The following is a 72,089-nucleotide window of genomic DNA, read 5'->3' as shown; positions in this document are numbered from 1 at the left end:
TTCTTCGAACAAAAATGCCCCAAATAGAGGAGCTGCAGAAAGCCCAAATGCGATTATGAAAGATACGGACGAGAGCGACTAAGAGAACTTATCTGGGGACCAGGCCCAAGTTTCTCGCTCCTTTATTCAAAGATCGCTTAAAAATGCCTTAGAACCACTTGTGAAGGATGTTCGAGACATTAAACAATAACTGGGTCAGATAGGTGCAAGAGTCGAATCTCTTGAAAATACTCAGGAATCTCTTTGTAATTTCTCATCTGCAATAATTGAGAACTTCCAAAGGTGCCAACAACACCTTAATCTAGCCTTTGATGCCTTGGAGGACCAGGAAAATAGGAGCCACCAAAAGAACCTCAGAATCAGAGGCATGCCAGAAACTGTCCCGACAGAAACCCTGCTCACCACAGTTAAAAATCTGTTCATCTCAATTTTGGGAGCCAACTATCAAGGTGAAATTACTATTGAAAGACCACACAGGGCGCTTAGAAGAAAACTGAAATCCTCAGAACCACCCAGAGACATTATCTGCCATTTACTGAACGCTACAACCAAGGAGGACATCCTCAAAAAAGCCAGAAACAATGAAAGATTATTCTTTGAAGATTCTAGAATTAATATCTTCCAGGACATTTCTCCACATACGTTACAAAAAAGGAGAATCCTGAAACCGTTTACTGAGATACTAAGGGAAAAAAAAGATCATATACTCATGGCTCTTTCCTTTTGGGATCGCCTTCACAGCTGAAGGCCAAAGACACCAAATTCATACCAAACATGATCTCCAATCTGTCTTGACCATACTTGACCTTCCAGATTTGCAAATAGAGGATTGGTCTACTGTTCAGGACCTAACTATCACATTGCCAATTACTCCACCAACACCATGGGAAATGGTCGCTTCAAACAAAACGAGAAAACAAAAGAAAAAAGTCGTCAAACTCACACCTAAACGGATAATTACGGACCAAACCTGAACTCATGAATCCTTACACTGTATGTACTTGGTCTATATTCCTGCCTTCTCATTAATAGAGACATTTGGACTCACACCATAAGATTTTGCACTTTGAATTCCAACACTGTTTACTGTTTAATACTCGTATAATAACATTAATTAGTTTCTTGCTGTAATCATACGGTGTGCAGTCTCTACACTGAAGAAGTAGTTGGGTCTGTTCTTACCTTTCTTCAATTTTTACATGCTCTTTTCTCTTTTTTTTTCTTCTTTCACAATGGTCTTGACAAAATGCAAGACCGAAAAACAGATAAGGAAGTTTTCTTAGAAAACCCCCTTCTTCCCCTGTAGTCTTTATCTTTGTATAAAGCAGAGTTATGCCAAATAATGTTACCTTTTGTTCACAAATCCTTAAATGATACTTGAATACATGATGGGACGCTTGTTGCGTCCATATATATACCTTGTTCTCGTATGCCTTGCTAATTTCTTAGCCGGTCCTTTGTCCCCCCCCCCGTTCTAAGGTTTTCTTGTCCCAATCTCCACCATTACCCCTACTGTCTACCAATATGGGTTATCAGAGTCCTCAGATTAAACTCTATCAACTCCTCAGTATCAGTGAGCGTACTAATGATTGCTGTTCTTACAACCCCCCACCCCCCTCAACATGGCTCATGTCAAACTCATATCATACAATGTTAGAGGAATAAACTCCCCCTCAAAAAGAGGACAGATTCTTAAATATTTCAAAAAGGAGAGAATTGACATTTGTCTCCTCCAGGAAACATATTTTAAGAAATTGCATATCCCTAATCTATCCAGAACTTCCTTCTCCCCCTGGTTTCATAGTCCATCTCCATCTGGGAATTCAAAGGGAGTAAGTATTGGCATAAATTCACAAATACCCTTCACATTGACAGATTGGTATGCAGATGAAGAGGGTAGGATCATTTTTGTCAAAGGACTCTTAGGGAACACACGTGTCACATTAGGTAATATACAGTACAATAATCACAGTGCATGATATCAGCGAGCAGATGATCAAGACCCCAAACCCAGAGAAAAGAAAGTGAGAAAAAGATCAAAAAGTTTTTTGTTAATAAAAAAGGTTTCATACAAAAAAATCCAAAGAAAACGTTAAAAAAAAAAATATAAATTTGAAATTGTTTTTTGATGTTTTTGCAGCCACCCGGTGAGGTCTAAAGATAAAACATAAAGCAGAGATCCCGACAAGAGATGGAAAGTTGACTTTTCCTTGCATCTGTGACTTTTACAATATTTATTTCACAGCTCTGAAATCCGGAGAAAAGATCTGCAGAATACTAACGCTGCAGCCAAAATGGATGAAGGAGAAATGGATGTGCGGGGTGATGAGTGGAGTAAAGGGGACATTCCCACAGGTAACTGTCCCGGTTAGGAATCACCATTAAAAAACGCAGAGAAGAGTGACAGTCTCCTCATTCACCAGACAATTTTGGGCTGAAGGTTTTATTTTTGTGTTTTTTCCGTCGTTTTTCAAATGTAGATTCCCCCATTTAAATGAAATACAGATGATATCTGGTGATAAAGTGACAAAGCTATTTGTGACAACGCCGCTGTGCATGTATAACATGGATGTAAGTTACAGATTTTAGAGGAAGAAAATAGTAAAAAAAAAATTCCAGCAAAAAATGTGGTAAAATATTTAAGAACATGTCTGCTGACACTGTTATGGGGGTGGTCTGCTGCTGAGGGTCACAGGTTGTGCAACACTTGTATTGGGAGCGCAGTTTTGCACAACATGTATGGCTCTGCGTCTGTTGCCAAACTACAGCTCCCATCATCCCAACCTGTCCAAGCATGATGGGAGTTGTAGTTTTGCAACAGTTGCAGGGCCTGGACTGTGGGTGGGCAAGGTCTTTGGCTCTGCCGTAGCCCCTCCGCATTTGTATGAGGCACCATTTTTAAATTCTGCGCTAGCGCCACCCTTGCTGTGGGCGGCTCTTGCGCACATTCATGACCCGGTGTTTTCCAGAAATGGAACGGGGGGCGGCAAATGCTCCAATTAAAATCCGGCGGTCTCCAGCAAAATGGCGGTGGCAGCGCATGCGCAAACTGGCATCTCAGCTAATGACAAGCTGAGATCTCGATCTGCACATGTACCACAATCGGCTCCATTTTGCTAGAGACCGCCAGAAGGGCAGCCCTGTTCCTGCCTCCTGTAACCCCACTTCACCGCTGCCTCCCCCCACAGTGATCCAGGTAAGCTACATTCGGACTATAAGACGCACCCCATTTTCCTCCCAACTGTTGGGGAAAAAAGTGTGTCTTATAGTGTCAGGGATTCACACGATCCCGATTAATCACTGAGACCACCCACTGTAATCTCTGGAGCAAACAGCTCTCTGCTGCCCCCTATCGTCCAGACAATTACACGATTGGCCTACTATCAACCGAGGGGGCCGCAGGTTGTTCTCATTTATTAGTTATAAAGCTAACAGTGAGCGTAAGGCATACACACCTCTGAATTCCAACGCATGGAATATGTGTATATACCCCCGTACGATTACTGCCAACTTCTTGATAACCCAAAAAAGATTATTAGCTGCCACCACCAATCAGTTTCTTTTTAACCTTTTAAAATACAATATAGGCCGATTGGACGCATTATAGGTAGCGTGTGGCTTCGGGGGAGGCACGATTACAGAGCAAAAGAAACAGAACTATTAAATTTTATATTTAATCCAAAGGGAGGCAGTGTTTATAAAAAAAAATATACAAAAGATTTTACAAAGGGGAAAAAACAATACAGCATATACAGTTACAGAAAATAAAAAGGATTAACAGAAGAACTTGCTATACCGATTGTAGAAACAATTAAGTTTAGCCGAGGGAGAGCACTCCGATTGACCGTTACGGAATTTGGTCCCTGCTTACACGAAAATATGTATCTCTCAGCAAGAACCCAGATCATCATCTGGCTTGATCTTTTATGCTGAATTGGGCCCCATCCACACACTCCCCCTGTGCTGACCTCACGTGGACCGAGTTGTGGGCTGGTCTCAGCCTTTCATGGTTTTATTAAATCCAGAATTTCTGCAATAACTCCTTGCTGGTTGATCACAGAAATTAGCAAGTGATGGCATGTTTTTTATTGGGATTTTATCTTTCTTTAGATATCAAACATGACATGGCTGCTGTCAGTTACCTTGTCTCTGTTGAGCTACAGCTCACCGGCAGCGCTCACAGATATGAAAAAACATGCATACTGTTCCCCAATTAGCCCTGCCGCTAAAAATATATGTTCCATCACAATCGGAATTATAGAAATTCCCATATTCTATATTTTCCTTTGGTGCCTCAGTGTCTGGCAGACGTCTAGGGATCAAAGGAATATGCAAGTGTGAATGTCCATGAGTGTGATAGATTCCTTTTGACGCTTAATGAGATGTTTCCTATCACTTTCAGGTTTTGTACTCTATATCTCTAATCAAATACACATTTTCATTCAGTCCCTGGCCCATATGCTAAACGGTGTCAATTCGTCACACATGTCTTTATTACTAAGCACAATATGCATCTTCCTCGCCTGTGTGCTACCAGGGGCTTTCTTTTGCATGGTAATTAACCTGGATAATTAACTTTTTCGCTTCTTGTGTACACTGTCATTTTACATAGAAGAATCGTTTTACATGGCTATTTCCCATCCTTACAGCAAATGGGATAGGGGAGAGGGGACGAGGGGTTTGGTGAGAGAGGTAGGGATTTCATGGATTTTTGATATTTTCTGACATATAGTTTAAAAAATACGGTATGTGAACGAGGTCGATATCTTCATCATCTGCTGTCATTATTCATGAGGGGAAAGTATTTTCCCAATTTTAAGACTGAGTGCGATTAGACTCCCATCAGGTTACTTTACACAGCACAGAATATGGAGATAGAAACCCAAATAAGGGGATGATTAAAAGGATGGATAATCAGCGCTAATAATGTCGCCAGGGACCGGGAGGAAGAGTCCAAGATGATAGATCATCACTAACACGTAACCAAGCTCACGGGGGAAGGAGGGTATTAATCTTGTTTAGTGTTTTATATGATATCCATCGCTGCTCCAGAATCTGTTATTGACACAGGTATATTTTTTCCGGATTCTATGTGTCCTTAAAGAGTTTAATTCTTTGTTCCTGGCCCTATGTAGAATTCATAATACATATCTAATACTTGCTATCCCCGCAAAGAGTCCTATGTGGGATCTTTATTACATATTTAATAGTTGGTACCGTCACAATACACTATTTTTTACTTCATCCCCTTCTAACTCCGCTTTTATTATATGGGGATCATCGCAATACATTACCTCTTTCTCCGCCCCTTCTACACTCCGCTACCGCTATATGGGGTTCCTGAAACAGAAAGTGCGCATGCGCAGGAACGGACTCGTTTGACTTCCGGTCATGCGCAATAGACGCGTCATGCGTTCCACCGTATGTGTGTCAGATGCTTGACCGCGGAAGTCACTTTCTGTAAACGGAAGGTCCAGGTACCCACGCATGCGCCAATTAACTCTGCATATCCAGGTGACCCCAAACGGCTGATTAGTCGTAGGTACATATAAAACCGGACATTATGCACTCACAATACACGCCCCCATTGAGGAAGCATCGGCGAAACGGCGTCGTCGGGGTGACTCCTATGCTGAATACCTGCTTACTTGTAAGTATTATCCCTTTAGCGGGCCCTGCACTATGCTTTGATATACTGGTTTTTGATATACTATTGTGGCTAATTATCTGACCGTATCTTACAATTTGGATATAGTCCTACCAAATGGGTCTGTATTGACACTTATATTACTTGTTATTTATGACTTTTTATAACTGTAGCTACCCTTTATAATATTTTGATAAGGATTATTCTTATACTTACCAAATTGGTCTGAAGCCCATTATCAAATATATTCATTACACGGGCCGCTTTCTTTAGGGTACTTCCTATTGTTACATATGTGGGTTATTTATACCTAAGGTCTCAGCAATTGGAATTGGAAGGTTTCTGTTTTTTAATATTGTTTTGTCTTTTTAAATTTCCTCACTAAAAAATATATTTTTTATATGTATCTTCCTTGAGCTTGAGTTTATTTAGCTCTAGTCTCTGTGTGCTTTATATTTAATTTTGGAAGTATTATTGGTGACCTTTGTGCTATATAAATTTAAAGTCTGCCAGTTGTGTGTTCAAAAGATATTGACACTTGGTCGCTGACCAATAGCATCGCTATACTGGCACTGCATAGAAAAATTGGTCATCAGATGTGATCAAATATTACTGCAGTTATAAACTGGACATTTTTTGGAAGCTGCAAAATATTATACTCCATTTAATGTCTGCCAGTTGTGCGTTGGAAACATATCCACACTTGTTCACAGACCAATAGCATCGCTATACCAACTCTGCGTTAAAAAATTGGTCATCAGACATGATCAAATATTACTGCGGTTATAAACTGGACATTTTTTGCAAGCTGCAAAATATTATACTCCATTTAAAGTCTGCAAGTTTTGTGTTCAAAACATATCCACACTTGGTCACTGACCAATAGCATCGCTATACCGCCACTGTATCTCTACGTGGTCATCATAAGTGATCAAATAATACTGCGGTAATAATCCTGACAATTTTTGCAGGCTGCAAACTAATAAACTCCATTTTAAATGGGCAAGGCGCGTGATAAGAGGCGGGGAAGTGGACGTGATACTGATGGTGCATGCAGTGGTCGAAGCCGTTGGCAAGATGAAACTGTGCTATCTGAGGGAGCACAACAAGCGCCCATATCATGTCGACCTAGCTTCCTGTCCCACTTTCTAGGGGACTGCGGAACACCACTCTTGAAGCCAGACCAGTGTAAAATGGTTGTTGGTTGGATAGCAGATAAAGCTTCCAGTCAGTTTGCCACCACCACACTGTCTTCCACACAGTCCAGTCTCAGTAGCCGTGAGTCTGGACCACATGTTCCTCACCCTGATCCTCCTTCTTCCCACCATGCCGAGTGCCCGGAAACAAGTGATCCCACATTTGGACACTCCGAAGAGCTGTTCACATTTCCATTTATAAATTCTGGCCTCTCACTCTGTCCGCTTCTAGCAGGTCATGAGGAGATCGCATGTAGCAATGCCGAAATATTTGAGCAGCCACAGTCACACGAAGGCAACGGTGGGAAATTGCAATTACAGTCGAAAGATGGGGATGATGGTGAGACACAATTGCCAGTAAGTCAGGAGGAGGCCTAGGGTGAGTACGTGGAAGAAGAGGTTTTGGATGATGAAGTCACTGACCCAACTTCGGAAGGTGACATCCATAGCAAGGACAGCAGCACAAAGGGGAAGGGAGGCATAGCATCACAATAGGCAAGAAGAAGCAGTGGGGTGGCCACAGACACAAGGCGGGCAACTGTTCCTCAAAACACAAATTCCAGGGAAGTTGCCAGTCCAACTGTTAGATCTTCCTGAGTCAAGCTGTTTTTTAAAGACTGTCTAGTTAACCCAAAAAAGGCCATTTGCAACATCTGCCATGCCAGCATCAACAGGGGCACCAAAACTACCAGCCTAACCACCACCAGCCTGATTGTAAAGCACCCCACTAGTTGGACCGAACACCAGGGTCCAGAGAAGGTGTTTGCGGGTGACATCACTGCCTGTCCCGCTGTTGTGCGTGCATGCCAATCCCCGGGCCATGACGCTGGCGAAGATTCCTCCCACCCTGCACCTGTCGTTGCACACTAACAACCACCACCGTCAGGAACCACGTCCTTTTCCCAGCGCAGGATTCAGTTGTCCCTACCCCAGTCCTTGGAACACAAGCGCAAATACGCAGCGACCCGCCCACAGGCCACAATACTAACCTGCCACATTTCTAGACTGCTTGCACTGGAAATGTTGCCTTTTAGGCTCGTGAAGATGGAAGCTTTCTGCAACCTCATGGCAGTTTTCCTTCGGTACTTATAGTGTGCCGACAGCTATGTCCTCTACACTGCCATAAAGTGCTCACTATATGTACATACCTGGTCTGAAAAGGAATAATGTTCTTTTAAAGATTGTTGAAGAATAAAAAGATTTTAAGAAAAATGCCGAAATGCTGGACTTTATTTGTTTTGGTTCCAAGCGATTGCAGGAGGGTGTGCATCCCTCATCTCCGTGCGGATCCCTGGCAGATGATAGGACCAAGGAGAAACTACGATCTGAGTAAGCTGGCTACTATTGACTTTTTGCATATATAAAGTTGTATACTAGCACATTTTTACACAACTATAGCTAAAAAATTACTTAGATTTTTTTTTAATCAGATAGTTTTTATTAAAAGACTTTTTAAACATTACACATAAACAACATTGAGGCATCACCCAACTGGTAATGCCCTTCAAAACCCACCCGTTCCCTCCCCCCTGCCCATTACACCCCCAAAAACCATATGGCAAAGACAAATTTAATTACAGACCGCATATTATCATATAGCTTATCTAACTGTTAAAGCATTGATAATTTGATCCGTGGATACAGAGCATAATATCTAATAGTCATTGATTAGTTAAGTAGAACCTGAGAGACCACAACATTTCAGACTCAATTGATATTTAAAATGGACATAATATAACCATGAAACGTGCTCCATCTACCCCAGATTTTATCAAATTTACGTATAGCCTTCCGCTTTTTGTACACTCCCTCTTCTAATCTTAATAAAAGACGCATTCTATCCAAGAATTCCTGGAACCTGAGAGGGGAGGGATCCAACCAATGTGTAGCTATAAGCTTTCTGATCTGATATAGAGTCCTCTTAACGGCTGTTATTTCATCCTCTTCACATCCTATTATTTCTACATGGCCCAGCACACACACTTTAGGATATAAGGGTAGATTACACTCAAACACATTATTAATGTACTGCGCACACTCATTCCAGAATACCGCGACCCTCCTACACGGCCACATCATATGCATAAGATCTGCTCCTTCCTCTCCACATTTTGGACACACACTGTCATTCCTTGCTCCAATGCACTGTAGAAATTTGGGAGTTCTATATAGCCTATACAATAAGTACAACTGTGAGAGTCTATGTGCCTCACATGTAGATAGTATCGGAACGCTCCCCACCACATCTTCCCATTCTTCCGAGGTTATAGTACCAATGTCACGCTCCCACCTCTCCTTAACATTTAAGGGTCTGTCCCACTGAAATTGCTGCATAAGTATCCCGTAGATTCTGGAAATCAATCCCTTCCCATCTCTATGGCATAATAATGTGTTAAACAGTAGATGATGTTGGATTTTACTCTGCATATATCATGGCTGTACAAACCATGCATGCCTTATTTGGAGATAAAAGTAAAAACTAGTTTGTGGAATACAGTATTCTTCTTTCAGCTGATGGAACGATTTAAATATCTCCCCCTCTAATATTTGCGCCACATTAGTTATTCCCATTTTTACCATATTCCGAATCCTTTCAATTTATGGATCTCTGGAAGGCCTGCATTATGCCACAACGGGGTAAACGGGGAAAAACCCTCTATTCCCAACAACAGTTTGATTTTCTGCCGCATTTTCCCCGGAAAATTACTTATATTTAGTTGTAATTCAAAAATAAAATGATTAAAATTCCAATGAAGTGATTAAAAAATTGTAAATACAATCCCAGTATTGACGGGAAGAAGAAAATGGAGAGTACCAAAGACTGGCTTGCTACATGTGCGGCTAGATCCCAAACTGATTCATGGATAATACTGAGGAAATCATCCATGTCCATATATATCTACCAAGGACCTTGTCACCATAATGAGAATAGAATAGCAAATGTGCTCTGAATATTTGTTTCAGCCATACCTAAAGAACAAGTCTATGATATCTTTTTTTTGGTTTCTATTATTATATATTACTAAACTGTAGGTAAACTAGCACACTCTATTTTTTTATTATTCATTAAAATTAAATAAAATCAGTAAAAAATATGTGTGGTCTTCTGCACTATGTCTTTCTGATGGTATTACTGCCTGAGAAGCGGGCTACGCATAGGGGCAGGTCACACTGACACATCAGCTGTATCCGAGATAAGAGAAAACCCAGCGCTTGAATACAGAGAACGAGGTGAACTAACAGCACGGGGATCATTCAGCCAACCTGCAGTCCAGTGGAGAGAGGAGGGAGAACGCACTGTGTCTGGACCGTGGGGAGAACAAGGGTTCAAGATCGCTTCAGGAGCTGGAATACATTTCAATTGTCATGTCACAGAGGAGTTTTGACCCAACAGGGGGCGAGACAGGAATCAGATAAGTGATGACACAGTGATTGTTCTTGAAATGAAAAAAAGGTACCCGGCCACGCGTTTTTGTGGCTCAGTCTGGTTAAATGGAAAAGAAAGAAAAGAGAAAGTGCACGTTTCTAAAATATTTAATTTCACAATGCTTGTGGGTATACAATATTTTTTGTTGTTCCATTGTCTGTGTAGATATAGAGATTGTCGGGTTTGTCGACTCTAGAACACACAACATATAATTATCCATGTGAGAAGCAATCCATGTCTAGATTTAAACAGCACAATTCTAAAGATTGGCCCTGAGATTTGTTGATGGTGATTGCAAACGCCAATCGAATTAAGAATTGCAATCTCTTAAATTGAAATGGCATATCCGTTGGAATATATAAACAGCCACGAGGTATCTCTTAAAATATAACCTTTAATAAATCTCTAAAAGGAGAGTATATAATAAATACCTCCAAAATCTGATACCAGTCCTTAATTATATCTTATTTATATCCAAATTGACAAATATTACCTCTAAAAATATACCAGACAAGAGGCAGAAGATGCCAATAAATAGCCAAAATTAATCTAAAACATATAATAACTGAACAGCCATATTAGAATGCAAACATATGACCTACAAAAGGCCAATAATTTCCAACCAATCTTGGTCAGTTAATGAAAAAAACATACAGTGTTATCAAATATTAGTGACATGTGTGGATCTCACCCATTTTTTTGCATGTGGGCATCGTTCGGGTTTCTTCATCCCCTTCAGTCCATTGGTTCCTCAGAAGAAAATCTACCCTGTCGTGCCCCTGGTGTTAGCTCCCGCCCTAACAAGGGCAGTACCCAAATATGTCCTAACACTGTCACCCGCAAAAAAGATCCCTCCCGACGCGTTTCTTCCTCCTTATCGGGGATTCATCAGGTGAGTGTATTTGGTATTCTTTGGGGAGCACCGGCCATACAAAAGAGCAAAAAAGTGACTCTGTGCCATAAAGTGCAAAGTGGCTTAAAATTACATTTTAGAAGGTGTGCAACTTGATAAAGATGTGTGGATAGCAAGTATTGACGTGGAGGCCTTATACTCATCGATACCACACGATAAAGGTATTGAGGCTGTAAAATTCTTCCTATGGTCCCGAGGGAATCAATTTCAAGCACATCAATTTACTCCCCCATTTTTCTGACATTACCTTGTCTGAAAAATAAAATAAAAAGTACAAAACATAACCAAAAATTCATATACTTGTATACCTATCAATATATTTATATCTATATACCTTTCAACACAGAGAGGAAAAAACTTTCTTGCACTTGCACTTTATGTTTCTGAATTTTTGAGTAAGGGGTCTAATTTCTTTAAAAATCTCTTTTTCAGCACTTTATTATTAGGGAATGAGTGCAATAAAAATGGAGTACAGTATCTTGACACGATTTATTAAAGGAGACAGTCTACTATAATAATACAAGCTTGTAATTGAGATTTGACTTTATGATTTTTGAAAGTACCTGTTTTTAATATATATATATATATATATATATATATATAAAAATCTTTTTAACAAATTACTGAAATAAAAATGATTTAATTTTAATAATAATTGTATTCATATCTTCCTTGAAACTGGGCTCATTCAGCTTGAGTTTGTTTGTTGATGTGTGGCGCCCCTGAGGGTTCAGTCGCCACAGAGGTACTACATCTGGTGGTGCCTCACTCTCTGGTAAGGAAAGGGTACAGCCCGGGACCCCTACACCTGCATCCAACACTACACTGCTCCAGGCTGGCTGGAAGGGCAAGATGCACTGTGTTCTGCTGAGCCCTGTCCCTGGCTGGAGTGGGGGGAACCAGAGTGAGGGGGAACCAAGTAGTGGGTGTGGGTGGAGGAAGGAGTTTAGGGGAGCATTTGTTAGGAGTATAAAAAGGGAAGCCATTCTTGGGAAAGAGGGGAGTTCTGTGTTCGGAGTCTAGCGAGAGGAGCAGGGGCTCTGCAGGAGCTCGGCTCCAGAGTGGGCCTAGTGAATGAGGCCCAGCAGAGGAGAGAAGAAGAGGGGAGCAGAGGAGGAAGGCTCTGGTAACTGAAGGGTTCCCAGGGGTACGGAAGGAGCAGGAAGCCACCCGTACACCCTAATCAGCCAAGTGTCGGAGGGATCAGGCCGCAAGAAGGGAACCGGTCCCCGGGATTGTCGTGCTACTTCAAGTCTCGGCTAGGAAACCGGAGGCTTCTGACCTTTATGGTGCAGTTGCCATACTTGCATTCGAGTAGCCAAGAAAGGTAGAAGTGTAGGATCAAGTAATTCCAGGTTACCCTGAAGGATCCAAGGACGCCATCTTGGGACTCAGTTTGTGAGGCGCAGGGCAGGAGGGAGAGACCCAGCGTGAGAAGTCGGCTGAGGAAAGGGACATATAGAAGGGGGCTACCGATCAGTACTTTCGAATTGCCAGTGGGACTTCTGAACCCCTGCTTGGTGAACGCAGCGCGACGTGGGAAGCGGTAACCTGTGCAGTGTAACCTGAGGAACTTGTCAACTGTGAGTAAAATCAGAGGACTGACTATCTGAATATGGATCATACCATCCGACATCCCTCGACTCTACATATAGAACAATTTTTAAAACCTATTGACTTACCGAAAATCTCACAATCCCAACTTGAATCTTTGAACTCTCCTATACAGGTTGGTGAAATAAAAAGTGCAATTAAAGCCTCTAAATTACACTCCACACCAGGGCCAGATGGCTTTGCCAATGAATTTTATAAACTGCTTTCGGAGCAGTTATCCCCGTACTTGCAGCGACTATTTTTGGACTGTAGAATCAAGGGTAAAATCAATCCATTATTCTTGGAAGCGACTATAGTTACCCTCCCAAAACCAGGCAAACCCCCAAATAAACCTGAAAATTTTCGACCTATTTCACTATTGAATTGTGACCTTAAATTTTACTCTAAAATTCTAGCCCAAAGAATTAATACGGTCCTTCCTCAGCTGGTAGCTCCAGATCAAATGGGTTTTGTGCCGGGGAGACAAAGCAGAGACGCCACTCGACATGTTCTAAACTTAATCCACTGAGCAGAAAAATCTGGGGTCCCCAGTGTGCTCGTTTCGTTGGATGCAGAAAAAGCGTTTGATCGAGTACACTGGGGATACCTTCAAGCAGTCTTGACTAAATTAGGATTCATGGGACACATACAGAAGGATATAATGGCGTTATATTCCTCCCCAAGTGAGAAGGTATTAGCAGCAGGCTTTAGCTCAGAACGGTTTCATATCTCGAATGGAACTCGCCAGGGGTGTCGGTTGTCGCCTGCAATTTTTGCTTTGGTAATGGAACCTTTGGCGCAGGAGATTCGCACTTGTAAAGATATCTTTGGAATAAAAATGGGATCCGTGGCCCACCCAGTTGGTCTGTATGCGGATGACGTAATTATCTCTGTAACACACCCCGAAACTTCTCTCCGAGCACTGTTGTCTATTCTCTCTCAGTTCTCAGAAGTATCTCTCTACAAATTGAACTCCGTGAAATCAGTGGTCCTTCCGATTGGCTGCCCCCCTGGATTAATTTCTAATTTAAAAAAGTCTCTGCCATTTACATGGGCTAAGAACTCCATTCTCTATTTGGGAATTCACCTAGTCTCCCCCTCTAAAAACTTAGTCTCTAAAAATATTTCAGAATTACTAAATTCTTCAAAGCCAGAGCTCAAAAGAATGAGCACCTTAGAACTCTCTTGGATGGCCCGTATACAAACGTGTAAAATGACATTTTTACCTAAAATTCTATATCTTTTAAGATGCATACCACTTCCCATACAAAAAAAACTACTATACGAAATCCAAGCTCTACTACTTCGCTTTATTTGGGGTGGCAAAAAATCCAGATTCCAGAGCTCTCTGCTGTTTTATAGAATGGGAGAGGGAGGTTTGGGACTACCGAATATCCACCTCTACTATAAGGCATGCACGATTGATGCTCTTAGAGAAGGGTGGGACCCTACGTCCAATCTCTCGTGGGTTCAAATGGAAAAATTAGATACCAAACTTCATTCTACTAGACTCATGTTGGAGGCGGAATTTCAGCTCCCGAGGTCTCAATCTTGCTCACTCCCTACAATGACACATGCTCTTAAAATGTGGAGAGAGCTGATTTTTAAAAAAATTATACACATTCCGTTGAAATATATCTCGCTTAGGAGCGTTGATCTGGTGGTCCCGTTCTCCCAATTCCACTGTTGGGAAGATTACGGAATTTCTAATTTGCAGTCTATGTTTTCAGCTAGTTCTATCAAAACGTTTGATGAACTATCCTCCATATATCACCTCCCCGGTAACCTTCACTTTTCCTATGTTCAACTAAAGAGTTTCCTATCCTCTTCTCCAGCAATTGTGTCACGGCTGGCTCCATCCACAATACAACACTTTTTTCTGGGCAAGAAGGGATTCTCCAGGAGTGTCTCGGAAGCATATAATTTTCTCAATTCTCCCCCTGATAACACTAAGCTCCCGTACATGACTAAATGGGAATCAGATTTGGGCACTTCGTTTACTCATGACCAATGGCAATGGGCCTTATCTTGGCCCCTTAAAAGTTCGTCATGCATAAACCACCTAGAAATTGCAAAAAAAATTCAACTCCGTTGGTATCTACCCCCAAACCGTATAGCTCATCTATCCCAGGGAACATCTCCTCTATGTTGGAAAAAATGTGCAGAAATAGGTACACTCTTGCATTCTTGGTGGTCATGTTCTAAATGAAATAGCTTTTGGAGGGAAATATGTGGGATGTTGTCTGCCTGTGCTGGAAGTGACATCCCAATAAATCCTGCATTAGCTTTACTGAACATAGGCATTACTGACCTCCCGTACAAGAACAGATGGCTCTGTTCTTTTGTATTAACTGCAGCCAGACAAGCTCTTGCCTCCAAGTGGAAATCCCACTCTGCTCCATCAATGGATGACATCTGGTGGAGAGTCGACTCATATAATTCTTATGAAAAGATTCTGTCATGGGACGCTTCAAAAAAAGATAGGACCCAACAACGGTGGTGCGCATGGCCAGAAGTTAAAGCACTTTTTCGTGGCCAAAAATCTTAGGTATAATATGCTCATTGTTACCGTTATACCATACGTTGTTTTTCTGTGGAAACAAGATTTAGTTCCCTTTCTGTGTACGATCCTTGACGGTATCTACTTTGGAGAATATACCCCTCCCTGTTTGTCCCCCCATCCCACCCCCCTACTGAGAGGTTGGCTTATATCCTGCCGCTCTTCCTCTTCTATTCCCCAGGTTCATGACACTAGAAGTTCCTTGCTATTTGCTCTCAAATGCTGTATTGTACACTAAATATCGTATGTGCTGTACCTGATGTCCTTTTTCCTTGTTATGTTGAAAAACTTTAATAAAAATTTATTGTTAAAAAAATAAAATCAGAGAACTGCACTTCACTGTCTCTGTTGGTTATTGCCGCTGCGCCATCATCCCTCCTACATTACAACGCCCTGCATCCCTTCCATCAACCCTGCCCCGGGGGCCCGCTCCGCCTGTGGGGAGCAGAAACATCCCAGCTGCCATCCCATCACCCCCGGAGGTCTGTAGCAGCGCTGGTACCCATTACCAGAAGCCACAGGTGGCGTCACGAGACAAACTGTTAACAAAAACACCCTTTTAAAGAGTGACCCCAGAGTATGGGCCCGGGAGCCGACTGCTGTGACATCCTACAAAGAAGGTAAAGGCATGGGTACCGAGTTCCCCCCCATATCAACCCTGGGCGAGTCAGCTCTTCCTGGCGTCACGAACAGGATTTCGTGTCCATTGCCACCGGGTACTGTGTGCCGTAATTGAACTGTGTTTAATACTGAATGCGGCGCCCGCCCCAGAAGAACGGGCGCCATTATGGGCGTGATCAAGGACAACAATACAGAGCCTCCCATCGTGGGCCGGGTCCCAGAGTGGCGCCAAAAGCACAACTCGCCCCTTGCAACTGTGGCCATACACCTTGATGTGTCCATCAAGGTGGGGAAGACGCCCCCAGGTGTGACCGACAGCAAGCAGACATGGGACCACCCCAGAAGGGGGAGAGGAGAGAAGCAAACTGGAAGACAGGGTGTGGTCTCCACCAGTCTAGACCAGAGGTCCCCAACCGCCGGTCCGCGGACCAGGACCGGGCCGTTGGGGTTTTTCAGTCGGTCCGCGGCGCCGTTGACAGTTGTAGAGGATCAGCAGGGAGAAAGCCAGCATGTGATCAGTAGCCTATAAGAAAAGAGGAGGAGGGACTGGCAGTGAATAGATAATTAGCCATGCGCCCCTACTCGCAGAATGTGCTCAGGCAGGAGCAGGGACAAGCAGGTCATGTGTGTCCAGCGCTCCTTCCCCTCCTGCTAGCTGCGAGTTGGAGGGGGAGGGGCTCTGGATGCTAATGGGCAGCTAGATATGACGTCAGGTGTCCCACCCTTATGACTCCTGTAGCTGTGTTCTGGTGTCATGCGGCCCAGCAGCAGATTTTCTGGTTAAAGTGAAAAAAGCAAATAACAGTGAAAATTCATAGCAGCAGTGGCTGTGTCCAGTAGCAGCAGTAGTGGTCATCATCATCAGATGGGACCTAGATGGGACCGTCTTGATGCAGGAAAACAAGCCCAGTGCTCCCACTGATCCAGGGAAACAAGCCTGGTGCTCCCACTCATTCTGAACCTATGGTAAGTTGAATCACATTCTCATTATAAATGTCATAATTATATAAGTATGCACTAAGCTCCACCCCTCCATAACCCCACCCACATATGACCAAAGCCCCGCCCCCACCGGGCCATTGAAAACTGGTCTTGCTTAAAGCCGGTCCCTGGTGCAAAAAAGTTTGCCGACCACTGGTCTACACAGACCATACCCGGCAGGCAACATGGAGGGAAGTGCACCAGGAGTCCCTGCCAGCGGCCTGCTGCGACATGAGGCATCCCTCACCCTGGAGGAGATGGTCTCCCAGTTGTCCCAGGAGTTCAGGATGGAGGACCTGAGCCGGAGGATGGAGAGGGCCCAACAAGACGCCTTCCCTGGCTGGAAGAAGAAGATGATGGAGAGGCTGGCGGTCAGGTGGCAGCCCGCGCTGCAAGGTTCAGGCAGCGCCCCAGCCTTGGCGGAGCCGTACCAATGCCAGGAGGCAGGAAGCAGCACAGGAGCGGCCGTGGGAGCAGGTAGGAGCAGTCTCCCTGTCCTGGGCGCTGAAGGTGCAAACCTACTCCTGGGCCCCCTGGTAGAACCATCAACCCCGGGTGCTACTGACGCAGGCCCGCTCCTGGCATCCCTGCAAGGCCCTCTGCCCCCGGGCGTGGAAGACCTGGACTCGTTCCGGGCCCTCCTTCCCAGTTACCCATCCCCGGGCGCGCACGCTCTAGATGCACTCCAGAGTCCCGAACCGTCAGCTCCGGGTGCCAGTAGCACTGGCCCGCTCCTGGGCCCCTTAAAGGAGCCGCCTCCCCCGACACCCGAGTGGGTGTACGGTCGCCGACCATGGGATTGGTCCGCAGAGGTAGAGGACCAAAGGCCCCCACTAATACCAGCTCCCGAACTCTCCGCCGTCTCACGAAGCGACGAAGACCAGATTGTGTAGGAAAACCCTGGGGGAGACCTCATGGGGTTCTCCCAGGAGACGAGAGCAGAAGTTGCACGCAGAGTGGAACACTGCAGTAGAGAGCTGGCGCAGCCAGAGAAGGAGCGACACATCCGGCGGGTGCGCTGGGAGCGGCTAGAGGCTCGGAACATGGAGGAGAAAGCCACAGGACAGGTGTGAGAGCTGATTGTAAGGATATTGAGAGGAAGAAGGCTGAGGCCAATGAGAATATAAAATGTGAATAAAAAGCAAAAATGTGAAGAAAATCAATTATCTCATGGCACACATTATATATCCTATATAGCTTGTGGAACATTTCATTGAATCATTTATTTGAGACTTCTTTCTGAGTCCATTAGAGGCATACATTACAAATATTTCTCGATATACCCTATCTCTGAAGAATGCCACGGGGTAGAGAGCTTTCCCAACTTATACTTCAAGCAGCCTCTGCAAAACAGAACACGTTAAAAGATGGCTGCCAAAATATGAGCTGTTCTTTTGGTGTATTCAGAAACTGGAGCAAATTGACTAGTTTGCTGTAAAATTTTAAAGTTTTGCAAATATTGGTGTTTTTATGATACCTCTGCCCACTTTTCAAAAGGTTTAGCAGGAGGGAGCATTGTTGAGCCCTGCCCCACAAATTCAGCATAATTTACTCCACAAAACTGGTGAATGCTACAAAAAAAATGACAGAATTGACATTTTTACCTTTTATAAAATAATATAAAAATTATCAAAAATGTATATACCGGTGTGTGTGTGTGTATATACATATATATATGTAGGAAAAAAAGCAGCACAAGCAAACAAAACGTGAATGACTGGGTGCACGTCCTCCAGGTAGATACCAAACCTTCTTACATATGGAAAAAATAGTAGAGACAGCACTCCAAAAATAGATGATTTATTAGCTCAACAAGAGCTGTGGCAACGTTTCGGCTAGATATAGCCTTTTTCAAGCAAAGTACAGAGTATACAGGTGAGGTATATATCAGATCATCCATTTGTAGGACAATTATATTATAAAGTGTAAAAAGTGCAACGTGCAAATGTGGCACCCTGCTACAACCGGTACCACAGGACCCAAAAGGGTGCATGGATGGACTTCTCCACAAGAGGCCCTCATTACAAACAAACACCTCCACCCTTCCACCTCATACCACCAGAGGAAGCCCTGTTAGGGATATATATATGGAGGGTGGAGCCAGGCAGTACAGTTTAGTCTGAGGAGAGCGTGCTGACGCTGAGAGCAGCGAAGACGCAGCACGTCTGCTTCTGAATTGAGGGCCCCGAGTGTGGCCGGAGGCAAAGAGGAGAGGAGAGAGGAGTTGAGGGAGCAGAGGAGCATCATAGGCTCACCCCAAGACACAAACCGGACACCGGGTCCGCTCTTACAGGGTCCTTTATACCCAACCGGTACCACAGGACCCAAAAGGGTGCATGGATGGACTTCTCCACAAGAGGCCCTCATTACAAACAAACACCTCCACCCTTCCACCTCATACCACCAGAGGAAGCCCTGTTAGGGATATATATATATGGAGGGTGGAGCCAGGCAGTACAGTTTAGTCTGAGGAGAGCGTGCTGACGCTGAGAGCAGCGAAGACCCAGCACGTCTGCTACTGAATTGAGGGCCCCGAGTGTGGCCGGAGGCAAAGAGGAGAGGAGAGAGGAGTTGAGGGGGCAGAGGAGCATCATAGGCTCACCCCAAGACACAAATATTATACTCCATTTAAAGTCTGCAAGTTGGGATTTCAAAACATATCTACACTTGGTCACTGACCAATAGTGTCGCTATACCGCCACTGTATCTCTACGTGGTCATCATAAGTGATCAAATAATACTGCGGTAATAATCCTGGCAATTTTTGCAGGCTGCAAACTAATAAACTCCATTTTAAATGGGCAAGGCACGTGATAAGAGGCGGGGAAGTGGACGTGATACTGATGGTGCATGCAGTGGTTGAAGCCGTTGGCAAGATGAAACTGTGCTTTCTGAGGGAGCACAACAAGCACCCATATCATGTCGACCTAGCTTCCTGTCCCACTTTCTAGGGGGCTGTGGAACACCACTCTTGACGCCAGACCAGTGTGAAAAGGTTGTTGGTTGGATAGCAGATAAAGCTTCCAGTCAGTTTGCCACCACCACACTGTTTTCCACACAGTCCAGTCTCAGTAGCCGTGAGTCTGGACCACATGTTCCTCACCCTGATCCTCCTTCCTCCCACCATGCCGAGTGCCCGGAAACAAGTGATCCCACATTTGGACACTCCGAAGAGCTGTTCACATTTCCATTTATAAATTCTGGCCTCTCACTCTGTCCGCTTCTAGCAGGTAATGAGGAGACCGCATGAAGCAATACCGAAATATTTGAGAAGCCACAGTCACATGAAGGCAAAGGTGGGAAATTGCAATTACAGTCGCAAGATGGGGATGATGGTGAGACACAATTGCCAGTAAGTCAGGAGGAGGCCCAGGGTGAGTACGTGGAAGAAGAGGTGGTGGATGATGAAGTCACTGACCCAATCTGGGAAGGTGACATCCATAGCAAGGACAGCAGCGCAGAGGGAAGGGAGGCATAGCATCACAATAGGCAAGAAGAAGCAGTGGGGTGGCCACAGACACAAGGCGGGCAACTGTTCCTCAAAACAGCAATTCGAGGGAAGTTGCCAGTCCAAGTGTTAGATCTTCCTGAGTCAAGCTGTTTTTTAAAGACTGTCTAGTTAACCCAAAAAGGCCATTTGCAACATCTGCCATGCCAGCATCAACAGGGGCACACCCTATCACTCCAGTTTTCTACGTACTCCCAAAAATACATAAAAGTTTCATTGAACCACCTGGACGACCAATTGTGGCCTCCACTGAATTGGTCTTGTCCCCTCTGTCTATTTTTTTTGAGAAAATCCTGACACCCTTGACACAGAAAAGACCCTCGTTCCTCCTGGATACTGGTTCTTTTCTTAGGACATTGTCTGATCTGGATCATGTTCCACCAACGGCCATACTGGTGTCGCTAGATGTCAAAAATCTTTATACATCTATACCACATGACCATGGCATTCAGACTGTCCGGTCCTTACTTACAGAATCACAGACTGACCCATGCTTTGTAGAACTTTCCATCGAACTGCTGACCCTGGTACTCACCAAAAACGACTTTCTGTTCCAGGACAAGTACTATCTGCAGGTCAAGGGTACCGCGATGGGCTCGAATGTAGCCCCGCCTTACGCTAATTGTTATATGGCAGCATTCGAGAACTCAATCGTCTATATCAATCCCCTTTTCCAGTCACATTCCCTACTATGGAAAAGATTCATAGACGACATTTTCTGTATCTGGAATGGCCCCTTTGAAACCTTGTCGACTTTAACTCTGCCTGGCCCGACCTAGGTTTCACCCTAACCCATGACAACCACAGAGTAAGCTTTCTCGACACGATGGTGATCAAGGGCACTGATGGCTCCCTTACAACCAACCTCTATTACAAACCCACCGACCGAAACGGGCTCCTACATTTCTCCAGTAACCATCCCGCACACATGAAAAAATCCATACCCAAATCACAATTTAGAAGGGTTGAACGCATTGTTTCCGACTCTGCCATGCGGGAACAGAGACTACAACATATGCGATCCAAATTCATCGAACGCGGGTACCCCTCCTCAGTTTTACAATCCCATGAGGAGGGCCGCAACAGGGCACATTCCAACAACGCGGACCGCATCCCTTTCGTACACACTTTTCACCCATATGCTTATATCCTTCATAGAACCATAAGAAAAAATTGGAACATCTTGCAAACAGGGTATCCCACCATCAACAGTTTTCAGAAGCCATTCATGCCGTGTTTCAAGAGGGCCCCAAATCTCAGAGACACACTCGTTCGCGCCGACTTCGGCAGTAACAAACAGGGACCACAACAACGTTTCCTCCACAACCCCAAAACAGGAACATTCCCGTGTCTCCAATGCAGACAGTGCAATAACGTTCTCAAGGGGAATGTCGTTCATCATCCACACACTGGCAAGAAATAAAACGTCAGGGGCTACTACACGTGTGACAGATTATTTGTTGTATATCTCATTAAATGCCCCTGCGGATTGGTATACATAGGCGAAACTACCCAAGCAATCAAAGAAAGGATCTCAAAACATAAATCCACGATACGGTGTAAGAACCTATTATTACCCATTCCTCACCACTTCATCACAAACGGTCATAATATTTCACAACTGAAGTTTCAGATCTTGGAACAAGTCTCACCACCACACCGAGGGGGGATCGTGTTCGCCTCCTTAAACAAAGGGAGGCCTACTGGATTCAAGAGTTGGAGTCCCTGGCACCCAAAGGGTTAAACAGGGAATACGACTTGTTATCCTTCATATAAGTCTAACGAAATTGGCATTTTATTTATTGTTCCCATTCTGCCCAATTTCCAATACATCCAATAGTAAGACCTCATATATCCGATCAACATCTATTTTTGACACACTAGCGGTACCAAAATTCATATACCAGGACATAACCATTTACCCAGATCAACAGGTAGTCTGTTCAGCAAATGTCTATTATGGTATATAATGTCTGTTATTTGAACTGTCATTCATGCAGATAATGTTGTCTCCATAATCTCTTTATATGCCTTTGTTCCAGATCTCCCTTCCTCTGCCCCCCTCTCCAGTCGAATCCATTTACCACGGACCCACTCCAGCTGTTAAACCACAGTGAATATACCTCTGCAGCGCATCCCATACAGCTCCTCTATCTGGCACTCCCACTTCCTGCATCGTGGAACGCAAGCCCTCTGCCGTTGGAAAGCACGCACCAGCAGACCGCGTCACTTCCTGTGACGTCACCCGGGCACTTCCGCTCAGCGCCATCACTCATTGAGCAGCTCGTCCACGATTGGCCACTTCACCAATCACTCCCCCTCTTATAGAGACCCTCCCACACACAATGGCAGCTACCACAAGCGGTGGATACCGCGTGCAAGCGCCGCACACACTCATTCTACGGATCAGGTAATGCACTTCCTTGCTACATTATCATGGCAATGTGTTCACTTGCCACTTCTCCTCTATGACTGGTACTTTTCTTCATATAGCTCTGCTATTCTATACCCACAGGGGACCTTATACCAGGCTCTCACACAGCCCATTGCTGCCCCATTATAAGTAGCATAGATAGTCTGGTAGGTACCCTATTTGTTCTAGATGTCGCTCTTTTCCAGTTGTCGCTTTGTTCTAGATGTCGCTTTACCCACAGCCCTTAGAGGGAATGCGCCCTCCTTGAACCCTTTCCTCTCCCTACCGTACTTTCCCTCCCCCACTAGTGATCATTTTATTGTAATGTCTGGAATGTTCGTGATATTCTGATTTGTTATTTTTTCATTTAATTTATTTTGTGACTCACGTTACACTTTATTTATGTTCTGCAGTTTACTGACGAAGGTCTTTGAGACCGAAACGTTTATTTTGTAAATGAATGGACTATTAAATTTTCACTTCTCTGACCAGAATTTGAGTGCCAAGGTTATTTAGATATGTTAAACGGGTTCGGACCCTACTCGAGCACCTTTCTTTTCCAGCAGTGCAGCGATTATATTTTGTGATTCAGTACCGTTCCGCTTGCACGCTGCAGGGAATGTCTTCCACTACTTTTTCGTACAATTCGGATGAAGCCTCATCTATATTAGCACAGACCAACATACCTAGCGACTTCCTACGGGTCCCACCCAGAGAAACTAGGGGACGTGACCTTGAGAAGGAGCAACGACGTTTGATTAGCTTCGAGCTGTATTGCGCAACATTAACAGAATACTTAAGGTTACAGAGAATCCCGAGAGGCCTCAGGGTTCCACTAAGACCAACCCTTTTCTCCGACTTACCCGAATATTGTAATAAATTTGAGGAAATTCTGAACAAGTGCTCCTTCGATCTGATGACACTGACAGTCGACTCTCTCTACAAGGCGATTTTATCCACGAAGGAACTAATCAAGAGTATTGAAACCCAGCTGATTTCAACATTCAGCACTGAGGAGTGGACCACACTGCAGGCCAAAATCAAATCCAACACCGACCAACATCGAAGAGACACAGAATATAGGAAAAGGATTAAATTTCAAAGAGACGCCGACGATTACGAACAACACAGGGTGTACAGATGGCAGGAAAAATATCCCACTGGTGGAAGTTCCCACCGATACACTGATCTTCCACAGAAGCCTCTTCTTCCGGCTCGGAGACAGACAGGCGGGATCGATTCAACCCCCCTTCTTCTCATTTTTTGGGACAGGAACGGAGAAGCCTCTCAAGAAAAGGACGACGAGAGGTGGGCAACATCAGAGGCAACGCGGACTTCATAAGGGTTACCTGCTCCCAGGCACGGCCCCTCTGGTGGTAAATATCTCTTCTAAGTCTCTGAGTATTGTCCAATTGTCAGTACTGCAGAAGGGTCTCTCGTTTTGCCTTACAGGACGGTATAATACCTTCAAACTGGACATGGAGCTACAGCGATTTTATCGCTCACTTAGGCTTAAAACACATTTTGCCGGAACTCATCAAATGGGAGTTGGTAACTCCCATCTGCGTAATATAGACCAGGCCGCAGCAATCACAGCCAGTAGCCTGGGTCTTTACAACAAAAGTAACTATAGACCACCGCAGGGCTCACATGCCCTGGAAACAATCATTAGTTTTGTCAACACGGCCTTCAGGGACCTGTGGTCCAAAATCGACAGGGGCAAACTTCATTACGAACCCAACCTCTCGGCATTGGACCAACAGGCCTTGAACAGTCTCAGAGACGACAAAGATATAATTATCAAACAGGCCGACAAAGGGGGTGCCATAGTCGTCCTGGACAGGAGCCAATATGTTAGGGAAGTCGATCGTCAACTCGGTGACACCACCACATACCGCCAACTACCGCAGGATCCCACATCACAATTCAAAGACCTTATACTGGCCACCAGCCATCGTTTCCTAGCGGAGGGTACCATTGATGCCAAAACAAGTCACTTCCTTCTCAAAACACATCCTATCACACCAGTTTTCTACGTACTCCCAAAAATACATAAAAGTCTCATTGAACCACCTGGACGACCAATTGTGGCCTCCACTGAATCGGTCTTGTCCCCTCTGTCTATTTTTTTGAGAAAATCCTGACACCCTTGACACAGAAAAGTCCCTCATTCCTCATGGATACTGGTTCTTTTCTTAGGACATTGTCTGATCTGGATCATGTTCCACCAATGGCCATACTGGTGTCGTTAGATGTCAAAAATCTTTATACATCTATACCACATGACCATGGCATTCAGACTGTCCGGTCCTTACTTACAGAATCACAGACTGACCCACGTATTGTAGAACTTTCCATCGAACTGCTGACCCTGGTACTCACCAAAAATGACTTTCTGTTCCAGGACAAGTACTACCTGCAGGTCAAGGGTACCGCGATGGGCTCGAATGTAGCCCCGCCTTACGCTAATTGTTATATGGCAGCATTCAAGAACTCAATCGTCTATACCAATCCCCTTTTCCAGTCACATTCCCTACTATGGAAAAGATTCATAGACGACATTTTCTGTATCTGGAATGGCCCCTTGGAAACCTTTTTTGTCGACTTGAACTCTGCCTGGCCCGACCTAGGTTTCACCCTAACCCATGACAACCACAGAGTAAGCTTTCTCGACACGATGGTGATCAAGGGCACTGATGGCTCCCTTACAGCCGACCTCTATTACAAACCCACCGACCGAAACGGGCTCCTACATTTCTCCAGTAACCATCCCGCACACATGAAAAAATCCATACCCAAATCACAATTTAGAAGGGTTGAACGTATTGTTTCCAACTCTGCCATGCGGGAACAGAGACTACAACATATGCGATCCAAATTCATCGAAAGCGGGTACCCCTCCTCAGTTTTAGAATCCCATGAGGAGGGCCGCAACAGGGCACATTCCAACAACACGGACCGTATCCCTTTCGTACACACTTTTCACCCATATGCTTATACTGTATCCTTCATAGAACCATCCGCAAACATTGGAACATCTTGCAAACAGGGTATCCCACCATCAACAGTTTTCAGAAGCCATTCATGCCGTGTTTCAAGAGGGCCCCAAATCTCAGAGACACACTCGTTTGCGCCGACTTCGGCAGTAACAAACAGGGACCACAACAACGTTTCCTCCACAACCCCAAAACAGGAACATTCCCGTGTATCAAAATTCATATACCAGGACATACCATTTACCCAGATCAACAGGTAGTCTGCTCAGCAAATGTCTATTATGGTGTATAATGTCTGTTATTTGAACTGTCATTCATGCAGATAATGTTGTCTCCATAAACTCTTTATATGCCTTTGTTCCAGATCTCCCTTAATCTGCCCCCCTCTCTTGTCGAATCCATTTACCACGGACCCACTCCAGCTGTTAAACCACAGCGAATATACCTCTGCAGCGCGTCCCATACAGCTCCTCTATCTGGTACTCCTACTTCCTGCATCGTGGAAAGCACGCACCAGCAGACCGCGTCACTTCCTGTGACGTCACCCGGGCACTTCCGCTCGGCGCCATCACTCATTCAGCAGCTCGTCCACGATTGGCCACTTCACCAATCACTCCCCCTCTTAAAGAGACCCTCCCACACACAATGGCAGCTACCACAAGCGGTGGATATCGCGTGCAAGCGCCGCACACACTCATTCTACGGATCAGGTAATGCACTTCCTTGCTACATTATCATGGCAATGTGTTCACTTGCCACTTCTCCTCTATGACTGGTACTTTTCTTCATATAGCTCTGCTATTCTATACCCACAGGTGACCTTATACCAGGCTCTCACACAGCCCATTGCTGCCCCATTATAAGTACCATAGATAGTCTGGTAGGTACCCTATTTGTTCTAGATGTCGCTCTTTTCCAGTTGTCGCTTTGTTCTAGATGTCGCTTTACCCATAGCCCTTAGAGGGAATGCGCCCTCCTTGAATCCTTTCCTCTCCTTACCGTACTTTCCCTCCCCCACTAGTGATCATTTGATTGTAATGTCTGGAATGTTCGTGATATTCTGATTTGCTATTTTTTCATTTCATTTATTTTGTGACTCACGTTACACTTTATTTATGTTCTGCAATTTACTGACGAAGGTCTTTGAGACCGAAACGTTTATTTTGTAAATTAATGGACTATTAAATTTTCACTTCTCTGACCAGAATTTGAGTGCCGAGGTTATTTAGATAGCATCAACAGGGGCACCAAAACTACCAGCCTAACCACCACCAGCCTGATTGTAAAGTACCCCACTAGTTGGGCCGAACACCAGGGTCCAGAGAAGTTGTTTGCGGGTGACATCACTGGCTGTCCCGCTGTTGTGCGTGCACGCCAATCCCCGGGCCATGACGCTGGCGAAGATGCCTCCCACCCTGCACCTGTCATTGCACACTAACAACCACCATCGTCAGGAACCACGTCCTTGTCCCAGCGCAGGATTCAGTTGTCCCTACCCCAGTCCTTGGAACACAAGCGCAAATACGCAGAAACCCACCCACAGGCCACAATACTAACCTGCCACATTTCTAGACTGCTTGCACTGGAAATGTTGCCTTTTAGGCTCGTGAAGATGGAAGCTTTCTGCAACTTCATGGCGGTTGTCTTTCGGTACTTATAGTGTGCCAACAGCTGTGTCCTCTACACTGCCATAAAGTGCCCACTATATGTACATAACTGGTCCGAAAAGGAATAATGTTCTTTTAAAGATTGTTGAAGAATAAAAAGATTTTAAGAAAAATGCTGAAAAAAGGGTTCCTTCGCTGGACTTTATTTGTTTTGGTTCCAAGCGATTGCAGGAGGGTGTGCCTCCCTCATCTCCGTGCGGATCCCTGACAGATGATCGGACCAAGGAGAAACTACGATCTGAGTAAGCTGGCTACTATTGACTTTTTGTATATATAAAGTTGTATACTAGCACATTTTTACACAAATATAGCTAAAAAATTGCTTAGATTTTTTTTTTAATCAGATACTTTTTATTAAAAGACTTTTTAAACATTACACATAAACAACATTGAGGCATCACCCAACTGGTAATGCCCTTCAAAACCCACCCATTCCCCCTCCCCCCTGCCCATTACACCCCCAAAAACCATATGGCAAAGACAAATTTAATTACAGACCGCATATTATCATATAGCTTATCTAACTGTTAAAGCATTGATAATTTGTTCCGTGGATACAGAGCATAATATCTAATAGTCAGTGATTAGTTAAGTAGAACCTGAGAGACCACAACATTTCAGACTCAATTGATATTTAAAATGGATATAATATGATAACCATGAAACGTGCTCCATCTACCCCAGATTTTATCAAATTTACGTATAGCCTTCCGCTTTTTGTACACTCCCTCTTCTAATCTTAATAAAAGACGCATTCTATCCAAGAATTCCTGGAACCTGAGAGGGGAGGGATCCAACCAATGTGCAGCTCTAAGCTTTCTGATCTGATATAGAGTCCTCTTAACGGCTGTTATTTCATCCTCTTCACATCCTATTATTTCTACATGGCCCAGCACACACACTTTAGGATATAAGGGTAGATTACACTAAAACACATTATTAATGTACTGCACACACTCATTGCAGAATACCGCGACCCTCCTACACGTCCACATCATATGCATAAGATCTGCTCCTTCCTCTCCACATTTTGGACACACACTGTCATTCCTTGCTCCAATGCGCTGTAGAAATTTGGGAGTTCTATATACCCTATGCAATAAGTACAACTGTGAAAGTCTATGTGCCTCACATGTAGATAGTATCGGAACGCTCCCCACCACATCTTCCCATTCTTCCGAGGTTATAGTACCAATGTCACGCTCCCACCTCTCCTTAACATTTAAGGGTCTGTCCCACTGAAATTGCTGCATAAGTATCCCGCAGATTCTGGAAATCAATCCCTTCCCACCTCTATGGCATAATAATGTGTTAAACAGTAGATGATGTTGGATTTTAATCTGCATATATCACGGCTGTACAAACCATGCATGCCTTATTTGGAGATAAAAGTAAAAACTAGTTTGTGGAATACAGTATTCTTCTTTCAGCTGATGGAACGATTTAAATATCTCCCCCTCTAATATTTGCGCCACATTAGTTATTCCCATTTTTACCATATTCCGAATCCTTTCAATTTATGGATCTCTGGAAGGCCTGCATTATGCCACAATGGCGTAAACGGGGTAAAACCCTATATTCCCAACAACAGTTTGATTTTCTGCTGCATTTTCCCCGGAAAATTACTTATATTTAGTCGTAAAATAAAAAATACAATGATTAAAATTCCAATGAAGTGATTAAAAAATTGTAAATACAATCCCAGTATTGACGGGAAGAAGAAAATGGAGAGTACCAAAGACTGGCTTGCTACATGTGCGTCTAGATCCCAAACTGATTCATGGATAATACTGAGGAAATCATCCATGTCCATATATATCTACCAAGGACCTTGTCACCATAATGAGAATAGAATAGCAAATGTGCTCTGAATATTTGTTTCAACCATACCTAAAGAACAAGTCTATGATATCTTTTTTTGGGTTTCTATTATCATATATTACTAAACTGTAGGTAAACTAGCACAATCTATTTTTTTATTATTCATTAAAATTAAATAAAATCAGTAAAAAATGTGTGTGGTCTTCTGAACTATGTCTTTCTGATGGTATTACTGCCTGAGAAGCGGGCTACGCATAGGGGCAGGTGACACTGACACATCAGCTGTATCCGAGATAAGAGAAAACCCAGCGCTTGAATACAGAGAACGAGGTGAACTAACAGCACGGGGATCATTCAGCCAACCTGCAGTCCAGTGGAGAGAGGAGGGAGAACGCACTGTGTCTGGACCGTGGGGAGAACAAAGGGTTCAAGATCGCTTCAGGAGCTGGAATACATATCAACTGTCATGTCACAGAGGAGTTTTGACCTAACAGGGGCGAGACAGGAATCAGATAAGTGATGACACAGTGATTGTTCTTGAAATGAAAAAAGGTACCCGGCCACGCGATTTTGTGGCTCAATCTGGTTAAATGGAAAAGAAAGAAAAGAGAAAGTGCACGTTTCTAAAATATTTAATTTCACAATGCTTGTGGGTATACAATATTTTTTGTTGTTCCATTGTCTGTGTAGATATAGAGATTGTCTGGTTTGCCGACTCTAGAACACACAACATATAATTATCCATGTGAGAAGCAATCCATGTCTAGATTTAGACAGCACAATTCTAAAGATTGGCCCTGAGATTTGTTGATGGTGATTGCAAACGCCAATCGAATTAAGAATTGCAATCTCTTAAATTGAAATGGCATATCCGTTGGAATATAAACAGCCACGAGGTATCTCTTAAAATATAACCTTTAATAAATCTCTAAAAGGAGAGTATATAATAAATACCTCCAAAATCTGATACCAGTCCTTAATTATATCTTATTTATATCCAAATTGACAAATATTACCTCTAAAAATATACCAGACAAGAGGCAGAAGATGCCAATAAATAGCCAAAATTAATCTAAAACATATAATATCTGAACAGCCCTATTAGAATGCAAACATATGACCTACAAAAGGCCAATAATTTCCAACCAATTTTGGTCAGTTAATGAAAAAAACATACAGTGTTATCAAATATTAGTGACATGTGTGGATCTCACCCATTTTTTACATGTGGGCATCGTTCTGGTTTCTTCATCCCCTTCAGTCCATTGGTTCCTCAGAAGAAAATCTACCCTGTCGTGCCCCTGGTGTTAGCTCCCGCCCTAACAAGGGCAGTACCCAAATATGTCCTAACACTGTCACCCGCAAAAAGATCCCTCCCGACGCGTTCCTTCCTCCTTATCGGGGATTCATCAGGTGAGTGTATTTGGTATTCTTTGGGGAGCACCGGCCATACAAAAGAGCAAAAAAGTGACTCTGTGCCATAAAGTGCAAAGTGGCTTAAAATTAAATTTTAGAAGGTGTGCAACTTGATAAAGATGTGTGGATAGCAAGTATTGACGTGGAGGCCTTATACTCATCGATACCACACGATAAAGGTATTGAGGCTGTAAAATTCTTCCTATGGTCCCGAGGGAATCAATTTCAAGCACATAAATTTACTCCCCCATTTTTCTGACATTACCTTGTCTGAAAAATAAAATAAAAAGTACAAAACATAACCAAAAATTCATATACTTGTATACCTATCAATATATTTATATCTATATACCTTTCAACACAGAGAAGAAAAAACTTTTTTGCATTTGTACTTTATGTTTCTGAATTTTTGAGTAAGGGGGTCTAATTTATATAAAAAATCTCTTTTTCAGCACTTTATTATTAGGGAATGAGTGCAATAAAAATGGAGTAGAGTATCTTGATACGATTTATTAAAGGAGACAGTCTACTATAATAATACAAGCTTGTAATTGAGATTTGACTTTATGATTTTTGAAAGTACCTGTTTTTAATATATATATATATATAAAAAAAATCTTTTTAACAAATTATTGAAATAAAAATGATTTAATTTTAATAATAATTGTATTCATATCTTCCTTGAAACTGGGCTCATTCAGCTTGAGTTTGTTTATTGATGTGTGGCGCCCCTGAGGGTTCAGTCGCCACAGAGGTACTACATCTGGTGGTGCCTCACTTTCTGGTAAGGAAAGGGTACAGCCCGGGACCCCAACACCTGCATCCAACACTACACTGCTTCAGGCTGGCTGGAAGGGCAAGATGCACTGTGTTCTGCTGATCCCTGTCCCTGGCTGGAGTGGGGGGAACCAGAGTGAGGGGGAACCAAGTAGTGGGTATGGGTGGAGGAAGGAGTTTAGGGGAGCATTTGTTAGGAGTACAAAAAGGGAAGCCATTCTTGGGAAAGAGGGGAGTTCTGTGTTCGGAGTCTAGCGAGAGGAGCAGGGGCTCTGCAGGAGCTCGGCTCCAGAGTGGGCCTAGTGAATGAGGCCCAGCAGAGGAGAGAAGAAGAGGGGAGCAGAGGAGGAAGGCTCCGGTAACTGAAGGGTTCCCAGGGGTACGGAAGGAGCAGGAATCCACCCGTACACCCTAATCAGCCAAGTATGGGAGGGATCAGGCCGCAAGAAGGGAACCGGTCCCTGGGCTAGTCGTGCTACTTCAAGTCTCGGCTAGGAAACCGGAGGCTTCTGACCTTTATGGTGCAGTTGCCATACTTGCATTCGAGTAGCCAAGAAAGTTAGAAGTGTAGGATCAAGGAATTCCAGGTTACCCTGAAGGATCCGAGGACGCCATCTTGGGACTCAGTTTGTGAGGCGCAGGGCAGGAGGGAGAGACCCAGAGCGAGAAGTCGGCTTAGGAAAGGGACATATAGAAGGGGGGTCCCGATAAGTACTCTCGAATTGCCAGAGGGACTTCTGAACCCCTGCTTGGTGAACGCAGTGCGACGTGGGTAGCGGTAACCTGTGCAGTGTAACCTGAGGAACTTGTCAACTGAGTAAAATCAGAGGACTGCACTTCACTGTCTCTGTCGGTTATTGCCGCTGCGCCATCATCCCTCCTACACTACAACGCCCTGCATCCCTTCCATCAACCCTGCCCCGGGGGCCCGCTCCGCTTGTGGGGAGCAGAAACATCCCAGCTGCCATCCCATCACCCCCGGAGGTCTGTAGCAGCGCTGGTACCCATTACCAGAAGCCACAGGTGGCATCACGAGACAAACTGTTAACAAAAACACCCTTTTAAAGAGTGACCCCAGAGTACGGGCCCGGGAGCCGACTGCTGTGACATCCTACAAAGAAGGTAAAGGCCTGGGTACCGAGTTCCCCCCAATATCAACCCTGGGCGAGTCAGCTCTTCCTGGCGTCACGAACAGGATTTCGTGCCCATTGCCACTGGGTACTGTGTGCCATAATTGAACTGTGTTTAATACTGAATGCGGTGCCCGCCCCAGAAGATCGGGCGCCATTATGGGCGTGATCAAGGACAACAATACAGAGCCTCCCATCGTGGGCCGGGTCCCAGAGTGGCGCCAAAAGCGCAACTCGCCCCCTGCAACTGTGGCCATACACCTTGATGTGTCCATCAAGGTGGGGAAGATGCCCCCAGGTGTGACCGACAGCAAGCAGACATGGGACCACCCCAGAAGGGGGAGAGGAGAGAAGCAAACTGGAAGACAGGGTGTGGTCTCCACCAGTCTAGACCTAACACACCCGGCAGGCAACATGGAGGGAAGTGCACCAGGAGTCCCTGCCAGTGGCCTGCTGCGACATGAGGCATCCCTCACCCTGGAGGAGATGGTCTCCCAGCTGTGGCAGGAGGATTCGGAGTTCCTCTAGGCCGGGATGGAGGACCTGAGCCGGAGGATGGAGAGGGCCCAACAAGACGTCATCGCCGGCTGGAAGAAGTAGATGATGGAGAGGTGGTCAGGTGGCAGCCCGCGCTGCAAGGTTCAGGCAGCGCCCCAGCCTTGGCGGAGCCGTACCAGCGCCAGGAGGCAGGAAGCAGCACAGGAGCAGCCGAGGGAGCAGTCTCCCTGTCCTGGGCTCTGAAGTCGCGAACCTACTCCTGGGCCCCCTGGCAGAACCATCAACCCTGGGTGCTACTGACGCAGGCCCGCTCCTGGCATCCCTGCAAGGCCCTCCGCCCCGGGCGTGTGATAGACCTGGACCCGTTCCGGGCCCTCCTTCCCAGTTACCCATCCCCGGGAGCGCACGCTCTAGATGCACTCCAGAGTCCCGAACCGTCAGCTCCGGGTGCCAGTAGCACTGGCCCGCTTCTGGGCCACTTGAAGGAGCCGCCTCCCCCGACACCCGAGTGGGTGTACGGTCGCCGACCATGGGATTGGTCCGCAGAGGTATAGGACCAAAGGCCCCCACTATTACCCGCTCCCCAACTCTCCGCCGTCTCATGAAGCGACGAAGACCAGATTGTGTGGGAAAACCCTGGGGGAGACCTCATGGGGTTCTCCCAGGAGACGAGAGCAGAAGCTGCACGCAGAGTGGAACACTACAGTAGAGAGCTGGCACAGCAAGAGAAGGAGCGACACATCCGGCAGGTGTGAGAGCTGATTTTAAGGATATTGAGAGGAAGAAGGCTGAGGCCAATGAGAATATAAAATGTGAATAAAAAGCAAAAATGTGAAGAAAATCAATTATCTCATGGCACACATTATATATCCTATATAGCTTGTGGAACATTTCCTTGAATCATTTATTTGAGACTTCTTTTTGAGTCCATTAGAGGCATACATTACAAATATTTCTCAATATACCCTATCTCTGAAGGATGCCACCGGGTAGAGAGCTTTCCCAACTTATACTTCAAGCAGCCACTGCAAAACAGAACACGTTAAAAGATGGCTGCCAAAATAGGAGCTGTTCTTTTGGTGTATTCAGACACTGGAGCAAATTGACTAGTCTGCTGTAAAATTTTAAAGTTTTGCAAATATTGGTGTTTTTATGATACCTCTGCCCACTTTTCAAAAAGTTTACCAGGAGGGAGCATTGTTGAGCCCTGCCATACAAATTCAGCATGATTTACTCCACAAAACTGGTGAATGCTACAAAAAAAATATGACAGAATGGACATTTTTACCTTTTAAAAAATAACATAAAAATTATCAAAAATGTATATACCGGGGTGTGTGTGTGTGTGTGCGTGTGTATATATACATATATATATATATATATATATATAGGAAAAATAGCGGCACAAGCAAACAAAATGTGAATGACTGGGTGCCTGTCCTCCAGGTAGATACCAAACCTTCTTACATATGGAAAATATAGTAGAGACAGCACTCCAAAAATAGATGATTTATTAGCTCAACAAGAGCTGTGGCAACGTTTCGGCTAGATATAGCCTTTTTCAAGCAAAGTACAGAGTATACCGGTGAGGTATATATCAGATCATCCATTTGTAGGACAATTATATTATAAAGTGTAAAAAGTGCAAAGTGCAAATGTGGCACCCTGCTACAACCGGTACCACAGGACCCAAAAGGGTGCATGGATGGACTCCTCCACAAGAGACCCTCATTACAAACACCTCCACCCTTCCACCTCATACCACCAGAGGAAGCAGTTAGGGATATATATATGGAGGGTGGAGCCAGGCAGTTCAGTTTAGTTTGAGGAGAGCGTGCTGACGCTGAGAGCAGCGAAGATGCAGCACGTCTGCTGCTGAATTGAGGGCCCCGACTATGGCCGGAGGCAAAGAGGAGAGGAGAGAGAAGTTGAGGGGGCAGAAGAGCATCAAAGGCTCACCCCAAGACACAAACCGGACACCGGGTCCGCTCCTACAGGGTCCCTTATACCCAGTAGGGATCACCGGCATACCAAGAGGACTACAAGTCCCAGGTCGACCTGAAGCTAAACCCTTGACAGGACTAGGAACCACGAAGGCCCCGGTGTCCAGGGATAGTGGTTGCCAAAGAAAGGTCCTACTACCAAGCGACAGGTAAAGGAACACCACAACACAGAAGCTAGGCCCAGTTGCAGGCTGGCCAGGAGCTTAGAGAGAGGGAGACACGGACCAGGAGGCCCTATACCCGCTCACTGGGGAGAAGTCCTGAAGTGCATCCTTCCTACCGAGTACCCTGGACCGTGCCTGACATCCGCACCAGTAAAGGTATTGAAGGGAATCCCCTGTCTCTGTTAGTTACTCCTGCTGCGCCATCCCGACTGCACTACAAGCCCCAGCATCACCACCCACCATCAAACTCTACAATGCCCTGAGGCCCGCTCCACCTGTGGGGAGCTGTTCCATCCTAGCTGCCCTATCAACTGCCTCAGAGGTCTGCAGCAGTGCTGGTACAAATTACCAGAAACCACAGGTGGCGTCACGATCAAACTACAAATCCCATATAAACTATCCCCTTTTTCTTGACCGACCTGGGCCACGGACCGGACCAGCCACTGTGATATATTCCCCCCCAGCATTCATAAGCCCAGACACCGAATACCCCACTGCCCTGGGGGCGCGTCACAAAGTGCATATAAACATACAATACATATATAGATCATAATGTATAAAGGTTTCTGTGATTGATAAAAATGCATACACATCATTTGTTTTCATAATATAACTCAATTCATAATAAATTACATAATAGATACAGGTGTCCAGAATCAAAGAGATCAAGATTGACCCACCGCATCAGCATGTGAACAAAGCCGAAAAACGGCGTTCCCAGTGACAAACTGCATGTTAGGCGTCAGGCGTTTGCTGGATCTGAAATGGGTTCAGAATCATCAGTAGATTCTGTGGTCTCCCATTCTGGTCCAGCCAGGGCAGATGCTGCTCAGAATCACCATCAGTCCCAACGCCTAGCTGGTGCTCGAGATGTACAGTTTGTCTCTCATGTCTTTGTTCCTAACAACACGAAGCATAGGTTGCGGAGGGAAACAGGGCAGCTACAGCCTAAGTCCAGGATGCACTGCACTGAGAATGCCCGTGATTGGTGGTTTGGGAGTCAGCTGATCTGGTGACCTGGCACCGTCTGATTGGCCGCGGGTGATGTCATCAATAATGCGACGGTGGGCAGGGTTTAATCTTTAAATAGCCCGCCCACAAACATGGCGGCGCGCTCTGATCATTGAGCTGACATGGTGTTACTGTGTGGACACTTGGTTGTTTGGCTCCACGTGTGCTCTTGCTGATATAGCTTCGGACAGGCAGGTTTAGCGGAGGGAGGCAGGTAGCTTCGTCTGACAGTCTGGCTCCGACAAGGGGGTCGCTATACACCCCGAGCAGACTGCGGACTCTGTATTCCCGGCATCGCCTGTTAGCCACGTGGAGAGATATTCCGCAGTCCGGTAGCACGCCGGCTGGGAGCACGTATACGCCGGCGTGAATCACACATGCATCCTAGCGCCTGCTGCGTAGTCCCTGTGCAGTTGACAGGGCTACGGCTACATTATTTGTCCCACATCTCTCGTGCAGTTAACGGAGATAGTGCGAATCCCTATTCCCGTTTCGCTGTGCTGTAACACGGAAGGGATTGATATATCAGTTGGTTGTTTTACCTTCTCACCCGGAAGGTGTTCGGCCGCAGTCTTCCAGGCTGCATCGCGGACCCCAGGTTTGGTTGCTTTTCATTATTAATAAAGCTGTTTGCAACCGTCCCCTTAACACGCGTGGGTCTTTTTTGGTATCTTACCCTCTCAGGTATAGCCTTTTGGCTCACCTTTGGCTTGGGCATATACTGCCCGGTCTCTATATTAAGGTTCCACTTCTTTAGCATTTTGGTCATTTTTGTCTAGGCATTTATGCCTTTGGTTTATTCCTTTGTGTCAGCAGCATATATTCTTTCATACAATCTATTACAGCTTATTTATGCTACCTCAATTTCCCTTAATTATTGATGATATTTTTAGGGTATTGCTGTCACAATTGATCTCTTAATTGTTGTTTTCTTGACCTACAGTACAGACCAAAAGTTTGGACACACCTTCTCATTTAAAGATTTTTCAGTATTTTCATGACTATGAAAATTATACATTCACACTGAAGGCATCAAAATTATGAATTAACACACGTGGAATTATATACTTAACAAAAATGTGTGAAACAACTGAAAATATGTCTTATATTCTAGGTTCTTCAAAGTAGCCACCTTTTGCTCTGATGACTGCTTTGCACACTCTTGGCATTGTCTTGATGAGCTTCAAGAGGTAGTCACCGGAAATGGTTTTCACTTCACAGGTGTGCCCTGTCAGGTTTAATAAGTGGGATTTCTTGCCTTATAAATGGGGTTGGGACCATCAGTTGTGTTGTGCAGAAGTCAGATGGATACACAGTTGATAGTCCTACTGAATAGACTGTTAGAATTTGTATTATGGAAGAAAAAAGCAGCTAAGTAAAGAAAAACGAGTGGCCATCATTACTTTAAGAAATGAAGGTCAGTCAGTCCAAAAAATTGGGCAAACTTTGAAAGTGTCCCCAAGTGCAGTTGCAAAAACCATCAAGCGCTACAAAGAAACTGGCTTACATGAGGACCGCCCCAGGAAAGGAAGACCAAGAGTCACCTCTGCTTCTGAGGATAAGTTTATCCGAGTCACCAGCCTCAGAAATCGCAGGTTAACAGCAGCTCAGATTAGAGACCAGGTCAATGCCACACAGAGTTCTAGCAGCAGACACATCTCTTCAACAACTGTTAAGAGGAGACTTTGTGCAGCAGGCCTTCATGGTAAAATAGCTGCTAGGAAACCACAGCTAAAGACAGGCAACAAGCAGAAGAGACTTGTTTGGGCTAAAGAACACAAGGAATGGACATTAGACCAGTGGAAATCTGTGCTTTGGTCTGATGAGTCCAAATTTGAGATCTTTGGTTCCAACCACCGTGTCTTTGTGCGATGCAGAAAAGGTGAATGGATGAACTCTACATGCCTGGTTCCTACCGTGAAGCATGGAGGAGGAGGTGTGATGGTGTGGGGGTGCTCTGTTGGTGACACTGTTGGGGATTTATTCACCTCCAGGCTGTGTAAGAGCTATTTGACCAAGAAGGAGAGTGATGGGGTGCTACGCCAGATGACCTGGCCTCCACAGTCACCAGACCTGAACCCAATTGAGATGGTTTGGGGTGAGCTGGACCGCAGAGTGAAGTCAAAAGGGCCAACAAGTGCTAAGCATCTCTGGGATCTCCTTCAAGATTGTTGGAAGACCATTTCCGGTGACTACCTCTTGAAGCTCATCAAGAGAATGGCAACAATGTGCAAAGCAGTCATCAGAGCAAAAGGTGGCTACTTTGAAGAACCTAGAATATAAGACATATTTTCAGTTGTTTCACACTTTTTTGTTAAGTATATAATTCCACATGTGTTAATTCATAATTTTGATGCCTTCAGTGTGAATGTACAGTTTTCATAGTCATGAAAATACAGAAAAATCTTTAAATGAGAAGGTGTGTACAAACTTTTGGCCTGTACTGTATATGCATGAGGGTAGACCATATTATAATCTGCTATGGTACTGATTTGTTTTTAAAGGTTTTTAACTTATCTGTTGGTTTGTGTATATGTGTCTTTTTGCCTAATAAATACTTGATTTTTAGTGATCCCTACCTATGCATACAGTCTTTTTTTCTCTTTCTGTGCAATTATCAAATTACTGTATGTGGTAGGTTGATCCTTCTTGATATAGTGGTGCCCTCCTTTTGTGCAATATTATCTCATTTGACTGGTGGGTTGTCCCCCGTTTTTTCTGGAGTGAGGCACACTTATTAAATTTTGGGACATTGTATCCTGTATTCATAATGAACTTGGAGACTAGGGAGAAGGTGTGGAGCCAAAAGGCTTCGGATGTTTTTTGTAAGGGTGCTTTGGGTTTGGAGGAGGCATCCTTAAGTAATGATGATTTTTCCAAAATATCCATGGAAATAATCAGATTACATAAATCCCTCACCAAGACCTGGTGGAATATGAAAAGTCTGGAAGAATATAAAAAAACGGGCATTGTGCCAAGGGGTTTAAGAATACAAATCTTTCTAGTCTGGGAGGTTAATCAGAGCTTTAGATCTACATGGGAGACAGGATTGCTGAAGTTCTCTGGCATTATTTTGGATATGTTGATTGCCCATGACCAGGAATTATTGGAGCATTTAAAGGTGGACATTAGAGCCAAGGAGGTGACATTGAACACCTTTGATTTGGCTAAGGAGGTGCAACCTTTCTCTCAGAAACTTATGGGCATTATAGATCGGTTTGAGGAGGAAATTATCAAGAGAAAAAAATCCAAATTTTTGAGGGACCGGACGGACTTTGAAAATAATCGTGCATATAGATGGTCACATCATGGCAACATAAGGACCAGTGGAGCTGGTCGATCGAACGAGATACCGAAGGCAACAACTGCTGTGGAGCTTTCGTCGAGTGATTTTTTATCCTCCGAGCTCAGCGACGCCGATGGCGCAATCGGAGGGGTAGACGTCGAGCCACTAAATCTACGCAAAAGGAACAGGAAATTCAAGGAGTGGTCCCCCACGTACAAAAGGAACACGAGATTGGACAGGAACAAGAGGAGATAGCTGACATCAACAATGAATGTATTTTACAGGTCATAAATCTCTCCTCGTATATACTTACTGAAGAGGAAGAGTCTTTGTTATCCAGGGGACTTTCATTTTCACCTACTTGTCATTTGGATAAATTTACATTAATCAAGGATCTGTATTTGTTTTGTAGACAGCTCATATTCAAGCTTCTTTACCAACAACCAACGATTATTGATACCTTACCCGAGGATGAGAGAGGGGTATTCAAGGATTTAATAGATTTACTCACCGAAAATGAGAAACATTTGGGTGAAAGAACCCCTTTCCCTGGTAGGTTACTCTCACAAGCCACGCCATCTTTTTCTCTTTTTCCAGCCATTCAAATCTTTTTTGATACATCTTTGAGGGATATACAGCGCCTCAAATTAGACACCTGTACACAGGGTAATTTATCGAAATCAGAACAGAGGGCACTCGCAAACCTGAAAAGCAATAATTCTTTCATCATTAAAGAGGCGGATAAAGGAGGGAATGTGGTGTTGTGACCGGTAGATCAATATCTCAGAGAGGCAAGGAGGCAACTAACCAACATCTTTTATTATCAGAGCCTTCCTGAAGACCCGACTTTGGCCTTTAAAAAGAAATTGGATAAATTGTTTGCTACGGCTTTTCAACATGACATCATCACCAAAAAAGGAACGGGACTTCTTGACTTGCCATCACCCAGTAGTCCCCACCTTCTACATGTTACCGAAGGTGCATAAGTCCCTCCATGAACCACCAGGTAGGCCAATTGTATCTGGAATAGGGGGTCTCTTTGAACGACCATGTATCTATCTTGATAATTACCTTCAATCTTTGGTACTTTCTTTGGGCTCTTATGTCAGAGACTCTTCACATCTGCTTCAGATTCTACATGGAATTAATTTACCAACTAACGTTATAATGCTAACTTTAGATGTGGAGTCTTTATACTCTAACATCAGACATGACCTTGGGCAGATGGCTGCAGCTTATATTTTGGACTTACGTACTTCTGGAACCAGGTAACATGATTCTTTTCTTCTTGATCTATTGTCTATGGTTTTGCGGAATAATTATTTCGTTTTAGATCGTACATATTACCGACAGGCATCTGGGACTGCAATGGGGGCTAGATGTGCTCCGGCGTATTCCAATCTTTTTTTGGGGTGGTGGGAGGAGACCAGGGTACGTGGGATGGACCTTTTTAGCAAATTTGTCATCGGGTGGTATCTGTTAGAACCTTGCTCTTAGGTTTTTTTTCCTTTGCTGGTCACATGACCTTGTTGGCCTATTTAATCCTGCTCCGCCCTTCTGGCTTTGCTGGACTTCATTGTATATCTACTTTCTAGCTAGCCTGTGCTCTGTATCTAACTCTGTTAGTTTGCTTGGTCTACGGACCTCTATGTTCTATATATGTTGTTTGTTCGTCTGTCTGCTACTATTTCTGTTAGGAGGTGTCCATTTTCCTCCCAGTCCTTAGTACTTGTAGGGATTCCTTCCCCACATCTATAGGTCTCCGTACAGACTAGCTTAGGACTTTAGCAGGTCTGATCGCAGGATCAGGTCCCCTGTTACATCGTAGGGATTCAGCTGAGTTCTATCGTAGGGACAGATCTCCTCTCTTTCCTTAGCTCTGGTAGCAGAACATAACAGTAAGTCCAGCCCGCAAATTCTCTAAGGAAAGATTTTTCTGTTCCATCATGGTGTCGGTTCAGGATTTGGCTCATCGCCTGCAGGGACTCTCTCTGGAGGTGGCCGAGCTCCGTCAGCACGTGAGTAGCTGTCCTGGAGCACATTTCTTGGAGCCTAAGGTATGTTTGCTGGATTTATTTTTTGGTGAACACCGAGAATTTTTTTCATTTAAAAATGCTTGCTTATTGTATTTTCGTTTGAGACCTAAGTCCTCTGGGGATGAATCCCAGCGCGTAGGGTTCATAATGTCACTTTTGCGCAAAGAGCCTCAGGAGTGGGCCTTTTCTTTGCAACCTAGTGATACATGCTTCAGATCAGTGGATAGTTTTTTTTCTGCTTTGGGACTATTATATGATGATCCTGACCGTGTCGCATCAACTGAGACTGAGTTGAGACGTTTGAAACAGGGATCAGGTAATGTGGAAAAATATTGTACTCATTTCCGTCGTTGGTCTACTCAAACAGGGTGGAACGATTCTGCTCTGAAAAGTCTATTTCTTGCTGGGCTCAGTGAAAGGGTTAAAGACCTGCTAATTGCTTATCCTACACCTGAAGATTTGCAACAGGCTATGCAATTAGCTATACGGGTGGATAGAAGACTGCGTGCAAGGGTTAATGAGAGCAAATCCTCTGCTATGTCAGTTTCTGGTTATGAGAATGTGTGTACTAACAGTGGTGAACCGATGGAGATTGGATCGGTGGCACCTCGCTCTCAAGAAAAAGACCGTCGATTTTTTGAAGGCTTGTGTTTCTATTGCGGAAAATCTGGTCATTTGATTAAAGGCTGTGAGCTTCGTATGAAGAAAGAAAAAAAATGGTCAGTCATGCCCGTATTGCCTGTTTAAATTCCAAGGGTGTATTTTTAGCTGCTTCCACGATTGCTCAGGAAAAATTAATGGAATTTCGGGTGTTTGTCGATTGTGGGTCTACTCTCAATGTAATTGATGGGGGATTCGTGGAAAGACTCAATTTAAAACCTGAACCTTTATCATCCCCCATTGCTGTGGTTTCTGTGGATGGTTCCCCTTTGAAGAATATTACTCTCAAGGTCTGTGAATTTCCTCTCACTATTAATGGTGTTCACCATGAGAAATTGGATTTGGTAGTGTTGAATAACTTGCCTTCTCCAGTAATATTGGGATTGCCCTGGTTAAAATTTCACAATCCTGTACTGGATTGGTCTACCAGTGAAATTAAATCCTGGAGCCATAAATGTTATGACAAGTGTTGTAACGGGCGTATTGCAGCTTTGGATAGGGGAGAATTGCCTGTTCCTATTCAGGATTTTTGGAGAGTTTTTTCTGAGAAGGAATCGCAGGTTTTGCCTCCCCATAGAGACTATGATTGTTCTATTGAATTTGTCCCTGGAGCGACTCTTCCTAAAAGTCGTTTATTGAACCTTACTATTCCTGAGAGGAAGGCTTTGGAGGAATACATACAGACAAGTTTGGCCGCCGGTCACATTAGGCCCTCTAAGTCTCCTGTGGCGGTTGGATTTTTTTTTGTAAAAAAAAAGGACGGCGGTTTACGTCCTTGTCTGGATTTTCGTGAGATTAACAAAATTACTGTACGCAATCCTTACCCACTGCCATTGATTCCTGATCTGTTTAACCAGTTAATGGGGGCCAAGTGGTTCTCTAAAATTGACCTTAAGGGGGCATACAATCTGTTGCGCATGAAGGAGGGTGACGAATGGAAGACTGCTTTTAACACTCCTGTGGGTCATTTTGAGAATCTGGTTATGCCTTTTGGTCTTACTAATGCTCCTGCATTTTTTCAGAATCTGATTAATGACATCCTTAGACCTTTGATCGGTAAAAATGTGGTTGTGTATTTGGATGACATTTTGATTTATTCGCCGGATCTGGAGTCTCATTGGCGGAGCGTGCGTGAGGTATTACAGTTATTAATGGACAATTCGCTTTTTGCTAAGCTGGAGAAATGTGAGTTCGCTGTACAGAGAATTAGTTTTTTGGGCTACATTATCTCCAGCAAAGGTTTTGAGATGGATCCGGTTAAGGTTCAGGCTGTGCAGGAATGGCCTAGGCCTATTGGTTTGAAATCGATACAGAGGTTTTTGGGTTTCGCCAATTACTATAGAAAATTCATAAAAAATTTTTCTAGTATTGTCAAACCTCTGACTGATCTCACCAGGAAAGGTGCTGATGCGGTTCAGTGGTCTTCTGAGGCCATTGAAGCTTTTGTGTATCTCAAGGAGAGGTTCACCTCTGCTCCCATCCTTATGCAGCCTGATGTTACTAGGCCGTTTTTGGTTGAGGTTGATGCTTCCTCTGTGGGGGTTGGCGCAGTATTGTCTCAGGATAACGGGGATGGATTACATCCCTGTGCCTTTTTTTCAAAAAAATTTTCGGAGACTGAACTGAATTACGATATTGGTAATCGGGAATTATTGGCTATTAAACTCGCATTTGAACACTGGCGCCACTTCTTGGAAGGTGCGGAATTTCCCGTTCAGGTTCTTACGGATCATAAAAATCTGATATATCTTGATGCTGCCAAGCGCCTGAATGCCCGTCAGGCTAGGTGGGCACTGTTTTTCTCGCGGTTTAATTTCTCCGTTACTTACATCCCTGGTACTAAGAATGTTAAGGCGGATGCCTTGTCTCGCAGTTTTTCTCCCATAGTCGGTGCTGAGAAAGAGGAGAACATTTTACAAGAAGGTGTTGTGATAGCTGCTTTGGACTCCGTTTTGGAAAATGAGATTCTTAAAGCACAGGAGAATGCCTCTTCTAACACTCCTCATGGGAGGTTGTTTGTGCCTGGGACCTTTAGGAGAGATTTGTTTGTTGAGTGTCACGAATCTCGGTTGGCAGGTCATCCCGGAATCTCTGAGACCAAGAGACTGGTGGGTCGCAGTTTTTGGTGGCCTGGATGGCAGAAGGAAGTCATTAAGTGGGTGCGTCAATGTACTATATGTGCTAGATCTAAGTCCTCACATACTCCTGCTGCGGGGTTGCTTTGTCCTTTGGAGGTTCCCAGTGCTCCTTGGACACATTTGGCTATGGACTTTATAACTGACCTTCCCCCCTCTGAGGGTTTTACTGTCATCTGGGTGGTCGTGGACCGTTTTAGCAAGATGTGTCACTTGGTTCCTTTCGTCAAACTGCCCTGCGCTAAAACTCTCGCTAAGGCCTTTGTCAAGGAAATTGTCAGACTTCATGGCGTTCCTACTGACATTGTTTCTGATAGGGGTCCTCAGTTCGTGGCTCGTTTTTGGCGTGCCTTTTGTGATAGGTTGGGAGTTCATTTGTCGTTCTCGTCCGGATATCATCCTGAATCTAATGGCCAGACAGAAAGGGAAAACCAGGATGTTGAGCAGTTCTTGCGTTGTTTTGTGGCAGACAATCAAGAGGGGTGGTCTGAGTTTCTGCCACTTGCTGAATTTGCTCTGAACAATCATACATCTTCTTCTGCTGGTTGTTCGCCTTTTTTTTGTTGTTCTGGGAGACATCCGTCGTTTGGGTCGTTCTCCAAGTTGGGATCTGCCGTGCCTGAGGAGGAGAATTTTTCCGGTGATTTGGAGAGAGTTTGGACGGATGTGCGTGGTAATCTTCAGGAGGCCAACAGAAAATCTAAAGACTACTTTGATAGGAAACGACAGGAGGTTTTGTTCGCTGTTGGTGACATGGTTTGGTTGTCCTCTAGGAATCTGCGGTTGAGGATTCCTTCAAAGAAATTGGGTCCCAAGTTTGTAGGGCCCTTTAAGGTGCTTCAGGTTGTCAACCAATCTGCTGTTAGGTTGGAGGTTCCTACCTCCTGGAGAATTAATCCGGTATTTCATGTCTCTCTGTTGAAAAAAGCTGTTGTATCGGATTGTGACGCCTCTGCCTCTGTTCCTCCGGTGGTGGAGGACGGGGAATATGAAATTTCTCGCATCCTTAACTCTAGACGGTATAGAGGTAGTTTGCAGTATCTTGTGGCCTGGAAAGGCTTCGGTCCCGAGGATAACTCTTGGGTGAGGTCGGATGATGTTTCCGCGTCCAGACTTATCAGAGCATTTCACAGGAGATTTCCTGATAAGCCTGGTCCTAGGGGATCCGGAGGATCCTCTTAGAAGGGGGGGTACTGTTAGAACCTTGCTCTTAGGTTTTTTTTCCTTTGCTGGTCACATGACCTTGTTGGCCTATTTAATCCTGCTCCGCCCTTCTGGCTTTGCTGGACTTCATTGTATATCTACTTTCTAGCTAGCCTGTGCTCTGTATCTAACTCTGTTAGTTTGCTTGGTCTACGGACCTCTATGTTCTATATATGTTGTTTGTTCGTCTGTCTGCTACTATTTCTGTTAGGAGGTGTCCATTTTCCTCCCAGTCCTTAGTACTTGTAGGGATTCCTTCCCCACATCTATAGGTCTCCGTACAGACTAGCTTAGGACTTTAGCAGGTCTGATCGCAGGATCAGGTCCCCTGTTACATCGTAGGGATTCAGCTGAGTTCTATCGTAGGGACAGATCTCCTCTCTTTCCTTAGCTCTGGTAGCAGAACATAACAGTATCGTTATATTGGCGATATTCTCGTTTTTTGGTCGAGCTCCATGGACGAGTGTCGTCAATTTGTGACAATGCTAAACGACAATCCGTGGAACATAGCCTTAACAGCAAATTTTTCTTGTTTCTCTGTAGAATTTTTGGACCTTAAAATATCTTCACATGGATCCTCAGTGACGACTACACTCTTTAGAAAACCAACAGCAACAAATAGTTTGCTACATTTCTCAAGTTTTCACCCGCCGCACGTGAGAAAAGGGATTACCAAAGGTCAGTTCTTGCGGCTCAGAAGGAACTGCAGTACTAATGAAGATTTTAAAAAAAGAGGCCTCTGATCTAACTGATAGACTTGTCTCTAGGGGATACCCACATAAAATTATGTTTGATGCCTTCCAATTCTCCAAACGGATTAGTCAGGAACAGGCCTCTGTACCGAAGAAACGTGAGAATCCACGTACCATAAACTTAATTACCTCTTACCATAATCAATGGGGAGACATGTATCGCATCTTAAACAAGAATTGGGATATTCTTTTAAGTGAGGCAAGACTACAAAAGTTCATCTCCCCGCAGCCAAGGGTGACTGCAAGAAGGGCACGCAACCTTAAAGACCAATTGGTTGTGAGTCACTATAACGGCCTACACAACGTCTTGGTAGGGGCTTTAGATTAAAGGGTACATACCGTTGTGGTACTTGCACAGTGTGCCCTCTGATGCTATCGGATAATAACATTGATTTCCCCCTCTGTCCCAAACATATCCTTCTGTGTGACTTTTGCAACTGCAAAACTAAAAACCTTGTTTATGCCCTAATCTGTGGGGGTCCCAAAATTTACGTGGGACAAACTACGCAGGAGCTTACACGCAAGATTCAAAAGCACCTGTCTAGCATTAATACCGCCAGAAGGGACAAAGAAAAAGGTAAGACTTTCACCCCAGTAGCTAAGCACTTTTTGGCCATACACAACAGTGATTGTACGATATGCATAATAGGTCTGGAAAGGATCAAGACAGACATTCGAAATAGGGATGTGGTTTCGGAACTCCTACGTCAGGAGTCTAGATGGATTTTTGTACTTGACAGCCGTTCACCTAGGGGTTTGAATGAGGATCTTCTTTTCACTGGTTTTTACAAAACCATCTAATTTTCTTTACTCATTTTTTATCATTGTTTCTGTCTATACAGGTCTGTATTTTTGGATATATTCCCCACAACTGCCCTTGGAAAGTCTGCAATCCGAGCTACATGTGGAGTGTCTGTTTCACATGGTCTGATCCACTGTGCTAACACATTGATGTGAAGAGCGCTCTTTTCCTGCTCCCCCTTCCCCTTCCTTGGTTTTTTCTTCCCCTGTCCTTTCTTTATGCTGCTGACACAGTTGTCCTTCTTCGATTTCTTGTTACCAATGGGATTAGCATTCCTTTAATCCTTCATAACAATACCATCTTGTTTCTCATGTATATGAGAAATTCTTTATAACTTTGTCAAATGTATGTGGCCCACAATGAAATGAAGTTATCTCTTTATACACATTCCTTTCTGGATATACATGCTCTATGGGATTCAAGGATTTTTCATTTACCTGTATGGTATGAACTAATCAATCATGTAATAAATAACGACAATAATCTATTCATTTACCTACAGGATGCAGTATATTGTATATCTAATATATTTTACGCGAAATGTATATTTATGGACTAATAAAGTATCTCTGTAATAATGTAGACTATAAATATATGGTGTCTATCTGATTGTGCGCATGGAGCTTGACTGATGTGGCCGCATCAGTATGTGTGTTGGTATGTAATTTTTGGATGGGCCTACACACAGGGGAGAATACAGTTCTGATTGGGGAGGACGCATGGAAGGATTCTTTATTATAAATTGATTTTTCATATTGCATCATCCCTTTATCTATTACAATTCTTTCATTCCTTTGCACATAATGTGGTGCCACATTTTTTATAATCTCTAACTGATGCTGGATGCACCCTGAATCCAGGGTTGTATCCTCCATCTGTGGAGTTTTTGTAGCTGCATGTGCACCTGCGCACTGTTTCCTGCTATACGTCCCATGGTGGAACGCATGTTGTCATTTTCAGCTAAGGGCGCTTTATTGTGCCGTGCGCATTGGTAATTATCTTAGTGCCACATGTGCACTTGTGTACTGCTACTTCCGTGCGCTCCAGGTTGGAACGCGGGAGGTTGTTTCTAACAGGATGTTCTCTCTGCGCGTGCGCACTGGGGATGATTTGATCGGCCATGCGCGCGCCTGCGCATCACTACTTTTGTGCTTTCCAGGGTGGAACGCACGCTGCAGTACACCACTTCCGCTTCAGGTGTAAGTTATTAAAATGAGTTTTCCTTCGGAACATTCACTCTGGATACATTTCCGGATTGCCGGCCCGTCACTTTCACACCAGGTAAATGAATATACGCCTCCCACAGCTGATAATGCTTAAGACCAATTTAGGATGTATAAAAGACCAGTAAGCAAACCATACAATAGTTACCTTCCCTGATGAAGCTGCTCATTGGTGACGATACGAGTGGGTCTTTTTTGGTATCTTACCCTCTCAGGTATAGCCTTTTGGCTCACCTTTGGCTTGGGCATATACTGCCCGGTCTCTATATTAAGGTTCCACTTCTTTAGCATTTTGGTCATTTTTGTCTAGGCATTTATGCCTTTGGTTTATTCCTTTGTGTCAGCAGCATATCTTCTTTCATACAATCTATTACAGCTTATTTATGCTACCTCAATTTCCCTTATTTATTGATGATATTTTTAGGGTATTGCTGTCACAATTGATCTCTTAATTGTTGTTTTCTTGACCTATATGCATGAGGGTAGACCATATTATAATCTGCTATGGTACTGATTTGTAAACATCTCTGTTTTCTAATGTTTTTAACTTATCTGTTGGTTTGTGTATATGTGTCTTTTTGCCTAATAAATACTTGATTTTTAGTGATCCCTACCTATGCATACAGTCTTTTTTCTCTTTCTGGGCAATTATCAAATTACTGTATGTGGTAGGTTGATCCTTATTGATATAGTGGTGCCCTCATTTTGTGTTGAGTATGTATTGTATGTTTATATGCACTTTGCATGTTGCACTTTTTACACTTTATTATATAATAGTCCTACAAATGGATGATCTGATATATACCTCACCTGTATACTCTGCACTTTGCTTGAAAAAGGCTATATCTATCCGAAACGTTGCCACAGCTCATGTTGAGCAAATAAATAATCTATTTTTGGAGTGCTGTCTCTATTTTTATATATACAGTACAGACCAAAAGTTTGGACACACCTTCTCATTTAAAGATTTTTCTGTATTTTCATGACTTTGAAAATTGTACATTCACACTGAAGGCATCAAAACTATGAATTAACACATTTGGAATTATATACTTAACAAAAAAGTGTGAAACAACTGAAAATATGTCTTATATTCTAGGTTCTTCAAAGTAGCCACCTTTTGCTTTGATGACTGCTTTGCACACTCTTGGCATTCTCTTGATGAGATTCAAGGGGTAGTCACCGGAAATGGTTTTCACTTCACAGGTGTGCCCTGTCAGGTTTAATAAGTGGGATTTCTTGCCTTATAAATGGGGCTGGGACCATCTGTTGTGTTGTGCAGAAGTCTGGTGGATACACAGCTGATAGTCCTACTGAATAGACTGTTAGAATTTGTATTATGGCAAGAAAAAAGCAGCTAAGTAAAGAAAAACGAGTGGCCATCATTACTTTAAGAAATGAAGGTCAATCAGTCCGAAAAATTGGGCAAACTTTGAATGTGTCCCCAAGTGCAGTTGCAAAAACCATCAAGCGCTACAAAGAAACTGGCTCACATGAGGACCGCCCCAGGAAAGGAAGACCAAGAGTCACCTCTGCTTCTGAGGATAAGTTTATCCGAGTCACCAGCCTCAGAAATCGCAGGTTAACAGCAGCTCAGATTAGAGACCAGGTCAATGCCACACAGAGTTCTAGCAGCAGACACATCTCTACAACAACTGTTAAGAGGAGACTTTGTGCAGCAGGCCTTCATGGTAAAAAAGCTGCTAGGAAACCACTGCTAAGGACAGGCAACAAGCTGAAGAGACTTGTTTGGGCTAAAGAACACAAGGAATGGACATTAGACCAGTGGAAATCTGCGCTTTGGTCTGTGAGTCCAAATTTGAGATCTTTGGTTCCAACCACCGTGTCTTTGTGCGACGCAGAAAAGGTGAACAGATGGACTCTACATGCCTGGTTCCCACCGTGAAGCATGGAGGAGGAGGTGTGATGGTGTGGGGGTGCTTTGCTGGTGACACTGTTGGGGATTTATTCAAAATTGAAGGCATACTGAACCAGCATGGCTACCACATCATCTTGCAGCGGCATGCTATTCCATCCGGTTTGCGTTTAGTTGGACCATCATTTATTTTTCAACAGGACCATGACCCCAAACACACCTCCAGGCTGTGTAAGGGCTATTTGACCAAGAGGGAGAGTGATGGGGTGCTACGCCAGATGACCTGACTTCCACAGTCACCAGACCTGAACCCAATCGAGATGGTTTGGGGTGAGCTGGACCGCAGAGTGAAGCCAAAAGGGCCAACAAGTGCTAAGCATCTCTGGGAACTCCTTCAAGATTGTTGGAAGACCATTTCCGGTGACTACCTCTTGAAGCTCATCAAGAAAATGCCAAGAGTGTGCAAAGCAGTCATCAAAGCAAACGGTGGCTACTTTGAAGAACCTAGAATATAAGACATATTTTTAGTTGTTTCACACTTTTTTGTTAAGTATATAATTCCACATGTGTTAATTCATAGTTTTGATGCCTTCAGTGTGAATGTACAATTTTCAAAGTCATGAAAATACAGAAAAATCTTTAAATGAGAAGGTGTGTCCAAACTTTTGGTCTGTACTGTACAATAATCACAGTGCATGATATCAGCGAGCAGATGATCAAGACCCCAAACCCAGAGAAAAGAAAGTGAGAAAAAGATCAAAAAGTTTTTTGTTAGTAAAAAAGGTTTCATACAAAAAAATCCAAAGAAAACGTTAAAAAAAAAATATATAAATTTTAAATTGTTTTTTGATGTTTTTGCAGCCACCCGGTGAGGTCTAAAGATAAAACATAAAGCAGAGATCCCGACAAGAGATGGAAAGTTGACTTTTCCTTCCGTCTGTGACTTTTACAATATTTATTTCACAGCTCTGAAATCTGGAGAAAAGATCTGCAGAATACTAACGCTGCAGCCAAAATGGATGAAGGAGAAATGGATGTGCGGGGTGATGAGTGGAGTAAAGGGGACATTCCCACAGGTAACTGCCCCGGTTAGGAATCACCATTAAAAAACGCAGAGAAGAGTGACAGTCTCCTCATTCACCAGACAATTTTGGGCTGAAGGTTTTATTTTTGTGTTTTTTCCGTCATTTTTCAAATGTAGATTCCCCCATTTAAATGAAATACAGATGATATCTGGTGATAAAGTGAGAACGCTATTTGTGACAACGCCGCTGTGCATGTATAACATGGATGTAAGTTACAGATTTTAGAGGAAGAAAATAGTAAAAAAAAAATTCCAGCAAAAAATGTGGTAAAATATTTAAGTACATGTCTGCTGACACTGTTATGGGGGTGGTCTGCTGCTGAGGGTCACAGGTTGTGCAACACTTGTATTGGGAGCGCAGTTTTGTACAACATGTATGGCTCTGCGTCTGTTGCCAAACTACAGCTCCCATCATCCCAACCTGTCCAAGCATGATGGGAGTTGTAGTTTTGCAACAGCTGTAGGGCCTGGACTGTGGGTGGGCAAGGTCTTTGGCTCTGCCGTAGCCCCTCCGCATTTGTATGAGGCATTTTTAAATTTTGCGCTAGCGCCACCCTTACTGTGCGCTTGCGCACATTCATGACCCGGTGTTTTCCAGAAATGGAACGGGGGGCGGCAAATGCTCCAATTAAACTCCGGCGGTCTCCAGCAAAATGGCGGTGGCAGCGCATGCGCAAACTGGCATCTCAGCTAATGACAAGCTGATATCTCGATCTGCGCATGCACCACAATCGGCTCCATTTTGCTAGAGACCGCCAGAAGGGCAGCCCTGTTCCTGCCTCCTGTAACCCCACTTCACCACTGCCTCCCCCCACAGTGATCCAGGTAAGCTACATTAGGACCATTTTCCTCCCAACTGTTGGGGAAAAAAGTGTGTCTTATAGTGTTAGGGATTCACACGATCCCGATTAATCACTGAGACCACCCACTGTAATCTTTGTAGCAAACAGCTCTCTGCTGCCCCCTATCGTCCAGACAATTACACGATTGGCCTACTATCAACCGAGTGGGCCGCAGGTTGTTCTCATTTATTAGTTATAAAGCTAACAGTGAGCGTACGGCATACACACCTCTGAATTCCAACGCATGGAATATGTGTATATACCCCCGTACGATTACTGCCAACTTCTTGATAACCCAAGAAAGATTATTAGCTGCCACCACCAATCAGTTTCTTTTTAACCTTTTAAAATACAATATAGGCCAATTGGACGCATTATAGGTAGCGTGTGGCTTCGGGGGAGGCACGATTACGGAGCAAAAGAAATAGAACTATTAAATTTTATATTTAATCCAAAGGGAGGCAGTGTTTATAAAAAAAAAATATACAAAAGATTTTACAAAGGGGAAAAAACAATACAGCATATACAGTTACAGAATATAAAAAGGATTAACAGAAGAACTTGCTATACCGATTGTAGAAGCAATTAAGTTTAGCCGAGGGAGAGCACTCCGATTGACCGTTACGGAATTTGGTCCCTGCTTACACGAAAATATGTATCTCTCAGCACGAACCCAGATCATCATCTGGCTTGATCTTTTACGCTGAATTGGGCTCCATCCACACACTCCCCCTGTGCTGACCTCACGTGGACCGAGTTGTGGGCTGGTCTCAGCCTTTCATGGTTTTATTAAATCCAGAATTTCTGCAATAACTCCTTGCTGGTTGATCACAGAAGTTAGCAAGTGATGGCATGTTTTTTATTGGGATTTTATCTTTCTTTAGATATCAAACATGGCATGGCTGCTGTCAGTTACCTTGTCTCTGTTGAGTTACAGCTCACCGGCAGCGCTCACAGATATGAAAAAACATGCATACTGTTCCCCAATTAGCCCTGCCGCTAAAAATATATGCTCCATCACAATCGGAATTATAGAAATTCCCATATTCTATATTTTCCTTTGGTGCCTCAGTGTCTGGCAGACGTCTAGGGATGAAAGGAATATGCAAGTGTGAATGTCCATGAGTGTGATAGATTCCTTTTGACGCTTAATGAGATGTTTCCTATCACTTTCAGGTTTTGTACTCTATTAATCAAATACACATTTTCATTCAGTCCATGGCCCATATGCTAAACGGTGTCAATTCGTCACACATGTCTTTATTACTAAGCACAATATGCATCTTCCTCGCCTTTGTGCTACCAGGGGCTTTCTTTTGCATGGTAATTAACCTGGATAATTAACTTTGTTGCTTCTTGTGTACACTGCCATTTTACATAGAAGAATCGTTTTACATGGCTATTCCCATCCTTACAGCAAATGGGATAGGGGAGGGGGGACGAGGGGTTTGGGGGGACGAGGGGTTTGGTGAGAGAGGGAGGGATTTCATGGATTTTTGATATTTTCTGACATATAGTTTAAAAAATACGGTATGTGAACGAGGTCGATATCTTCATCATCTGCTGTCATTATTCATGAGGGGAAAGTATTTTCCCAATTTTAAGACAGAGTGCGATTAGACTTCCATCAGGTTACTTTACACAGCACAGAATATGGAGATAGAAACCTAAATAAGGGGATGATTAAAAGGATGGATAATCAGCGCTAATGTCGCCAGGGACCGGGAGGAAGAGTCCAAGATGACAGATCATCAATAACACGTAACCAAGCTCACGGAGGAAGGAGGGTATTAATCTTGTTTAGTGTTTTATATGATATCCATCGCTGCTCCAGATGATTAGTGAACTAGGTGGAGATTCAGTAAAATCCCGTAGAAAGGTAATTGTCTCATTGTCCCAGCAACTTATAACAGAAAGTAGAATATTGCAACGCCAGCAAATGCTTTTTTTTACAGATTTACAAATTTTTATTGGTCACTTTTATTAAAAAAAATTGGTATCACCATAATCATACTGACCTGGAGAATCATTCTGCCCGGTCATTTATAAAAAACAATGAATGCCGTTATTGCGTAATTGTGTTTTTTTTGTGCAGTTTTCACAATTTTTTTCCCCATTTTCCAGTCCATTAAATGGAAAAGAAATGGTGTCATTCAAAACTATGACTCATCTTGCAAAAAACAAGCCTTTGTACGGCTGCGGATTTGGAAAAAATAAAAGTTATGTCTCTTTGAAGAAAGGAAGGAATAAACAAAAAAACAGAAAATCGCCATGTCCTCTACTATGATTATTGACAGCCTAAGTATAAGTAGGTCATCATTATCATAGTAGCGGATAGCACCTTTAAGGGTCATTTAATAATTGCAGATATTGTCCCTAATTGATTATTAGAAGTTGATTTGGGCTTATTTAGATTCATTGTGATTGTAGCAATGCTTTGTTTCCTTCCTCTTACGCATTTTTTTTATTATTAAAACATCCTCTTATTCCACATAGGGAAGGGCTGCTCGTATAAAACATGCGATCAATGTCAAATTACAAATCCTTTATTGTCTATTATTGATTGGATGTTTATACTGAGCAATGATAAGGAATGAACATTAGTGCAATTGATTGTTTTCCAACCATCTCCCCAAGTAAATGACACTTTAGTCAGTTAATAATAGAACGTTTGCTACATACCTTGCAATTCATATGGAATTAATTATATTTTTATAAATATATCGTTGATGGTAAATATTATTCAAAACTCATAACATAAGTTTTATTTATGGCTGATGACGGTACAAGCAGCTCAGAAGGTTGTGATATCTTCCAATTTTAAATCAGATGATTATATTAAAAAAGTACTATCTTCTATTACAGCAAAGAATGTTAAGCAAAAGGAAAGTCACAAAGGAAGTGTAGAAGAACAAAGAGGACCCGCAAGAAAGAAACCGTTTTCACATTCAGAAAGTGAGAAATGTATTAGAGATAAATTACATCTTATTACACGTGAGAAAATTCACCCAGGAGAGAAGCCATATTCATGTTCAGAATGTGGGAAATGTTTTGCTCAGAAATCAAATCTTATTGTTCACGAAAGAATTCACATATGAGAGAAGCTATTCTCCTGTTCAGAATGTGGGAATTTTTTTGCTCCTAAATCAGCTTTTCTTCAAAATCAAAGAATTCCCCATAGAGAGAAGCCATAGTCATGTCTACAATGTTTTCTTTAGTAAATATTAATTGACTTTTACTAACTCTTTCCAGTGAGAATGGGAAAAAAAGTAAATTCTGCCATTCTTCTTTGAATTTTGTTTTCCGATGTTTACTGTGTAGTAACGATAAGTATGAAATATGTTAATACGAATTAGAAATAGAATTTTAAAACAAGTTTTACAGTGGGTACGGAAAGTGTTCAGACCCCTTTCAATTTTTCACTCTTTGCTTCATTGCAGACATTTGGTAAATTCTAGAAAGTTCATTTTTTTTCTCATTAATGTACACTCTGCACCCCATCTTGACTGAAAAAAACAGAAATGTAGAAAAACTCAAATATCACATGGTCATAAGTATTCAGACCCTTTGCTCAGTATTGAGTAGAAGCACCCTTTTGAGCTAGTACAGCCATGAGTCTTCTTGGGAATGATGCAACAAGTTTTTCACACCTGGATTTGGAGATCCTCTGCCATTCTTCCTTGCAGATCCTCTCCAGTTCCGCCAGGTTGGATGGTGAACGTTGATGGACGGCCATTTTCAAGACTCCCCAGAGATGCTCAATTGGGTTTAGGTCAGGGCTCTGGCTGGGCCAGTCAAGAATGGTCACAGAGTTGTTCTGAAGCCACTCCTTTGTTATTTTAGCTGTGTGCTTAGGGTCATTGTCTTGTTGGAAGGTGAACCTTCGGCCAAGTCTGAGGTCCAGGATATCTCTGTACTTGGCTGCATTCGTGTTTCTTTCAATTGCAACCAGTCGTCATGTCCCCAGCTGAAAAACACTCCCATAGCATGATGCTGCCACCTCCATGTTTCACTGTTGGGATTGTATTGGGCAGGTGATGAGCAGTGCCTGGTTTTCTCCACACATACCACACAACGGCCCCTTGCCCCCTCGTCAGCGGCCGTTCGCAGACCGGTCACATGCTGGCTTTTCAATGAAGGGCACTGCCGTTTTTACGGACTCTGTAAATATAAGCATGAGTGCTCCGCCTGTGGAGCCCCTCATGCGGCCATTAAATGTTCCCGCCCCTCCACTAAGTTTCCAACCATGCCCTCTGGTCAATCTGAAAAAAAGTACTCCAGTGAGCGTGTCCGAGATGGGACCGTGGCTCGACCTGTACCCCAATAAGGAGGCGGGGGCCCAACTCCGCTTTGGTTTCACATTTGGTTTCTTTATTACTTTCACTTTCAGCAGGTTTCCCTGTTTTACTTCAAATCTAAAATCTGCCAGAGATTTTCCTCAGATATTGGCTGAGAAGCTTCAAAAAGAAATATCTTTCGGAAGAATTAAGGGACCTTTTTCAACCTCCCCTTTTTACAATTTACGGGTATCTCCGTTAGGTATTGTACCGAAGAAGGAGAGCGGAAAGTTTTGTTTCATTCATCACCTTTCACATCCTAAGGGTTCCTCTGTTAATGACGGCATTTCTGATAGTGACGCGTCTGTCACATATGTTTCCTTTGATAGAGCAGTCGCCCTGGTCAGGGATGCCGGTCAAGGAGCTTTAATGGCAAAATCTGACATCGAATCTGCTTTTCGCCTCTTGCCGGTTCATCCTGACTGTCATCACCTCTTAGGTTGTTTGGTGGACGGGCAATACTACTACGACACCTGTCTTCCAATGGGTTGCGCCATTTCTTGCCATTATTTTGAACTGTTCAGCTCCTTCCTTGAATGGGTCATTAGGTATGAAACGAATTCCTTTTCAATCATTCATTACCTTGATGATTTCTTGTTCGTTAGCCCTCGGGATTCTAGTTCTTATCAATATTTGTTGAACACTTTTTGTTTTTTTATGTCTCGTTTTGGAGTCCCCCTTTCCATTGAAAAAACAGTCTGACCAACATCTTCTCTATCTTTCCTGGGTATTGAAATTGACTCAGTAGAAATGTTTTTTCGTCTGCCTGAGGACAAGATTTCAAAATTATTATCGATCATTAAAGGTTTTTTCGCTGTTAAAAGCGTTACTCTACGTCAAATGCAGTCCCTATTGGGCCTCCTTGTTTTTGCATGTCGGGACATGCCATAGGTAGAATTTTTTCTCACCGGCTGTCCCTTTCTACTAAAGGTATAAAGCTTCCTCATCACCGGATCCGCATAACCCCCCCCCCCCCCTTTGCGAGCTGACCTGGTGGTTCGGAGACAGTTTCTTTCCTCTTACAATGGTCGTACTTGTTTCCAGTCAGCAGAGTCTTCTAACGAGGATCTGTCTCTTTTTTCTGATTCCTCAGGATCTTTAGGTTTTGGTGTGATTTTTGGAGACCAGTGGTGTGCTGAAAAGTGGCCCGAGTCCTGGCACTCCAGGAATTGGCTTAAAAATCTTACTTTGCTGGAACTTTTCCCTATTGCAGTTGCAATTTACATCTGGGGTCCCCAGTTGCGTGATAAGCGCATCTGGTTTTGGTCGGATAACATTAGTGTAGTCCATGCTATAAACCTTCTTTCATCTTCGTCCGTTCCGGTGATAAAGTTAATTAGGTTTTTAGTATTACAATGTCTATCTTTTAACATATGGTTTCGGGCACGCCATATTCCTGGTTCTATGAATGTTGTCGCTGACTCACTTTCGCGTTTTGATTTTCAGAGATTTCGACACCTGTGTCCCAGTGCCCAGTTGGAGGGTCTCCCATGCCCATCCAGTGTATGGGAGGTTGTGGAGGACAGCTAATGCCGCTAGTCAGATCATCTGTTGCCCCAGCTACTTGGCGGGCCTACGGTAAGGCATGTGTGTCACCCTGGCCTGGATGCCACAAGTGTAATTAAAGCTGTGTCTGAGAGCAAGGGGGAGGTTCTCTAGTCAGGGAAACATTAGCATGCAATGCCTCCTGTCTCAGGCCAGTAGGGGGAGCTGGCTGCCCCTATAAAAGCTGGTACTGGGGGCAGGGTTAGAGAGAACTTGATGGCCTGTCTCAGCACTGAGACTTGTCCCAGAGCAGAGCAGGGACAGACAGTTGCACTGCACCTAAGAGGAAGTGTGGCAGGAGGAGAGCCACAAGCCAGAGACAAGAGGCGAAGCAAGCCTGTCTTGGCAGATAAGAGACTGACTTTACCAGACTTTGGTGTCTGAGGCTGGGAGGATTCTACATCCTCCAGCAGAGAACCAGTCCGTAAGGGACTGTATATTCCTTGGCCTAAGAAGCCTGGAGGCCCTGCCACAACCGAAGGGACCAGTAAAGCCGTACAAGGCTGGGAGCAGAAAGGAACCCACGTCGCAGGCCATACAGGCGAGAATACACGGAAAGCTTGGAAACGTGGGCTGTTACCCTATAACGAGGAGATAGCCAGAAGGAGCGCAGAAAGCACGGTAGGCCTACACCCTCACCCTGACCAGGGCCAATTTCCCCGTTGCTCTCAGACATCCAGGTCCCCTCCTAGCTGGGACTGTTTGTGGGTCAGTTTACCTGTTTCAGTAAAGACCCTGGACTGCAACCTATTGTCTGTGTGCTCCTTCGCGCCTCCAGCACTACCGGTACTGGGACTCTCACCACCATCACTCCCACCATCCATTATACTGCCCTGGGGCCGCACTCTTCCCGTGGGGAGTCACACTACCCTAGCTGCACACCTCATCAGCCCCAGCGGTCTGCATGCAGCGGCGGTTCCTAATAACCGCAATCCACGGGTGGCGTAGTCGGACATTATCAATAGAGCATAGCAGACTACCATTGGTCTGACCACCCTGAGCCACAGAACCGGGTTGCCACTACTACCCCCATCGTTCCCCCTATTGCCTGGATCCGAGTGCCCCACGGCCCAGGGTGCGAGTCACATGGAATGAGTGGCTTTTATTCGCAGGTAACAAACCGGTTTCCTCTTCCACCTCTGATCGTTTAGAAGCTACTATACAGTATCTTCTTCACCTTCACAGCACTGGTGCCTCAGGTGCGGTTGCCCAAAGCCGTTTGTCAGGTTTGGCTTTTCACTTCCAGCTCCGTGAATGGGTGGATGTGACAAAAATTTTTATTATACGGCGGGCTGTAAGGGGCTGGAGCAGGAGTCACGCCCGGGAGGAGAGCAGTCGGCCCATTTCCTTTGACCTCCTAAAGCGCCTCATTGAGTGCACCCCCGCCCTCTTGCTCCTCTCCTTATGAGGTTTCTTTATTTTCAGCCGCTTTCCATTAAAAGGATTTGTTTTAAAAGTTATATATTGTGTGGTCTTTTTATTCATGGGAATGTTGTTGTTGTGTGCTCGGGTCTCATCAGTCTGTAGGGCAGTCTGACGCTTAGATGCCTCTGACTGAGGTGCCCTGCTATAAGGGGTTAAAATCCCCTGCATTCCCATGTCCCCTCCTCCATGTTTGCCTGCCCAATGGTGCCCTGTTTCCTGTCCTCCTCCAATTCCCTTTCATATAAATGTCCCTGTGTGTCATCTTCCGGTCTCTCCCCACAGCGTGGGACCCGGAGACTGGTTGTCCCACCCTCCCACCCGGTTATCTCGTATATTATGAGTCTATACCTTGATGTTAAGTCACAGCAGCGGTCAGTTATTGTGTTTTACGTTTTAATGGTTAAACCGGCTGGGAGTCCGGCTGTTTTTTGCACAATTTTGCACTTATAGTGCCACTGGAACAGAGAGGTTCTTCAAATGTTTACATACATTTTGCTGTGACCGACCTCCATCCATTAAAAGGATTTGTTTTAAAAGTTAAATATTGTGTGGTCTTTTTATTCATGGGAATGTTGTTGTTGTGTGCTCGGGTCTCATCAGTCTTTCTGTCAGATACAAAAACAATGATTTCTGACAGGAAAATGGAAGGTGTGAGAGCTGATTATAAGGATATTGAGAGGAAGAAGGCAGAGGCCAATGAGAACTAATATAAAATGTGAATAAAAAGCAAAAATGTGAAGAAAATCAATTATCTCACAGCACACATTATATATCCTATATAGCTTGTGGGACATTTCCTTGAATCATTTATTTGAGACTTCTTTCTGAGTCCATTAGAGGCACACATTACAAATATTTCTCGATATACCCTATCTCTGAAGGATGCCACCGGGTAGCGAGCTTTCCCAACTTATACTTCAAGCAGCCACTGCAAAACAGAACACGTTAAAAGATGGCTGCCAAGGGGGGAGAGGCCTGAGCTTGAGACTGTGAGGACGTGTGTCACCTCAGCTCCTCAGAAAGCAGTCTTTTTTACTTATTTTTAGAGCCCTAATTACTCCAAAAAGGCTATCTTTTTCCTCTCTGGCACTATTGGTCCCTGCCAGACCCTGCTGTGAGGCATTTATTTTATTGTCTCCTCTCCCCGGACCTACAGTGCTGGCCAAAAGTATTGGCCCCCCTGCAGTTCTGTCAGATAATACTCAGTTTCTTCCTGAAAATGATTGCAATTACAAATTCTTTGGTATTATTATCTTCATTTAATTTGCTTTCAATGAAAAAAAACACCGACGAGGGCCCCGAGGGAACGGAAGGAAGAGGATCACTCACCCTCAAGACTCCTGGGATTGGAGACGACGGTGGCCATCTTCTCCCGCCTGCGGCATGCTTCTTTCCCTCCTCTGTGACTGGCACCGAGCTTACCTCTAGCAGGAGCCGATCGGAGGCCCCCTGCTGAGTGCTGACCGGCTGCGGGAGACACCGATACCGGAGGCCTGTACCAGAAAGTCCCCGGTGAGTGGAGGAAAAATAGGTCCCGGGTGGAGGAAATATAGGTCCCGGGTGGCGGAGGGATCTAATCTTTTATGCGTCCCGGCGGCCATTTTTACTTCCTCTTACAAGAAGAAGGTCCTAAGAGAGATCCTATACCTCTGCCTCTTGGAAGAACCTTTTTTCTCCCCTACTATTATATTTCTAAGACCTCGATGGGAGGACAGGGAAGAGGAAGAAAAGATTGACTGCTAATTTGAAGTTGGGAGGTTAAATTCCTTTTTTCTTGTTTAGCCTCAAGATTTACCCCTAATTTTCTGATTACTATAGAAATAATAAGAGAAGAATAGACTTTGCCCACAATTTGTTTACCAAGATACGCTGCACAGGTGCAGGGCGACATCTAGTGGCTGTCTTCAAGCACTACTAAAATAGATATATGTATGTGTTTTGAAATACAGTGCTTAATTACCACACTGTTTTAGCCCTGCACCTGCTACATACAGTATCTTCAATAACATTAACTGAAAGGCAAGATGATAAATAAAATGTAAAATTACCAAAATGGTAGACACTCTGAAAAAATAAAATACAATAGGTAAGAAGAGGAAAGACTGCGCACATTAGATCTAAATATAAATACCTCTTCTATACACTAAAATGGTCAAGATAGGTGGAGGTCCATCAAAAGATACTTCTAACACTCAGAAATCCTCAAATAACGGAGAAATGGTTAAATTTATAAGAAAATCTACACAACAACTTTCTTCGAACAAAAATGCCCCAAATAGAGGAGCTGCAGAAAGCCCAAATGCGATTATGAAAGATACGGACGAGAGCGACTAAGAGAACTTATCTGGGGACCAGGCCCCAGTTTCTCGCTCCTTTATTCAAAGATCGCTTAAAAATGCCTTAGAACCACTTGTGAAGGATGTTCGAGACATTAAACAAGAACTGGGTCAGATAGGTGCAAGAGTCGAATCTCTTGAAAATACTCAGGAATCTCTTTGTAATTTCTCATCTGCAATAATTGAGAACTTCCAAAGGTGCCAACAACACCTTAATCTAGCCTTTGATGCCTTGGAGGACCAGGAAAATAGGAGCCACTGAAAGAACCTCAGAATCAGAGGCACGCCAGAAACTGTCCCGACAGAAACCCTGCTCACCACAGTTAAAAATCTGTTCATCTCAATTTTGGGAGCCAACTATCAAGGCGAAATTACTATTGAAAGACCACACAGGGCGCTTAGAAGAAAACTGAAATCCTCAGAACCACCCAGAGACATTATCTGCCATTTACTGAATGTTACAACCAAGGAGGACATCCTAAAAAAAGCCAGAAACAATGAAAGATTATTCTTTGAAGATTCTAGAATTAATATCTTCCCGGACATTTCTCCTCATACGTTACAAAAAAGGAGAATCCTGAAACCGTTTACTGAGATACTAAGGGAAAAAAAAGGATCATATACTCATGGCTCTTTCCTTTTGGGATCGCCTTCACAGCTGAAGGCCAAAGACACCAAATTCATACCAAACATGATCTCCAACCTGTCTTGACCATACTTGACCTTCCAGATTTGCAAATAGAGGATTGGTCTACTGTTCAGGACCTAACTACCACATTGCCAATTACTCCACCAACACCATGGGAAATGGTCGCTTCAAACAAAACGAGAAAACAAAAGAAAAAAGTCGGCAAACTCACACCTAAACGGATAATTACGGACCAAACCTGAACTCATGAATCCTTACACTGTATGTGCTTGGTCTATATTCCTGCCTTCTCATTAATAGAGACATTTGGACTCACACCATAAGATTTTGCACTTTGAATTCCAACACTGTTTACTGTTTAATACTCGTATAATAACATTAATTCGTTTCTTGCTCTAATCATACGGTGTGCAGTCTCTACACTGAAGAAGTAGTTGGGTCTGTTCTTACCTTTCTTCAATTTTTACATGCTCCTTTCTCTTTTTTTTTCATCTTTCACAATGGTCTTGACAAAATGCAAGACCGAAAAACAGATAAGGAAGTTTTCTTAGAAAACCCCCTTCTTCCCCTGTAGTCTTTATCTTTGTATAAAGCAGAGTTATGCCAAATAATGTTACCTTTTGTTCACAAATCCTTAAATGATACTTGAATACATGATGGGACGCTTGTTGCGTCCATATATATACCTTGTTCTCGTATGCCTTGCTAATTTCTTAGCCGGTCCTTTGTCGTCCCCCCGTTCTAAGGTTTTCTTGTCCCAATCTCCACCATTACCCCTACTGTCTACCAATATGGGTTATCAGAGTCCTCAGATTAAACTCTATCAATTTCTCAGTATCAGTGAGCGTACTAATGATTGCTGTTCTTACAACCCCCCCACCCCCCTCAACATGGCTAATGTCAAACTCATATCATACAATGTTAGAGGAATAAACTCCCCATCAAAAAGAGGACAGATTCTTAAATATTTCAAAAAGGAGAGAATTGACATTTGTCTCCTCCAGGAAACATATTTTAAGAAATTGCATATCCCTACTCTATCCAGAACTTCCTTCTCCCCCTGGTTTCATAGTCCATCTCCATCTGGGAATTCAAAGGGAGTAAGTATTGGCATAAATTCACAAATACCCTTCACATTGACAGATTGGTATGCAGATGAAGAGGGTAGGATCATTTTTGTCAAAGGACTCTTAGGGAACACACGTGTCACATTAGGTAATATACAGTACAATAATCACAGTGCATGATATCAGCGAGCAGATGATCAAGACCCCAAACCCAGAGAAAAGAAAATGAGAAAAAGATCAAAAAGTTTTTTGTTAATAAAAAAGGTTTCATACAAAAAAATCCAAAGAAAACGTTAAAAAAAAAATATATAAATTTGAAATTGTTTTTTGATGTTTTTGCAGCCACCCGGTGAGGTCTAAAGATAAAACATAAAGCAGAGATCCCGACAAGAGATGGAAAGTTGACTTTTCCTTCCGTCTGTGACTTTTACAATATTTATTTCACAGCTCTGAAATCCGGAGAAAAGATCTGCAGAATACTAACGCTGCAGCCAAAATGGATGAAGGAGAAATGGATGTGCGGGGTGATGAGTGGAGTAAAGGGGACATTCCCACAGGTAACTGCCCCGGTTAGGAATCACCATTAAAAAACGCAGAGAAGAGTGACAGTCTCCTCATTCACCAGACAATTTTGGGCTGAAGGCTTTATTTTTGTGTTTTTTCCGTCATTTTTCAAATGTAGATTCCCCCATTTAAATGAAATACAGATGATATCTGGTGATAAAGTGAGAACGCTATTTGTGACAACGCCGCTGTGCATGTATAACATGGATGTAAGTTACAGATTTTAGAGGAAGAAAATAGTAAAAAAAAAATTCCAGCAAAAAATGTGGTAAAATATTTAAGTACATGTCTGCTGACACTGTTATGGGGGTGGTCTGCTGCTGAGGGTCACAGGTTGTGCAACACTTGTATTGGGAGCGCAGTTTTGCACAACATGTATGGCTCTGCGTCTGTTGCCAAACTACAGCTCCCATCATCCCAACCTGTCCAAGCATGATGGGAGTTGTAGTTTTGCAACAGCTGCAGGGCCTGGACTGTGGGTGGGCAAGGTCTTTGGCTCTGCCGTAGCCCCTCCGCATTTGTATGAGGCACCATTTTTAAATTTTGCGCTAGCGCCACCCTTACTGTGGGCTTGCGCACATTCATGACCCGGTGTTTTCCAGAAATGGAACGGGGGGCGGCAAATGCTCCAATTAAACTCCGGCGGTCTCCAGCAAAATGGCGGTGGCAGCGCATGCGCAAACTGGCATCTCAGCTAATGACAAGCTGATATCTCGATCTGCGCATGCACCACAATCGGCTCCATTTTGCTTGAGACCGCCAGAAGGGCAGCCCTGTTCCTGCCTCCTGTAACCCCACTTCACCGCTGCCTCCCCCCACAGTGATCCAGGTAAGCTACATTGGGACTATAAGACGCACCCCATTTTCCTCCCAACTGTTGGGGAAAAAAGTGTGTCTTATAGTGTTAGGGATTCACACGATCCCGATTAATCACTGAGACCACCCACTGTAATCTTTGTAGCAAACAGCTCTCTGCTGCCCCCTATCGTCCAGACAATTACACGATTGGCCTACTATCAACCGAGTGGGCCGCAGGTTGTTCTCATTTATTAGTTATAAAGCTAACAGTGAGCGTACGGCATTATTATTGACACAGGTATATTTTTTCCGGATTCTATGTGTCCTTAAAGAGTTTAATTCTTTGTTCCTGGCCCTATGTAGAATTCATAATACATATCTAATACTTGCTATCCCCGCAAAGAGTCCTATGTGGGATCTTTATTACATATTTAATAGTTGGTACCGTCACAATACACTATTTTTTACTTCATCCCCTTCTAACTCCGCTTTTATTATATGGGGATCATCGCAATACATTACCTCTTTCTCCGCCCCTTCTACACTCCGCAACCGCTATATGGGGTTCCTGAAACAGAAAGTTTGACTTCCGGTCATGCGCAATAGACGCGTCATGCGTTCCACCGTATGTGTGTCAGATGCTTGACCGCGGAAGTCACTTTCTGTAAACGGAAGGTCCAGGTACCCACGCATGCGCCAATTAAGTCTGCATATCCAGGTGACCCCAAACGGCTGATTAGTCGTAGGTACATATAAAACCGGACATTATGCACTCACAATACACGCCCCCATTGAGGAAGCATCGGCGAAACGGCGTCGTCGGGGTGACTCCTATGCTGAATACCTGCTTACTTGTAAGTATTATCCCTTTAGCGGGCCCTGCACTATGCTTTGATATACTGGTTTTTGATATACTATTGTGGCTAATTATCTGACCGTATCTTACAATTTGGATATAGTCCTACCAAATGGGTCTGTATTGACACTTATATTACTTGTTATTTATGACTTTTTATAACTGTAGCTACCCTTTATAATATTTTGATAAGGATTATTCTTATACTTACCAAATTGGTCTGAAGCCCATTATCAAATATATTCATTACACGGGCCGCTTTCTTTAGGGTACTTCCTATTGTTACATATGTGGGTTATTTATACCTAAGGTCTCAGCAATTGGAATTGGAAGGTTTCTGTTTTTTAATATTGTTTTGTCTTTTTAAATTTCCTCACTAAAAAATATATTTTTTATATGTATCTTCCTTGAGCTTGAGTTTATTTAGCTCTAGTCTCTGTGTGCTTTATATTTAATTTTGGAAGTATTATTGGTGACCTTTGTGCTATATAAATTTAAAGTCTGCCAGTTGTGTGTTCAAAAGATATTGACACTTGGTCGCTGACCAATAGCATCGCTATACTGGCACTGCATAGAAAAATTGGTCATCAGATGTGATCAAATATTACTGCAGTTATAAACTGGACATTTTTTGGAAGCTGCAAAATATTATACTCCATTTAATGTCTGCCAGTTGTGCGTTGGAAACATATCCACACTTGTTCACAGACCGATAGCATCGCTATACCAACTCTGCGTTAAAAAATTGGTCATCAGACATGATCAAATATTACTGCGGTTATAAACTGGACATTTTTTGCAAGCTGCAAAATATTATACTCCATTTAAAGTCTGCAAGTTTTGTGTTCAAAACATATCCACACTTGGTCACTGACCAATAGCATCGCTATACCGCCACTGTATCTCTACGTGGTCATCATAAGTGATCAAATAATACTGCGGTAATAATCCTGACAATTTTTGCAGGCTGCAAACTAATAAACTCCATTTTAAATGGGCAAGGCGCGTGATAAGAGGCGGGGAAGTGGACGTGATACTGATGGTGCATGCAGTGGTCGAAGCCGTTGGCAAGATGAAACTGTGCTATCTGAGGGAGCACAACAAGCGCCCATATCATGTCGACCTAGCTTCCTGTCCCACTTTCTAGAGGGCTGCGGAACACCACTCTTGAAGCCAGACCAGTGTGAAAAGGTTGTTGGTTGGATAGCAGATAAAGCTTCCAGTCAGTTTGCCACCACCACACTGTCTTCCACACAGTCCAGTCTCAGTAGCCGTGAGTCTGGACCACATGTTCCTCACCCTGATCCTCCTTCCTCCCACCATGCCGAGTGCCCGGAAACAAGTGATCCCACATTTGGACACTCCGAAGAGCTGTTCACATTTCCATTTATAAATTCTGGCCTCTCACTCTGTCCGCTTCTAGCAGGTCATGAGGAGATCGCATGTAGCAATGCCGAAATATTTGAGCAGCCACAGTCACACGAAGGCAACGGTGGGAAATTGCAATTACAGTCGAAAGATGGGGATGATGGTGAGACACAATTGCCAGTAAGTCAGGAGGAGGCCCAGGGTGAGTACATGGAAGAAGAGGTTTTGGATGATGAAGTCACTGACCCAACTTCGGAAGGTGACATCCATAGCAAGGACAGCAGCACAAAGGGGAAGGGAGGCATAGCATCACAATAGGCAAGAAGAAGCAGTGGGGTGGCCACAGACACAAGGCGGGCAACTGTTCCTCAAAACACAAATTCCAGGGAAGTTGCCAGTCCAACTGTTAGATCTTCCTGAGTCAAGCTGTTTTTTAAAGACTGTCTAGTTAACCCAAAAAAGGCCATTTGCAACATCTGCCATGCCAGCATCAACAGGGGCACCAAAACTACCAGCCTAACCACCACCAGCCTGATTGTAAAGCACCCCACTAGTTGTACCGAACACCATGGTCCAGAGAAGGTGTTTGCGGGTGACATCACTGCCTGTCCCGCTGTTGTGCGTGCACGCCAATCCCCGGGCCATGACGCTGGCGAAGATTCCTCCCACCCTGCACCTGTCGTTGCACACTAACAACCACCACCGTCAGGAACCACGTCCTTTTCCCAGCGCATGATTCAGTTGTCCCTACCCCAGTCCTTGGAACACAAGCGCAAATACGCAGCGACCCACCCACAGGCCACAATACTAACCTGCCACATTTCTATACTGCTTGCACTGGAAATGTTGCCTTTTAGGCTCATGAAGATGGAAGCTTTCTGCAACCTCACGGCAGTTTTCCTTCGGTACTTATAGTGTGCCAACAGCTGTGTCCTCTACACTGCCATAAAGTGCTCACTATATGTACATACCTGGTCTGAAAAGGAATAATGTTCTTTTAAAGATTGTTGAAGAATAAAAAGATTTTAAGAAAAATGCCGAAATGCTGGACTTTATTTGTTTTGGTTCCAAGCGATTGCAGGAGGGTGTGCCTCCCTCATCTCCGTGCGGATCCCTGGCAGATGATAGGACCAAGGAGAAACTACGATCTGAGTAAGCTGGCTACTATTGACTTTTTGCATATATAAAGTTGTATACTAGCACATTTTTACACAAATATAGCTAAAAAATTACTTAGATTTTTTTTTAATCAGATAGTTTTTATTAAAAGACTTTTTAAACATTACACATAAACAACATTGAGGCATCACCCAACTGGTAATGCCCTTCAAAACCCACCCGTTCTCCCCCCCCTGCCCATTACACCCCCAAAAACCATATGGCAAAGACAAATTTAATTACAGACCGCATATTATCATATAGCTTATCTAACTGTTAAAGCATTGATAATTTGATCCGTGGATACAGAGCATAATATCTAATAGTCATTGATTAGTTAAGTAGAACCTGAGAGACCACAACATTTCAGACTCAATTGATATTTAAAATGGACATAATATAACCATGAAACGTGCTCCATCTACCCCAGATTTTATCAAATTTACGTATAGCCTTCCGCTTTTTGTACACTCCCTCTTCTAATCTTAATAAAAGACGCATTCTATCCAAGAATTCCTGGAACCTGAGAGGGGAGGGATCCAACCAATGTGCAGCTATAAGCTTTCTGATCTGATATAGAGTCCTCTTAACGGCTGTTATTTCATCCTCTTCACATCCTATTATTTCTACATGGCCCAGCACACACACTTTAGGATATAAGGGTAGATTACACTCAAACACATTATTAATGTACTGCACACACTCATTCCAGAATACCGCGACCCTCCTACACGGCCACATCATATGCATAAGATCTGCTCCTTCCTCTCCACATTTTGGACACACACTGTCATTCCTTGCTCCAATGCGCTGTAGAAATTTGGGAGTTCTATATAGCCTATACAATAAGTACAACTGTGAGAGTCTATGTGCCTCACATGTAGATAGTATCGGAACGCTCCCCACCACATCTTCCCATTCTTCCCAGGTTATAGTACCAATGTCACGCTCCCACCTCTCCTTAACATTTAAGGGTCTGTCCCACTGAAATTGCTGCATAAGTATCCCGTAGATTCTGGAAATCAATCCCTTCCCACCTCTATGGCATAATAATGTGTTAAACAGTAGAAGATGTTGGATTTTACTCTGCATATATCACGGCTGTACAAACCATGCATGCCTTATTTGGAGATAAAAGTAAAAACTAGTTTGTGGAATATAGTATTCTTCTTTCAGCTGATGGAACGATTTAAATATCTCCCCCTCTAATATTTGCGCCACATTAGTTATTCCCATTTTTACCATATTCCGAATCCTTTCAATTTATGGATCTCTGGAAGGCCTGCATTATGCCACAACGGGGTAAACAGGGTAAAACCCTTTATTCCCAACAACAGTTTGATTTTCTGCCGCGTTTTCCCAGGAAAATTACTTATATTTAGTTGTAATTCAAAAATAAAATTATTAAAATTCCAATGAAGTGATTAAAAAATTGTAAATACAATCCCAGTATTGACGGAAGAAGAAAATGGAGAGTACCAAAGACTGGCTTGCTATATGTGCGGCTAGATCCAAAACGGATTCATGGATAATACTGAGGAAATCATCCATGTCCATATATATCTACCAAGGACCTTGTCACCATAATGAGAATAGAATAGCAAATGTCCTCTGAATATTTGTTTCAACCATACCTAAAGAACAAGTCTATGATATCTTTTTTTTGGTTTCTATTATTATATATTACTAAACTGTAGGAAAACAAGCACAATCTATTTTTTTATTATTCATTAAAATTAAATAAAATCAGTAAAAAATGTGTGTGGTCTTCTGAACTATGTCTTTCTGATGGTATTACTGCCTGAGAAGCGGGCTACGCATAGGGGCAGGTCACACTGACACATCAGCTGTATCCGAGATAAGAGAAAACCCAGCGCTTGAATACAGAGAACGAGGTGAACTAACAGCACGGGGATCATTCAGCCAACCTGCAGTCCAGTGGAGAGAGGAGGGAGAACGCACTGTGTCTGGACCGTGGGGAGAACAAGGGTTCAAGATCGCTTCAGGAGCTGGAATACATATCAATTGTCATGTCACAGAGGAGTTTTGACCCAACAGGGGGCGAGACAGGAATCAGATAAGTGATGACACAGTGATTGTTCTTGAAATGAAAAAAAGGTACCCGGCCACGCGTTTTTGTGGCTCAGTCTGGTTAAATGGAAAAGAAAGAAAAGAGAAAGTGCACGTTTCTAAAATATTTAATTTCACAATGCTTGTGGGTATACAATATTTTTTGCTGTTCCATTGTCTGTGTAGATATAGAGATTGTCTGGTTTGCCGACTCTAGAACACACAACATATAATTATCCATGTGAGAAGCAATCCATGTCTAGATTTAGACAGCACAATTCTAAAGATTGGCCCTAAGATTTGTTGATGGTGATTGCAAACGCCAATCGAATTAAGAATTGCAATCTCTTAAATTGAAATGCAATATCCTTTGGAATATAAACAGCCACGAGGTATCTCTTAAAATATAAACTTTAATAAATTTCAAAATCTGATACCAGTCCTTAATTATATCTTATTTATATCCAAATTGACAAATATTACCTCTAAAAATATACCAGACAAGAGGCAGAAGATCCCAATAAATAGCCAAAATTAATCTAAAACATATAATATCGGAACAGTCCTATTAGAATGCAAACATATGACCTACAAAAGGCCAATAATTTCCAACCAATCTTGGTCAGTTAATGAAAAAAACATAGTGTTATCAAATATTAGTGACATGTGTGGATCTCACCCATTTTTTTGCATGTGGGCATCGTTCGGGTTTCTTCATCCCCTTCAGTCCATTGGTTCCTCAGAAGAAAATCTACCCTGTCGTGCCCCTGGTGTTAGCTCCCGCCCTAACAAGGGCAGTACCCAAATATGTCCTAACACTGTCACCAGCAAAAAGATCCCTCCCAACGCGTTTCTTCCTCTTTATCGGGGATTCTTCAGGTGAGTGTATTTGGTATTCTTTGGGGAGCACTGGCCATACAAAAGAACAAAAAAGTGACTCTGTGCCATAAAGTGCAAAGTGGCTTAAAATTAAATTTTAGAAGGTGTGCAACTTGATAAAGATGTGTGGATAGCAAGTATTGACATGGAGGCCTTATACTCATCGATACCACACGATAAAGGTATTGAGGCTGTAAAATTCTTCCTATGGTCCCGAGGGAATCAATTTCAAGCACATCAATTTACTCCCCCATTTTTCTGACATTACCTTGTCTGAAAAATAAAATAAAAAATACAAAACATAACCAAAAATTCATATACTTGTATACCTATCAATATATTTATATCTATATACCTTTCAACACAGAGAGGAAAAAACTTTCTTGCACTTGCACTTTATGTTTCTGAATTTTTGAGTAAGGGGTCTAATTTCCTTAAAAATCTCTTTTTCAGCACTTTATTATTAGGGAATGAGTGCAATAAAAATGGAGTACAGTATCTTGACACAATTTATTACAGGAGACAGTCTACTATAATAATACAAGCTTGTAATTAAGATTTGACTTTATGATTTTTGAAAGCACCTGTTTTTAATATATATATATATATATATATATATATATAAAAAAAATCTTTTTAACAAATTATTGAAATAAAAATGATTTAATTTTAATAATTGTATTCATATCTTCCTTGAAACTGGGCTCATTCAGCTTGAGTTTGTTTATTGATGTGTGGCGCCCCTGAGGGTTCAGTCGCCACAGAGGTACTACATCTGGTGGTGCCTCACTCTCTG

The sequence above is a fragment of the Phyllobates terribilis genome, unplaced genomic scaffold (genome assembly GCF_046119375.1).
Source record: "Phyllobates terribilis strain yellow unplaced genomic scaffold, ASM4611937v1 Scaffold_13__5_contigs__length_258822181, whole genome shotgun sequence".
NCBI lineage: Eukaryota > Metazoa > Chordata > Amphibia > Anura > Dendrobatidae > Phyllobates > Phyllobates terribilis.
This window is presented reverse-complemented; position numbering follows the sequence as displayed.